Below are 72089 nucleotides of genomic sequence, written 5' to 3'. Positions count from 1 at the left end.
ACAACGCATGAATCGTCATAACAATCAATGCCAAATCTCAAAACCTTAGGTAGTACTAATACTTAATTTGAAATGACAGAGCGGCCTTTCGCAAGGCGACGATAATAGCCCAATTAATTACACATGGAGAAGCATCATGTACTACATCTGTAGTACCATTAAAAATTTCCTCGATCCCCAATTTATAACAAGTACTTCACATCACATAAAATTACCCATTTTAGAATTTTTTTTGAAATAAAAATTTCTTCAATGAAATTGTAAAGATAAAACTCATAGAGTAAATGATAAATGTTTTTAGCAACTAAATTTCTAAACAATTCACAACCATTCCCAAAACCCGGTGTCACAAGTGCATGAGCGTTTACTAGGGAATTAAAAATAAAATACAGCATCTGTCCAGAATACAAATTAGACAGGAAAAATAAAATAACACTGAAGGAGACTCTGTTAGCTGTGGATCGTAATATAGAATGCAGCTCACCTATGTCCCCACAATTATTAACCACACCTCTATGCCCACAAGGCCGCTATACATATATGTACTTGTACAATAAAATGTGCAGCAAGTGCAGTATGAGTAGGAAAACAACGTGTACCCCGTAAGTAGCAAGCCTAATCTCGCAGTGGTAGAGACTAGATAGCCGACTTTGACACTCACTATGGGTCAATAATAATAATTGGAATAAATTATAATTATTCAAATCAGCATAGTTCACAGAGTTAACAATAATTTTATTCAATTAGCAGAAATAATAAAAATCCTTCAAATGCAACAATTTTCCAATTTATTAATTAAATCATGCAATTTCAATAAAACTTCCAATTTATCAAATAGCTTTACCATCTGCAATTCAATTTCAATAAATTTTCAATTTATCAATTAAATCTCATTTACAAGAATAACAATTAATTCCTTAACAAGCAAGAATAATAATATATTAAATTCCAAGGATTTTCTAATTTATCAATTAGCTTCGCAAGCTGAAATAAAGTATTAAAGTAACATGTAATTATTATTATTAAGCACGATTTCTGCCGAGGACGTACGACCCGATCTAGAGTGTCGTGTACACTATCGAGAGACGTGCGACGCGATCCATAGATGCATCTACGTGCGACGCGATCCATAGATGCATCTATCCTGTCGAGGCGTTCGGCCCGCTCCACAAGAAAGGAGGACATTTTCTTATGTACCTCCGGAAAGAGAGTATATTTATTATAAGATAAATTTGGGAGGAAGAACAATTTCTCTTAACAATTAATTAATTTAAACAGAAAATCAAGTATATGAGATTTTCATCCTTTAATATTTTTATCTAACAATTCACAATATAAGTATATATCAAATAATATTAATTAAACAAAGAATACAATTTACACAAGAAATTCATGCTTTGAGTCCTAAACTACCCGGACTTTAGCATTAATAGTAGCTACGCACGGACTCTCGTCACCTCGTGCGTATGTAGCCCCCACAATTAGGAATAATTATTCAATTTAATCCCTATGGGATAATTTCCCCCTCACAAGATTAGACAAGAGATTTACCTCGTCTTGCTCCAATTTAATCCACTAGAAGGCCTTTTCCAGGATTATCCAACTCTGTCTGGCTCGAATCTAGCCAAATTTAATTCGATACAATCACTAAAAATTATATGAATCAATTCTATAAGAAAATACTATATTTTCAATAAAAATTCCGAAATTATTAAAAATTCGCCCTTGATTTCAGACCTTAAACTCTCTGCCCAGTGATTTCTTCTACGCGATCGCAAACTTCCTCACGCGATCGCGTAGCGCAATATTTTTTCTGCCTTAACATTAACCCTACGCGATCGCATCCAGTCCCACGCGATCGCGATGCACCAGGTTCTGACTCTACGCGATCGCATCCCTCTTCACGCGATAGCGTAGCACAAACGCATGGCCCAGCTTCCTCTCAAATTTCCCCTACGCGATCGCAAACAATGCCACGCGATCGCGATACACACACTGACTAATCCTACGCGATCGCGGACGTGACCACGCGATCGCAGTGAACAAATTCCCAGTTGCCCAAACTAACCCTACGTGATCGCAACCCTATTCACGTGATCGCGTAGAACAAATCCACCTCTGCCTAAATTACTCTACGTGATCGCAGACCAGCTTACGCGATCGCGTATAAGGATACCAGAAGAAAATACCAACAGTTATTAGTAGTGTTCCAAAGGCCAAAAGTGATCAGTTAGTCGTCCGAAACTCACCCGAGCCCCTCGGGATCTCGACCAATTATACAAACAAGTCCCAAAACCTCATACGAACTTAGTCGAACTCTCAAATCACCCCAAACAACGCTAAAATCATAAATCATCTCCCAATTCAAGCTTAATGAAACTTAAGATTTCCAACTTCTACATTATGTACCGAAACCTATCAATTCAAGTCCGATTGACCTCAAATTTTGCACACAAGTCATAAATGACATAACAGAGCTATAAAAATTTTCGGAACTGGATTCTGACCCCGATATCAAAAAGTCAACTCCCCGGTCAAACTTTCAAACTTAAATTCTTGTTTTAGCCATTTCAAGCCTAATTTAACTACGGACTTCCAAATAAAATTCTAAAAATGCTCCTAATTCCAAAATCACCATACGGAGCTATTGGAATCGTCAAATCCCAGTTTCGGGGTCGTTGTTTCAAAATATTGACCGAAGTCAAACTTGGACTTTTAAGGTTGATTTAAGGAACCAAGTGTTCCGATTTCAACCCGAACACTTCCAAATTCTGAACCAATTATCCCCGCAAGTCATAAATCAATAAAAGCACATTCGGGGAGTTTTATTTTAGGGAATGGGGTTCTAAAAGTTAGAATGACTGGTTGGGTCATTACAGCAGAGGAGTGTGCGGACCTTATAATTTTGTGTGCGGCCGCACTCAGGAACTCTCAGATTCGATGGTCCAACTTCGGAAGCTTATATCTTTTGATCCACAAGGAAGTGTGAGATGACTAAATTTGTAGCCCTTCGTGTCTAGTTTTCAGAAAGGTAAAGAAGTCATGATCTGGACATCTGTAGAGAATGTTATGGCCAAAATACTAAATTCTGGCAGTGCAGTTCCAAGAGAGTGCGGCCGCACCATTTTTCTGTGACCGTAGGAGCTGGGGATGTGCGACCGCACCATTTTTGTGCGGACCACACATTGGAAGTTTAGTTCAGAGGATGTACTAAATATCTGAGGTTTAGGTTATTATTTCATTTTTGGACTTTGGGAGCTCGGTTTAAGACGATATTTCGTGGGTTTTTCAAGAAATTCATCGGGGTAAGCGATTCTAACTCGGATTTTGTTAATATACATGAATATATCACTAATTTCATCATTTAATTAGTACTTTGAGATGGAAATTTGGGAAAAATTATAGAAAATTCATAAACCACAAATTTAAGATTTGAAGGTCGATTTGTTATTGGAATTCGATAAAATTAGTATGGTTGAACTCGTATCGGAATGGGTATTCGGATTGCGTGAAAATTTTGTCGGGTTTCGAGAAACGGGCCCCACGTTGACTTTTGTTGACTTTTTAGTATAAATTTTTAAGTCAACGTTTTATTATCCGGAATTGTTTTTGATGAATTTTAATGAAGTGATACAACTGATTTGAATAGATTTGAGCGGTCCGAAGGTCAATTCAAGCAAGAAGGCGATTTTGTAATACCAGCATAACTTCAAAAAGGTAAGTATCTTGCCTAACCTCGAGTGGGGGAATTACCCCTTAGACATTGAGTCTTATGTGGAAATTTTATAATTGAAAACCATATATGCGAGGTGACGAGTACGTACTTGGTTTATATGTGCAAATTATATCTGTTGAAATTCGTAGCCGCCCTTAAGTATTAAGTTGGAAAATCGTTGTAACTTATTAAATCCCTTAATTGTCATGCCTCATTCCTTGTTTGCCAATGTTGTTTTTATATGATAATTTGGTGTGATTGCCACTTGACTTTTATGTGAACTCTGTGTTTGTTTGAGTTGCCATTTTTATGAAAAATTTAGTTAATAAGATGAATAAATCTATTTATTTCCTGAAGTTGTGATTTAAAAGAGGTGTTGTTCCTTGATGAATTACTTCTCAGTTCACGTTGTTGAAAATTTGGTATTGAATTATAAAGGCCGTAAATCATATTGAGGCAAAGTGTCAAATTGTAAAATGTTATTCGGTTGAGTTGTTCACTCTCGAACATTTTGTTAAGATGTTTTGCGAATTATGATCGAGTCGTGGCTCCTTATTGTGGAAAAATAATGTGTTGATTTCTGTGGCAAGTTGTAATATTTGAGCACTTGATGTGCAATTTGTGATATGTTGTAAGATTTGAGTACTTGACATGAAATTTGTGATATGTTGTAATATTTGAGCACTTGATATGTAATTTGTGATATGTTGTGATATGTGAGCACTTGAGGTGCAAGTTGTATTATGTTGTGATATTTGGGCACTTGAGGTGCGATTTGTGAAATATTATGATATTGATACGCATGTGGTGAGATAAGGGTGGCTTGAAACACGTGGCTAGTAAAGGAACTACTAGAAGTCATGTGGTGATATAAAGTTAGGGTGTTGAAACGCATGCGGTGAGATAAGGGTGGCCTTAAATGCGTGGCTAGTAGGGGAACTATTAGAAGTCATGCGGTGTGATAAGGGTGGCTAAAACACGGGATGCTATTTCGGATAAAAATGATTTCTTTAAAATTAAATGTGAAGGCTCACGCGGTGATATAAGTAAATGAGATATTGTGAATTTAATTATGATTTGGGACTTCGAGGCGGTACCTCGGGAGTGCCCTGTTGATATTTCATTATTTATGTTCTTGTCTTGGGTGATTTTATTTCATTTAATGTGTAAATGCTTGTCTTCTTCCATGATGTACTAGTTAACTTTATTATTATTTGTTTTGTGCTCCTATTTATATTGTGTTGGCTTTGGCTTTATAGCGCGTGACTCTGAAGAAGTATATTTCTATTTTTTCTTACCGATGTTCGATGTTTGAGTTGATTTAAATAAAATAAATTATTATGTTTTAAATTAAATAGTTTTACATCCAAATTAGTAGTTATCTGATGCTTTAATTTAAGTACAAATGTTATTTTCTTCACCCAAATGAATTCTAAAATAAATTCATTTCTTTGTTGATTTCTTATTTAATTTTTAAAAAAAAATTGTAAACTTACTTTATTGAAAATAAATTGACCCTGCGGATCTTATATACTTTTATTATGGACACGTGAGTTGTCCGTGAGGTGGTGATAGAATTATGGGCATGAGATGCCGCGAAAAATATGAAAGTGGGCTGAGACCCGTATTTTTTATGATTGTGAAATGAGGTGTCACATGGTGACTTTTACTTGAAAATATATTTATTGGAAAGTATTATATCCTGAAGATTTTTATTTGAAAAACATATAGGTGAAAGAATTTGTATTTGAAGGACTTGATTAATTGGTTGATTTTGTTGTTATCATTGCTAGTTATTTTCCAGTATTATTTTCTATACTATATTGCACAGGTTAATAGACTAGTGAGTGTCTTGACTGTACCTCGTCTCTACTCCACTAAGGTTAGTCTTGATACTTATTGGGTACCGACCGTGGTATACTCATACTACACTTCTGCACATTTGTGTGCAGAGCCAGTATTGGAGATATCGGACCCGGACAGAGTTAGAGTGTGATCGCAAGGACTCAAGGTAGAGTTGCTTGGTCGTCACAGTCCCTTGGAGTCTGTTCATTTCATTGTACTGTTAATTTTTAATCAAAGAGTATTGTATATTTGGTCCTCGTGATCATTCTATGTAGTCAGTTAGAGTTTGTGACTCAGTACTACCAGTCTTGGGAGGTTGTATTTTCATATTTGTTCCGTTGTTAGTTTTGATTACTTATTAAATTCAAAAAAGAAATATAGCTTTAAAAATGTAAGTAAAATCGGCTTACCTAGTCTTAGAGACTAGGTGTCATCACGATGCCTGTCATGGGATTTTGGGTCGTGACAGTAAACTGTTAATTTAAGATAGGTAAATATCACTTTTATAAACTCTAGTTTTCATTGAATCAACATGTAACTCGGTTGGAGAGTTAATACAAGTAATCAAATAACTAGAGGCAAAACAACAGTAATCATCTATAATGAACTTATCCGATGTGGAAGAAGACCTATGTCAACATATAAATTCATTATATTACTGTAAAACATGATTGGAAAACATGGAAATTGAACCCTACCATCATTGTTTTCTTAAAAAAACAGAAAATAGAAAAATGACCAAAAACCCATCTAAACGACCCTGAATGCCCAAAACACGACGTACATCATGAGCAAAGCTGATGAGTATTGCTCACTAGGTCATTTTCGATGAACCCACCAAATTTGAGGTCAATCGGAGTTCGACAGAATTTCAGAATTCCAAACTCATGACCAATTTGTAGAATTCTGTTTTTAGCTTTTTTTAGGATTTTGATTATTTTGACTCGTTCAAATCACATAATATACTTATGTATGTTAATTCATGATTTCAGAACTCAAAATAATATTATTATTACAGTGTCATATGAAAACTATTTTCGAACAAAATTGTAAAAAAAAACATAATATTTTTCACTCGTTCAAAACGCCACTGTTCATAATTTCGTATATTAATCCATAATTTCAAAACTAATAGCATTCAAAACAACCACATTTTTATTAATAAAACACTGTGAATATGGACAAAAACGCAAGTAAAACAAATTGACAATATAATAAAAGTTTATGCATATATATATATATATATATATATATATACACTAATCCATAATAACATAATTAATAGTATTTTGAAAACAATCACGTTTTTATTAAAAACAATACTGTTATTCAACAAAAACGCAATAAAATAAATTGTCATTAAATGTAACACCACTGTTTATGCATATGCATATTAATTCATAATTTCAGAATTAAAATACTACTAAAAGAAATCACGTTTTTGACATAGAATAATCATACCAAACATGTATCATTAAACAACACGTTTTAATATTACTCTATTCATGATGTATTACATTATCTAGTTAGAATTCAGGCATCAAATACATATAAACTAGACAATGATACAATTACGAGATTAAAAATCACTAACCTCTTGAAATCGTTGGACAGGTCCTCCACAGAGCAAGAATCCAGGGCTGCAGTCTTCTGCTATGGTCCTAATGAGATCTTGGACGAAATTGCTTTGAGTATTCAAGAACAATACAACTCTAAATGCCACACCCCAATTTCACTTATAGGTCGTGATGGCCCCAGACACCGTTGTCGGACAAGCCAACAATAAATACTAAATAAATTCTCATTTTAATATTTTTGAAGTCATAGTTGTTCCCCTCAATTAAATAGCAGAAAATGACATTTACCAAATACGTACTAATATCTTTAAAATTTTCCAATACATTGCAACCCATAATCATCCCAAAACCCGGTGTCACAAGTGCATGAGCATTTACTAGGGAATTAAAATAAAATACAGCATCTGTCTAGAATACAAATTAGACAGAAAAATATAATAACTCTGAAGGAGGCTCTGTTAGCTGCGGATCGTAATATAGAATGCAGCTCACCTATGTCCCCATAATTATTAACCACACCTCTGCACCCACAAGGCCGCTATACATATATGTACTTGCACAATAAAATGTGCAGCAAGTGCAGTATGAGTACGAAAACAACGTGTACCCAGTAAGTATCAAGCCTAATCTCGAAGAGGTAGAGACGAGATGGTTGACTATGACACTCACTATGGGTCAATAATATTAAATAATCATGAAAGTAGAAATATTTATATCAACATGATTCACAGAGTTAACAATAATTTTATTGAACTAGTATAAGTAATTAAATTCCTTCAATTCCAATAATTCTCAATATATTAATTAAATTCCTTCAATTCAAATAATTTCTGATCTATTAATTAAATCCTTCAATTTTAATAAAAAAATCCAATTTATCAAATAGCTTTACAAGCTGCAATTCAATTTCAATAAATTTCAAATAGCTTTACAAGCTGCAATTCAATTTCAATAAATTTTTAATTTATCAAATAGCTTTACAAGTTGTAATAAACTGTCCAAGTATCGTGTAATTATTATTATTATTAAGCACGATTTCTGCCGAGGTCGTACGGCCTGATCCAGAGTTTCGTGTACACTGCCGAGGGACATGTGGCACGGTCCATAGATGCATCTATCCTGCCGAGGCGTTCGGCCTGATCCACAAGAAAGGAGGATATTTTCTTACGTACCTCCAGAATAAGAGTATTTATTGTAAAATTTATTCGAGAGGATAACAATTTATTTCAACAATTAATTAATCTAAACAAAAATTAAGCATATGAAAATTTCATATTTTTCTACTTTTCATAACGATTCACAATATATACATCAAATATTTTAATTAATAAAGAATACAATTCAAACAAGTAATTCATGCTTTGAGTCTTAAACTACCCGGACTTTAGCATTAATAGTAGCTACACACGGACTCTCGTCACCTCGTGCGTACGTAGACCCCGCAATTAGCAATAATTATTCAATTTAAACCCTATGGGGTAATTTTCCCCTCACAAGATTAGACAGGAGACTTACCTCGTCTTGCTCCAATTTAATCCACTATAAGGCCTTTTCCACGATTATCCCACTCCCTCTGGCTCGAATCTAGCCAAAATAATTTGATACAATCACTAAATATTATAGAAATCAATTCAATAAAACAATACTACATTTTAAAGAAAAATCCCAAAATTAATTAAAAATTCATCCGCGGGGCCCACATCTCGGAATCCGGCGAAACTTATGAAATCCGGCAACCCATTCAATTACGAGTCCAACCATACCAGTTTCACTCAAATTTGACTCCGAATCGATACCGAAATCTCAAAAATTCGTTTCTATGAGATTTCTAAAATCTTCCAAATCTCAATCTCAAAACACTAATTAAATGGTGAAAACAGTGATATATTTATGTTTATAGACCAAAACCAAGATAGAATCACTTACCCCAATGTCTTTTCCTTGAAAATATATCAAAAATCGCCTCTGCTCAAACTCCAATTTGTTAAAAATAGCGAATAGGACGAATGCCCTCTTTTATAATTCTGCCCAGGCAGCCCTCGATCCACAGCCTAGATCCTCAGCCTCGATCCACAACCTCGATCCTCAGCCTCGATCTACAACCTCGATCCACAGCCTCGATCCTCAGCCTCGATCCACAGCCTCGATCTACAGCCTCAATCCTCAGCCTCGATCCTCAGCCTCGATCCACAGCCTCGATCCTTAGCCTCGATCCACAGCCTCGATCCTTAGCCTCTATCCTCAGCCTCAATCCACAACCTCGATCCTCAGCCTCGATCCACAACCTCGATCTTGGGCCTCGATTTTGGGCCAGAATTTCCAGTAGAAAGGAAAATATTGCAGCAGCTGTTTTAAGTCTAACTTTTGATCCGTTTTCCATCCGAAACTCACCCGAGGCCCTCGGGACCTCAACCAAATATACCAACAAGTCCTAAAACATCATACGAACTTATTTGAAACCTCAAATCACATAAAACGACGCTAAAACCACGAATTATACTTCCATTCAAGCTTAATGAAACTTAAAATTTCCAACTTCTACATTCGATGTCGAAACCTATCAAATCAATTCCGATTGACCTCAAATTTTACACACAGGTCATAAATGACATAACAGAGCTATGAAAATTTTCGGAACTGGATTCCGACTCCGGTATCGAAAAGTCAACTCCTCGGTCAAACTTCCAAACTTAAATTTTTGTTTTTAGCCATTTCAAGCCTAATATAACTATGAACTTCCAAATAAAATTCCGAACACGCTCCTAAGTCCAAAATCACCATACGGAGCTGTTGGAATCATCAAAATTCTATTCCGGAGTTGTTTTCATATAATTAGACATCTGGATACTATTTGAACTTAAACTTTTAATTTTTTATCAAAATTTCATATCTCGGGCTAGGGACCTCAGAATTTAATTCCGGGCATACGCCCAAGTCCCAAATCACGATACGGACCTACAGAAACTGTCAAAACAGTAACCCGAGTCCGTTTACTCAAAAATATTGACCAAAGTCAAATTTGACATTTTAAAGCCAACTTAAGGAACCAAGTGTTCCGATTTCAACCCAAACAGTTCCAAATCCCGAACCAACCATCCCACAAGTCATAAATCATTTAAAGCACATACGGAAAGTTTTATTTAGGGTAACGGGGTTCGAAAAGTCAAAATGACTGGTTGGGTCGTTACACTAAAAGTGAGTTATTGGGTAAAAAATGTTTTTCTTATGTATACTCGTTTTTCAGCCAAAAAGGTCTCCAAAACGTGTAGGTTTCTGCTTGTGCAAGTAGAATCCTACTCTAACTCTACCAAATGACTTTTCTCCCAAGTCACTTTTTATCCAAGTCAGTCCAGGTTTTTACTAGGTATATCAGGGACCACATAAATAATAAGAGGTTACTAATTATAGTATTAATTCTTAATTTTGCATGAATTAATTCCTACTATAATTAATTGCAGTTTATTCCACTAAAAACATGCAATTGAACTTCTCAATATGAATTTCGAAAATTCACTAATACTTATTTTAACTCCCCGTGTTAAGATCCCAAATGCCAGTCAATTAAATTAAATCACTGACAATTTAATTTAATCAACTAATTGAATCCTTTATAATTCCGCTTAAACTATTTCATGTGACGGATACAAAATTCACCGGTCGGGTTTTCACATGAAAACTTATATGCTTACATAAAGGGTATCATCAAACTCAAAAACGAATCATGGATTCTATCAACTAATTATTATTTTACAAATGTTATTCGTTATTGTCCAATCTACCAGGCATACACTAACTCTGAATAGAATTGTACCTTTTGATAAATCGAAATAATAAACAAATCACATTGATCATAATAATTATATCAAGATTAGGAGTATAAGCTCATTCAATGAATTAGAGAAAATATTATATATATATTCAGTACAAAAATATTTTTTCTCTACTTGGTCTGTTCAATATACATTAAGCATACTAGCATAAGAAGTCGGAGTAAAACCACTCCCATAATCAAGACAAATTATACTATAATCTTGTGCTATAATCATCAAGATATTTTTCCCAATAATATCTTCGATTGTGAACATAGTTTATTAATTACGAGAACCGACAATTTAATTTTCTGTGCATGAGCTAAGACTCCATACACTAATTGTCTACTACATAACTAAAGGAAACACATGTAACAAATGATCTATTTAAAATAGTACTATAAATTAAATACATAATTATTCCATAAATAATAAATACAATATTATGTCTAAACCGCATGGTTAATAGTATATCCCTAACATATAAAATTTTGAGATGAAAGCTATTGAACTCTGTCGAATCTATATCTTAAAGCCTATATCTTTCCCTCGGTGTGAAGCGATACAAAGCCTATCCAATACCACGTGAAGTTATGGGTGTCTAAAAGTGACTAAAAAATTGTATTTTTTTTATAAATATATTATATTATGGATGTTCATTTAGTACTCCGTTATAAATAAGCTTCCTGAAGAAGCTTATCCATATGAGACTCTACCGTAAATATGTTTATCTATTTAGTACTCCATTGGAAATAAGCCTCCAGAAGAAGCTTATCCTTTCGGTACTCCGTTGTGGATAAATATTACCCAAAGTAGAAGATTATCTATATCTGGCACAACAACTTAGAGTAGCAGCTTACAAGAAGCTTGCAGCAGCAGCTTACACAACAGCTTACACAGCAGCTTACATAGCAGCTTCCTTTCTTCTATAAATAGAAGAGAATTCAGTTCATTATGTACATAAGTTTAAAGATTAAATAATAGATCGGTTTCTCTCTATACTTGTCTTTACTTTACTGTCTTTATTTTATAACACTTTATCGGCACAAGACTCTGCCATCTCGAGAAAATACTTTGAAAGTATCAGAGGTACAAACTTTTTTGTTCTAAATAATGTCAAATCTTTCTAAACTTGAGTTTGTAGCCCTGGATATATCGGGCAAAAGCTACATGTTTTGGGTGCTTGATGCCGAAATTCATCTTGATGCGACGGGTCTGGAAGACACCATCAAAGATAAAAATCAGGCATCAAACCAAGACAGTGCCAAAGCAATGATATTCCTACGCCATCACTTTGATGAGGGCCTGAAAATAGAATATCTTACTATTAAAGATCCGGTCATACTGTGGAATAATTTGAAAGATAGATATGACCACCTGAAGATGGTCGTTCTTCCACAGGCACATTATGATTGGACTCATCTAAGGCTACAAGATTTTAAATCTATCAATGAGTATAATTCTGTTATGTTCAGAATTATTTCCCAATTGAAACTATGTGGTGATAATATTACCGATCATGATATGTTGGAGAAAACTTTCACCACTTTTCATGCCTCGAATATGCTCCTGCAGCAGCAATATCGAGAGATGGGAATCAAAAAGTATTCTGAACTTATCTCACATCTTCTTGTAGCCGAGCAACATAATGGGCTATTAATGAAAAACCGTTAAAGCCGACCTACTGGTTCTTGTCCATTCCCTGAAGTGAATAAGACGAACTTCCACCAAGCTAAGCGTGGAAGAGGACGTGTCCCCAGTCGTGGTCATGGTTGTGGTTGGGGAGGAAACTCTAATCGTGGTAATAACAATACACCAAAGAACCCTCCTCACCACCAGCAGTGGAAAAGGAAGGAACAAAAGCATGAAGCGGTACAAACAGCAAAGCCCGAAAATGCATGATATAGATGTGGAGGAAAAGGGCACTGGTCACGTACATGTCGTATGCCAAAGCACATGGTAGAGATGTATCAAGCCTCCCTGAAGAAGACAGAGAAAAATGCTGAAGCAAATTTTATTTCTGAAGATAATTTAGACTTCATGCATTTGGATGTAGCTGATTATTTTGCACTCCCTAAAGGAGAAACAAGTCATGTGATCGGTAGTGAATCTGTAAAAATATAAATATTTTAATTTTTTTATTTGTAGTAGATAGTATGGTTATGTAATTGTTGTGCATAAATAAAAGTTATGCTTTAAAAATGATGTTTGCTATCAAATTTATTTTGTTTATATCATTTTGAAGAATATGGATAATCCTCAAATTGTGTTTGGATCAAAGACCAATCATGAAGATATTTGTGTAATTGATAGTGGAACAACTCATGCCATATTCAAAGATCACAAATACTTTTCTTATTTGCATAAGGAAAAAGCAAATGTTTCTACAATTTCTGGTAATATAAGTTTGATTGAAGGCTCCGGAAGAGATACTGTATTTCTGCCTAAGGGAACAAAACTCATTATCAACAATGCATTATTCTCCTCCAACTCCCGAAGAAACTTGTTGAGTTTTATAGATATCCGCCGAAATGGATACATGTTGAGACAATAGATGAAATGAACGTGGAATATTGTAATGACCCGGCCGGTAATTTTGAGAGTAATAGCCCTGATCCCCTATTAACTACTTTTCCCATATCTATTTCTACTATTGTGACTTGCCGGGATGATTGGTTTTGAGTTTCGGAGTGTTTTGGGACACTTAGTCCCTAAATGAACGCTTAAACCTTAGAATTTGGACCGTAATCGGAACAGTGTGAAGACGACTCCAGAATGGAATTCTATTGGTTCTGTTAGCTCCGTTAGGTGATTTTGGGTTTAGGGGCGTGTCCAGATTGTGTTTTGGAGGTCCGTAGCTCATTTAGGCTTGAAATGGCGAAAGTAAAATTTTTGGAGTTTTGGGCCGGTACTGGAAATTTTGATATCGGGGTCGGAATCCGATTCCGAAAGTTAGAATAGGTCCGTAATATCGAATATTACTTGCGTGCAAAATTTGGGGTTTCGGCATCAGTTGTAGAATTTTGAAGTTTCAAGTTCTTTAAGTTTGAATTGGAAGGTGATTCATGATTTTAGCATTTTTTGATGTGATTTGAGAGCTCGACTAAGTTCGTATGGTATTTTAGGACTTGTTGGTATGTTTGGTTAAGGTCCCGGGGGCCTCGGGTGAGTTTCGGATGCTTAACGGATCACTTTTGGACTTTGGAAGATAGCATATTTCTGGTGTTCTGTTGCAGGCATTTTCTTCATCGTGTTCGCGAGGGAGTCCTTGCATTCGCGTAAGGTATCTGAGAAGGGCAGCTGAATTACTCTTCACGTCCGCGATGTTGCTCTCGCATTCGTAAAGGTGTGGAACCTCGAAGATACGCATTCTCAACATAGTCCTCGTGTTCGCGAAGAAGAAACTGGAGGCAGGCGAGATTTCGTGCTTCGCGTTCGCAATGGAGATCCCGCGTTTGGGAAGGGTCAAGCTGAGTGGTCTTCGCGTTCGCGACATGTGCATCGCGTTCGCGATGGAGAATTTTTGGGCCGAAGTAAATTGTACTTCGCGAACCCGAGGGTGTGGCCGCGTTCGCGAAGAAGGACGCGTCTGGGCAGTATTAAAGTTCCAAAAACGGAGGTTATGCCATTTTTATCAAAAACTTAAGTTGGGAGCTCGGATTTTGGACGAGGGATTGAGGGATTTTCAGAGATATCGATTGGGTAACGATTTTTAACTCCTTTATGGTTATATTCCACTAATCTATGCTTGAATTCATCGTTAAATTTTGGATTTGGGGTGAAAATTGAGAAAATTTCTTAGACCAAAGTTTGGGGTTTTGATCGAGATTTTGGTATCGGATTTGAGCAATTTTGGTACGAGTAAACTCGTGAGTGAATGGGTGTTCATATTTTATGACTTTTACCTGATTCCGAGACGTGGGCCCCACGGGCAATTTTTGAGTTAATTTCGGAATTTTTGATAAAATGTTGATTTCATTAATTAGATGAGTCTATTATGGTTGTATTATGATATGTAATTGCTTTTGTCTAGATTTGGGTCATTCAGAGACGGATATTCGTGGGAAAGACATTGTGACCGATTGATTGAGCTTGGTTCGAGGTAAGTGGCTTATCTAACCTTATGTTGGGGACTTTCCCCTTAGGATATTTCGATATTATTTGGTGTGTGGGCACCGTGTACGTGAGGTGATGAGTATGTACACAGGCTATTATTGCAAAAGAAAAATCATGTTTATCCTTTTTAAATCATAAATGGTTTCTCTTATTGAATTGCACTAATAATGTTTAATTGTTTAGTTTAGACTAGAAAAGCATGCTTACGTGTTTTAACTGCCTAATTGACATTCTGTGAGCCATGCTTAGTTAAATCCCTATTTTTCCTTATCTGTGATTAGTGTAAATTGTATATTTAAGACCATACTTGTCATTGTATCTTGCATTGCATATTTAAATTGGGACTACAGACGTATTTCGGGAGATCCCCCAGCACTCCATATTTACTTTGGGACTATGGACATATTCCAGGAGATCCCCCAGCATTGCATATTTACTTTGGGACTACGGACGTATTCCGGGAGATCCCCCTTGTACTGCATATTCATTCGGAACTACGGGACGGCATTCCGGGAGATTCCCCATTGTGTTTACTTTGTTCTGAGCCGAGGGCTCCTAAAACTGTTAAATTTTCGAGAATTTCCTTAACTATATTACCGTAAATTTTTACTTATGTCTTTTACTGTTTAATTTATTATATTTACTCTGGTAGGGTCTTGACCTGACCTCGTCACTACTCGACTGAGGTTAGGCTTGGCACTTATTGGGTACCATTGTGGTGTACTCATGCTACTCTCTGCACATGTTATTCATGTGCAAGTCTAGGTGCACCTTATCAGCCGCACTATCAGTGAGTCGGGACAGCTTTGGAGACTTCAAGCTATATCTGTCGCGTCCGCAGACCTCGGAGTCCCTTTCTACTCTTTCTCATGTCCATTATTTTCTATATCTTCCTTGTTAGATTCTGATGTATAGAGACACTAGATTTTTCCTTCTGTAGTTTGTGATTCACGATGTTTCGGGTTTTGGGGATTGTTGTGTATTGTTGAATAATTGGTTAAATTTATATTTTTATTTCATTATTCCGCAAAGTGTTAGGCTTACCTAGTTGTAAAGAGTAAGTGCCGTCACGACGTCACACGGAGGGAAAATTAGGTCGTGACAAATATCTTTGTATTACAAAGAATATTTCTGGCCAGAAATGTATTGTAGAAAAGTTACCAACTTCATCTTCTGGCTTATACTATTCAAAGATTAGTACAGTTGAAGCACACTCTATCGTAAACCGGAAGTTTACTGATTCAAATACTTTTATGCTTTGGCATGGCCGTTTGGGCCATCTTGGATCAATAATGATGAGACGAATTACTGAAAATTCGAGTGGGCATCCATTAAAGAACCTGAAGATTCTTACAAATGATGAATTTTCTTGTGATGCTTGTTATCAAGGCAAAATGATCACTAGACCATCACCAATGAAGGCTGGCATTGAGTCCTCTGCCTTTTTAGAACGTATACATGGGGATATATGTGGACCTATTCACCCACCAAGTGGACTGTTTAGATATTTTATGGTCCTAATATATGCACCTTCAAGATGGTCTCATGTGTGCCTACTATCATCTCGCAACCTGGCGTTTGCAAAGTTATTAGCCCAAATAATTCGATTAAGGGCACAATTCCCAGATTATCCTATAAAGGCTATTCGCCTTGATAATGCTGGAGAATTCTCATCTCAAGCTTTTGATAATTATTGTCTATCAGTTGGGATAAAAGTTGAACATCCTGTAGCTTATGTTCATACTCAAAATGGCATTGCAGAGTCATTTATTAAACGATTGCAATTGATAGCAAGACCACTACTTATGAAAACAAAATTGTCCATTACTGTTTGGGGCCATGCTATCTTGCACGCAACATCACTTATCCGTCTCAGACCGACACATTATAATAAATATTCTCCGTCACAATTAGTTTTTGGTCATGAACCAAATATTGCCCATCTACGAATTTTTGGATGTGCTGTATATGTGCCAGTAGCACCACCACATCGCAATAAGATGGTCCCCCAAAGAAGGTTAGGAATATATATTGGGTTTGAATCACCCTCTATTATTCGCTATCTTGAACCATTGATGGGAGATTTATTTACTGCTCGATTTGCAGATTGTCGATTTGATGAAATAAATTTCCCACAATTAGGGGGAGAGAAAAAGGAAATCAAAAGAGAAATTGTGTGGAAAGTTTCATCATTATCTCACTTTGATCCACGTACCCCTATATGTAATCAGGAGGTCCAGAAGATCATCCATTTACAAAATATAGCAAATCAAATACCAGACGCATTTACTGATTTGAAAAGGATAACTAAGTCACATATCCCTGCAGAGAATGTTCCTATACGAATTGATGTTCCAGCAGGACCATCTACTAGCATGAGAGCTAGTGAACCTAAAGCACGCCTGAAGCGTGGTAGACCTTTGGGTTCTAAGGATCGAAATCCTAGAAAAAGAAAATCGACAAATGATCAAAATGATATTATGAAGGGATCTCCTGAAGAGACCCAAGATCTGATTAGTTCTGAGATTCCTAAAGAAGTCAATGAACCCGGGACTCAAGTGAGTGAGGAACTTTTAATAAGTTCTACTGGTGATGAGATTAATTTAAATCGATCTGAAATAGTGGTGGATAATATTTTTGCATATAATGTTGCACTTAACATTATGAAAGATAGTGAGAATCTTGAACCCCGATCTGTCGAAGAATGTCGACAAAGATCTGATTGGCCAGAATGGCAAGAGTCAATCCAATTGGAATTGAAGTCACTTGCTAAAAGAGAGGTCTTTGGACCAATAGTCCAAACACCTGCTGGTATAAAGCCAGTTGGTCATAAATGGGTTTTTGTGCGAAAAATGAATGATAAAAATGAAGTTGAAAGATACACGGCTCGCCTTGTTGCACAAGGATTCTCACAACGACCTGGAGTCGATTATGAAGAAACATATTCACCAGTTATGGATGCCATAACATTTCGATATCTCATCAGTTTAGCCTTACGTGAAAGGCTTGAAATACATCTAATGGATGTGGTTACAGCTTATCTGTATGGGTCACTTGATAATGAGATTTACATGAAAATTCCTGAAGGATTTAAAATGCCTGAAGCATATTCAAAATCTCGGGAAATGTACTCAATCAGATTACAAAGATCTTTGTACGGTTTAAAACAATCTGGGCACATGTGGTATAATCGCCTCAGTGAATATTTGCTGAAAGAGGGTTACATAAATGATGTTATTTGTCCATGTATTTTTATAAAGAAAATGGCTTTAGAATTTGTTATACTTGTTGTTTATGTTGATGACATAAATCTTGTTGGAACTCCAGAAGAGCTCCAAAAGGCAATTGAATATCTTAAGAAAGAATTTGAGATGAAAGATCTTGGAAAGACAAAACTTTGTCTTGGTCTGCAAATTGAACATTTAGCAGACGAGATCTTTATCCATCAATCTGCCTATACAGAAAGGGTCTTAAAACGCTTTTACATGGACAAAGCGCACCCATTGAGTACACCAATGGTTGTTCGATCACTTGAAGTGAATAAAGATTTGTTCCGACCTCCAGAAGAGGATGAGGAACTCCTTGGTCCCGAAGTACCCTATCTTAGTGCAATTGGTGCACTAATGTATATTGCTAATGCTACAAGGCCTGACATAGCATTTTCTGTTAATTTACTAGCAAGATATAGTTCTTCTCCTACACGGAGACATTGGAACGGGATTAAGCATATATTGCGATATTTAAAGGGAACTCTTGATATGAGTTTGTTTTATGCTAACAAAGATAGTGCAGATCTTGTTGGTTATGCAGATGCAGGTTATTTATCTGATCCCCATAAAGCTAGATCTCAAACCGGGTACGTTTTTACATGTGGAGGTACTATCATATCATGGCGCTCCACAAAGCAATCTATTGTTGCTACTTCTTCAAATCATGCTGAAATAATAGCTATTCATGAAGCAAGTAGGGAATGCGTATGGTTGAGATCAATAATTCATTTTATTCGGGAAAAATATGGTTTGAAATGTGAGAAAAGACCCACAATTTTATACGAAGACAATGCTGCATGCATAGCCCAATTAAAGGGGGGATTTATAAAAGGAGATAGAACGAAGCACATTTCACCAAAATTATTCTACACACACGATCTTCAGAAAAATGGGTGACATTGATGTGCAACAAATCCGTTCAACTGACAATCCGGCAGATTTATTCACTAAATCTTTACCAACTTCAACTTTTGAGAAGATGGTATACAAGATTGGAATGCGGAGACTTAAATATTTGAAACAAGGTGTTCATCAGGGGGAGTAAAATATGCGATGTACTCTTTTTTCCTTACTAAGGTTTTTTCCCACAGGGTTTTCCTTATAAGGTTTTTAATGAGGTAGCTAGCAATGTGTATTAATAAATATGTGTACTCTTTTTCCTTCACTAGGATTGTTTTCCCACAAGGTTTTTTCCTAGTAAGGTTTTAATGAGGCACATTATCTTTTAATGAATATCCAAGGGGGAGTGTTATAAATATATTATATTGTGGATGTTCATTTAGTACTCCGTTATAAATAAGCTTCCTGAAGAAGCTTGTCCATATGAGACTCCGCCTTAATATGTTTATCTATTTAGTACTCCATTGAAAATAAGCCTCCTGAAGAAGCTTATCCTTTCGGTACTCCGTTATGGATAAATATTACCCATGGTAGAAGATTATTTATATCTGACACAACAACTTAGAGTACCAGCTTACACAGCAGCTTCCTTTCTTCTATAAATAGAAGAGAATTCAGTTCATTATGTACATAAGTTTGAAGATTGAATAATAGATTAGTTTCTCTCTATATTTGTCTTTACTTTACTGTCTTTATTTTATAACAGTTTTGACCAATTTGAAGTACTTAATTGTAAAATTGTGAAATTAGAGGTCTGGATTTGAAACGACGTCGTTGGTTCGGCAATTCTTCTCTCCTTTATCTTGTTGCATTCGTCGTCGTCCTCATAGTAACACTGCAATTTTTGAGAATGGCGAAAGGGAAGAAAGAGCTGCTAGCGTCAGCACCGTGGAGGGTAGAGGCAGAACAAGATGACAAATTCAAAGACGCAAGGCTCAAAGTCACAAGCCAACCAGGTCAAACGCCGACTATGCACGTCCCTGGTAAAAAATCCGTGAAATCCAATGTTAATGAAGCTGATGATTCTCTTGAAATTGACCCTGAACTTCGCTATAGCTTCCAACGTAACTTACAGGTCCTTCTCTCTCTCTCTCTCTCTCTCTCTCTCTCTCTCTCTCTCTCTCTCTCTCTCTCTCTCTCTCTCTCTCTGTTTTATGTAATAGGTTACGGCCAGTGTAATTTATGTAGCCGACCCTAAGCTTATAGATGAATTTGTAGAACTAATAGCAGCAAAATCAATGACCGGGACAAGTTATCCCAATGTTGACCACGGCATTTTCTATCGTGAAGACTAACAGCTTGTTTGGATGTTTGTTACCCATTGTATTGTATTGTATCGTATTGTTATTTTAAATACAATGTTTGTTTTGATTGTTACTTAAATTTTTTTTATATCATATTGTTAAATACGTCGTTACGTAACTACAAAAAGTGTCAATTTACGGAACGATGGATTTGGTGTGACGGCGTCCTTATCTTGATTTTCTCTCATCTTGCCCTTCTTTATTATTAAATATTCATATTTTATCCTTTACCCTACTTTTTTATACAATAATTCTAATCCGTATCCTATTTTTTTTAGTAATGTTGTAAGTTTATTCTTTATATTGTTGGTGTGCGACATAATGAAACGATGGCAAACGATACAACCTATCCAAATGTTGTATTCATTAAACAATACAGTATAATACAATACAATACGATACAATATGGCACTTGACTTGGGTCTTCTGGTTAAAAGATAGAGAGCTGAATTGGGTTCCACAACCTAAAGTGGTCATATGTGTGAGATTAGCATACCTCAAATAGTTTCGCTTTGGTAAAGAAGGATTGCTAAATCGTTATGAGGTGGAGATGGTTTAAAGGTACTAACATTCATTTTGGTGAAGTTTTTTGTTTCTTATAGAGCATAGGCCTTAGCAACTTAGACCCATCAAACCAGTTCTTTTCTTGTCTTAGCTGTAGCATCAAAGTGTCTTTCAGTGTATTGCTTGTATCAGGGCAAGCAGTACATTTAGTAGATACTATATATTAGGGTAGATTTTGAGTAGTTCTATACAACGAGGAAACTTTTATTTGTTGTGGTTCAATTGCAATTCCATGTCCTTCCATGTAAGTGGAGAGACAGTAAGTTACTCTGTGTCAAAGTACTGAATTAGTTTCCAGTCTATAGTTTGAACTCGGGGTTTTTTCCTCATTATATTGTTTTTCTTCTGAACCATTTGAATTTAAAGGATCCGTCTGAGATCCATATTCCAAACACATTGAGATGAAGACAAAATATAATTGAAGCAACTTGAAAATACATGAAAAATAAAACGAAAGGAAGGGAAACTATAACAATAAAAGGAAAAGAAGAAGACACAAGGAAGAAGCTAAGGACGGCAATGATAATAGGCAGCTCCTCCATACATACCTATCTCAGCTCATTCCAATTAGCTTCAGCCACCTCTGTTCAGTACATATTGTGTGCTTTGCTCCTCCTTTGTCTCTCATCTTTTACTCTTCCAACCACCCTTGTGCTCTCCCTCCCACTCCTTCGAGCTCTTCTCCAATGCCCTCTATCCTCACATTTGCTACTTCCACAGTTCCACTCTCCCCTATCTCCTGACTGCTTCTTACAAATGCCTTGCTTGAACTATACATTTTAGCATTTTATCAAGCATTATCATGAGTCTCATTTGATAGTGCAAAAGTCCGTGCTCAATGGTTTTGTCCTGTGATCACCTAGTGCTTAAGTTCAGGATTTGACAAGGATACCCACTATGGTTTTGGTTGTCATGCATCAATGAATCATATGTTGAAAAATATCTTGCGCTTTTGGATGATAGCAATACAAGATTAGATCTAAGAGGTTCCAAATGGTCTCTCGGCGCCAAGAATCCTCGGAGTTGAAATTTTGGGCATATTTTCAAGCGATTACCTGAATCATTTGGTGTAGTCAAATGATCTAAGCTGAAAAACGATGAAAATGGAGAGCCAAAATAAATGGATGTGCAATGGAGGTTTGATTGAAGTATGAAGTGAAGGAACTGTGGCATATGGATGGCAAAGCTATGGAGCAGGTGTATGGTTGACAGAGAGAGGAAAAAGGAATTCTCGGGGAAGATAGCTAATTTTTATAAATGTAAAGTCAATATGGTAAAAAAATTGGTGCCATAAAATATGTATAACTATAGATGACAAAGTGCACGGTCCAGAGGTTTGATCTAGTGGTAAGATCACAATGTGTGATGTGTGGATTAGGCACACATCACGGATTAGAATCCTCTCGCAGACAAAAGCCTGGTATTTAAGTAGAGAAGCGTAGAGGGGCGGGCTCATTATCGATCGAGTTTCAAACCATGCGCCACTGATCCTCAGGGATTTCTCTTATCAAAAAGAAGAAGAACAAAAGATGACAATGTGCATAATCCAAACCTTCTTGATGATTGATTCTTCATCTATTTGTTTAAATCTTTTTACAGTAGATTTGCATTTTCAAAAACCAATTGCAGTCTAAATCTAAAGTTAAAGCTGCAGAGATTACAGTCCAAAGGGATCTCATATCTGATGCTAAGAAGTACAGGACAAAGGAAATTTGGAAAATTAAGTGGATGCTCCTTTTGATAATAGATGACTACCTTCAATATCAGTATCTACTATACTAAACAAAAAAGAATATCTGTATCTGTTGTACTCTTAAATTCTATTGAGCCTTTGATTTTTCTTATTTGGTTAAAAAATATTTATACGATTCTTTTACTTATTTGCAGTTTCTTCAACGTGTCTTCAGCATTGACACTGTTGTTAAACCTCTGCCTCCTGCAATGGCATATAATGTTGCTCGTAACTTGACTTTCTTCACGAGTATCTTTACGCAATTCTTTGGTAAGTTTATTTGTCAGTTGTATATTACTAATTTGTTTCAAGGGGAAAAGGGTCCTTCCTTTGTGGTGTCCCCTTGGGAGCTACTTTTGGCTAGTTGGTTATCGTGTTTTCACTGAACTGTTTGTTCTTCTCATGAAGACTCCTTTGTTTGCTTCTTTTGGGGTTTCTCTCTCCTTGTATCTTTTTGTTTCGAGGTGGGGGATTATTTGGCAGTTTTTTTTTTTTTTTTTTGGTTTGCAAGTAAAACTTAGCTGGGCTTGAACTTTGGAGTTTTGGGTGTTAGGCTGGGCCTTAAAACAATTAGCAATATTTGTTTAGTTGTATATATGCAAGCTGATGGCAGTTGCAAATGTTAAGGTGGGAATGTAGTCATGACAAGCAGAATCTTCTGCGATTTGGATAAAAGATGAAAGGAGAAAAAACCCTCTTTTTTTGGCCCCTCTAATAACTTTTAGCCATGTTTCATTTCCTTCATATTTATTTTTCCTTTAACTCAAAGATTTTCATTTTGGCAGATCCTGAAGGAATAGCAAATGCACAAAAATCTCTTGGCTTAGGACAGGAAGAAAAAGTTCGTAAGGTCCGTTAATGGACTTACTTAGTAACTGCAAGGAGTGTTGAGTTTTCTTTTTCCTTTGCTGTACCTCATATATTCTGGAGACTCGGGCAGTTTTGTACTCTATATGCATTTGCTGATAAATGACTAGTCATCTTAAAGTTCATTTAGTTCACCAGCACAAGTGCTAGTGAACTCCTATTTAGCTGAGACTTACGCGACTAGCCCCATTTAGTCTTTCCACATTTTGATATGAACTTCCGATACTAGGTGCCTAATTTAGCTAAAAACATGGGAGATCTCTTCTGAATGGTAATGTTCTTGATCTCTTTATCAACAATCTTTTCTAGGTAATTTCTTCTCATATGTCTAAGCTTTGATGGACAGAATTATTCGGTATCTGTGCTGGTGGGAGATAGCAGGTATTCTATGGTATTAGTCAAGGTGCGCGTAAGTGGATACCAGGGTTATTTGAAAAAAAAAAGGAGATAGTACATGTTTTGACATTAGTAATATTTAATTCAAAGGCTTATAGTCGTAGGGTTCTTTAGGTAAAGTAAAGTGGACTCGGATCCATTGTACTTCTGCAATGGTAAAACTTCCGAAAGGTCCCTCATGTGAGTTCATCTTTATATAAACGGCGGGTGCATGTGTACCCGTTGTCTCAAACGTAACTATATACGTAGAAATCTTAAAAGAAACTTTTCTAAAAAAATTTATACTATATTGAAAGTTATATCCTCTGTTTTTAAATCATGAATCCAATTTTAGCTAGAAGCATGCATTCTTGAGAAAATAATAAGTCCGAGCCTGTTGTATAAAGGGTTAGTAAGTGCAGTTGTCCTCTGCATCCACAAACTTAAATTCCTAGATTTGCTTTGTGCATAGTTCTTCACCTAATAGCAACTGGCAGATAAGTACGAGGCAGCGATTGTGACAACACTCGTCATCTTCAACATAACTATATTGGAGTAATACTTAATTGAACAATTATTAAAGAACTATATTTACTTATAATAAGTTTGCATTTATTGTTAAAAATAATAATGGTGAAATGATGCTTTTTCTATCCACCGATTCAAAATCATAACCTTGCTTGTCTTATGATTATTGATCCTTATATTTATTTCCCTGCCTGCACCACTCAAGTTCTTGCAACAACCTTTTTTTCCAATTCATATAAGTAAATCTATTCATCAGAAAACGATTAATAAATATAATATTTAAAGCATATCTTTTTTCATCTTTTGAAGCATTGTGGATCTTAAGAAATTTGCAGTAAATTGTAGATTCTAACGCAACAACAACAACAACAACAAACCCAGTGTAATCCTATAAAGTGGGGTTTGAGAGGGGTAAAACGTACATAAATCTTACCCCTACCTTGTAAAGGTAGAGTGGTTATTTCCGATCGACCCCCGGCTCAAGATAAAAGTAATAGAAGCAGACACAAGTAGTAAAAATTATAGATTCTAACGCATTCCTAATATATCAGCAACTGCTTCATGGTTCTCCAGTCTTCAAACACTTGCAGAATAAGATTATATTCTCTACTAAATATAGCAAAATATCCAAAAGAAAAAAATTAACTAGAAAAAAGAAAACTAAGTTCACTTCAAATAAATGAGAAGCTGAAGAAATTCAAGTTAATTTCTTCCATGATTTTTCATAGATAAAAAGAGAAATCTCAAAGACTGGCAAGTTGCTGAATATTGATGGGATAAACAACATCAGAACCACCACTGAAAGCCTTCCTCCCAAACAAGATGTTAACTGCCTCAGTTGGATGAAATGCATCCCAAAATATGAATTGTTCCCTATTTTGACATGGTGTTTGGAATGGTAGACATGTTATTTGCCCTCTATTTCTCCCTACTCCACAGCATCCATTATTTATTTCACTAAATCCTGTTACATCATTAACAATATTGAATACAGAATGTTAGCTTTTTCTTCCAAGGATTTAATACAAAATTCCAAGAAATCTTTATTTAGACAAAAAGGACTGTAGTAGGGGAGAGCATTAATAATAACAGTAATAGAAGGAAAGAAAAAGAAAGGTAAAGGAAAGGAAGAAAAAGGGGTGGACGGTTAAAGGTTAATTCGAAGGGGGCTTGGAGTAACTGTAAAAGTTGTCTTCATGTGATCTATAGATCACGGGTTAGAGCCGTGACAACAGTTACTAATGTTGGCATTAGAATAGGCCGTGTACGTCACTCCGCTTGGGATGCGGCCCTTCTCGGACCCTGCGTGAAAGTGAGATGCCTTGTGCATCGGGTTGCCCTTTTCAGTTAAAGTGTAACTAAAAATGGATTTAACTTTTATACCTTATCAATTAAAGAATTTTTACATTATCAATATATTTTAACTTGTTTGTAATGGACATGAACTTTTCAAATGTCTTTTTCTTCGTCCAACTGAAATAAAATATAGAATAAAATAAATAAGAATTTTTCTGGAAAGAGTTTGACTTACCATATTGTCTATAATTGGTAAGGAGATCTTGGAACATATTCCTGATGTCAATATAAACAAATTTGGAACCAGGAAGATTGGTATTAAAGTTGTTAAGCATTGATCTAACATTGTTATGGAATGGAAGAACAAGTTGATTGACTTCATCTGAACAAGCACCATTTTGACTTTGTTCTAGAATACTTGGAATACACCCCATTAGTCCAACTCCACCAATCACAAATTTTCTAGCTCCAAGATTATATAATCTCTGCAATTTTCATGAATTGAATTGGAGGTTAAAAAACATTAGTTGATAAATAAAATGAAAAGTACTAGTTTAGAGTAAAGTCCTAGGTGAAAATGACTTAACTCAAATCTCTGTTGTCTTATTTAAAGAGAAGGAAATCACCTCAAATTGATAGATGAAGATGGAATATTGTTTTAAAAAAGAAAAAGAAAACATAGAATTTTCCACAAATGATGTTACCAAATAATTTTTAACTAAAACAATCTAGCAGAAAAGGTTTGTTTTAAGGTTTTCTCTTCCTGTTTAAAACAAATACAGTGTTGGTAAAAAGGAATTTATTATTTATTCAATGTAGTACAAAAAAATATCAAATAATAAACTCATTTAAATAAATAAAGTATTTGAAAAAAAAATTAATTATTCTAATATTTATTGTGCTGAAAATGAGAGGAACCAGCGAGATCACGCATAAGAAATTGCATCCCACTAAAAGAGGAAAAGATATATAGTTTTTCACTTTTTTTACTTTCACTTACCAGCCACAAACAAAAAAGAAAAGAAAAAGGAAAAGAAAATATAATTTCTTTCTTTTCACCGAAAACCCTCTCCTATAAAAGCATATATTATATTGGAAAAAATGGATACACTAATTTGGAAAATTACAAAAGAGATAATAAGAAACAAAAAAAAAAGAGTCTTACCATAAGTTGTTGATTATACTGCTGAACCAAGAGACTGGCAAATTCTTGAGCATTATATTGATTCTTTGTATTGTAATTAGGCATAAGGTAATTATTAAGGTAGTCATTGCTTCCCATTCCAACAAAGAAAATAGATTTGGCTAATGCCTCTCCTACATCTGATACTCCAAGATTGCTTCTGATTTGGTTAACTGTGCTCTCAAAATTTGTGATTTGCTGATTGAATGGAATACGCCCTACCTGTATAAGATTAATAATAAAAATGTCCAAGTAATCATGTAAGATTCTATGAAAAGAAACTAATGTGACATTTTAAAAAGTTAAAAGTAAAAGCACTTGGATAGGTGGTTTAGGTGTAGTGCATTTACCTTTATTTATTCACTTTGTTCATGGATTTATTATTACAACATTTTAAGTGTCAGCCATTTACATTCTATATATGAATTTGACTCATCAATCGATCCTCAAGGGTTCTCGACTCATATAGTCTCTGTTTTGGTGAAAATATCACGGGCTAGCCAGTTTTCGGATCGGTAATTAAAAAATAGCTAGTATATGTAAAGTCATTGAAAAATAATCATTATTTTGCTGTAACACGGTAAGTTCCAACATAATATAATGGAGATTGGTGCACCTGTGTATGAACTTCCAGCATAATATGCTGGAACTCCAACACACGGAAAGTTACAGCATAATATGCTGGAGATTGGAGCACATCTGTATGAACTTCCATTATGCTGGAAGTTCACATGTAAAAAATTCGAACTCCAGTATATTATGCTGGAATATTTTCCGGATTTTGAACAGTATCTTCGTTCAGATTTATCTTTATATGAAAAGTGGCTAAATTTCCATTACTTTTGAAACTGTGGCTATTTTTCAATTACCACTTGTAAATCTGATTATTTTTGAATTTCACCCATTGTTTTGTCCTTTCACCAATAAATAAGGGGTCCGAACTTGGGGTGTTTATGGTTCGGTTTGGGTCGGTTTTTCCCTAAAAAGAAACCAAACCAAGTAAATCGATTTTTCAAATATTTGAACCAAACCAAACCAATTAAGTCGGTTTTTTATCGATTCGGTTTTTCGATTTTTCGGTTTTTTCGGTTATTTGTCGATTATTTCTTAAATATGAGACATACACTACCAAACGCATATTCCGGCGAGTATATTTTCAACGTAACGCTATCAAACCAATTGCTCTTTGAGAAATCTATCATTTACCAAGATATATTAATGATAATTGACTCAAATAGTGATGAATAGCTTAAGTACTCAATTAAAATCGATTATTTTTAACATGAAATAAATTCTTGTACTTAATAAAAGAAAACTACCAATCAAACTAGAAGGCAAAGAATTAAATTATTATAATAGCAAAGAACTAGACTAAACATACAAAGGACTAATATGTACCATAAAATTTTGGGAACTACCCCTTAGAATTTGAGTCATTTGTGCTAATTATGTCATGTGAAGACCGTGTACGCGTGGTGATGAGTACGTACTCAGGCTTATAGTCGGTTTGGTTCGATTTTTTTTTATTAAAACCAAAACCAAACCAAATTTGATCGGTTTTTAAAATTTAAAACCAAAACCAAACCAAACCTAAAAATATCGGTTTTTTTGGTCGGTTTGGTTTGGTTTTCGGTTTGGTTCGATTTTTCGGATTTTTATGAACACCCCTAGTAATATATATAAGTTGTCAAAATTACTGGAATGTCATAGTTGAGACTTAAAAATTATAACTTAAAGTAACTTTTGACCCATCCTTACTATTACGTTAAAATCTTTTCCTATATATATATATATATATATATATTGTATGTTATATACAAAAAATTATACAAATTGCATAAACTTTTTCGGCTATTAGATGTAAATAATTTTTGACGCGGGCTAAAAGTGAAAAAAAATCAAAAACAAAATACACTATCAGTTTAGGAAAAAAATAACTATAAGTGAAGTTAGTAACTTGAAAAGTAAGTCAAAAATCTTACTATAACTTGTTAAATTTATATTGATAGTTTTTTACACGGTTAGTACATACGTTAAATCCTTTCTTTTCTTCTGATCTTGCTTTGGGGTTATTGAGACATTTTAAATAAATTAAAAGTACCATTTCTTTGTCCTTTTCCTTTTTTTCTTTTTGTGGGGGGGAGGGGATTGAATTGGATATTTCAAAAAATTTAAAAGTTAAAAAGAAAACTCACAAAGTTTCTGCCAGTAATATCAAGAATCCCAGCAGCAGCTGAGGCATAGTTTATTCCAAATCGCATTTGGTCTCCAGAAGCCTCAGTGTATGGTGGAATAAGGGGTAGTCCAAGCAATTGAGCTGCAAGTAATAATGAGTCAATAATTAATTCACCCAATATTCTAATTTTATCTATCTTTTTAGAAATGAAATAACTGGTTTGTTTTTATCCTTGTTTAAATACTTGATCTAGTTATGAGAAGTTTCTTGGCAAGAAGCAATAATTCTCTTTATCATGTCAAGAAATATTTCCGTACCGAATCCTATTTCTCTTTTAGGAAAAACAATCAAATATTTCTTTTTTTATAGTAATTAAAAACAAAATTTGAGAAAAAAAGTCCACAATACTAGAGTCTAACATATTGTTATACCTATGATCTAAGCTCGAAAGTATCACATTTCGCTAGATTATTGTGTATGCTAATATTCTACTCTTTTATTTAATCACTCTAAGTAATGATTGTTCTTAATATTCTATCAAATAGAAAGTACTATAAGTAATGATTGTTCTTAATATTCTATCAAAAAGGGGAGAAAAATAGAAAGTACTGAAACTTTAGAAGGAAATAGGAAGGGCAAAGATCACTTTTAGCCCGCGGCCAAAACTATTTACATTCGATAGTTGTAAAAGTGTATAAAATTTATATAACATATCGAAAATATATAATTTTTTCAGATATTATTTTAAGAGTGGTTATACAATAATATTTTTCCAAATAGAAACAAGAAACAAAGGATGAAAAAATCGAAAATATTCCATGCACAAAGGGTTGGAAAATGAAATATTTGGAGAAAAAAACAAATATAAACAAGTGGATAAATGTGTGTATATTACCAATTACATCAACCATGGTGTAACCGTTGGAGAAACGACCAGTAGGGCCACCATTAAAATCAATTCCATAAGGAAAATAGTTAGCCTTTGCAAAAGAAGGCAAATTATTGTTGTTTCCATTGTCAATCAAAGAGTCTCCAAATATAAACATGGCTGGCACCAAAGCATTCCTCGTTCCTTCTTCTTCTTGACATATTGCATTATTAACCAATGCAAACAACAGAAAACCCAAAGAAAATAGCCTAAACTCACTAGCCATTTCCTCAATATAGATGGATCTTCTCTACTATCTTTGGTTAGTGTGTGTAAATAATGTAACTAGCTTGAAGTGAGAAGGAATGAAAAGGTGGCAAAGGGTTTAATAGAGGAGGGAAATGCGGTGGTTAGAGAGGAGTAAATGAATTCACCTGTAAGTTGTTTTATGCAGTAAATGAGTAATAATTGATGAGTGAGTATATAGGAATTATATTCCTTGGGGATAATATATGAGTACTACACTATACTTACTATATTTCAGGTTGGTTTATTGATTTAATGGTTTTTTCACTTTCATAGTTTCACCTCATTAGGAATTGAAATATTAGTCAGTCATTTTTTTCTTTCTATTATTTGCTTAATTTCACTAGTTCTTCATTGTTATTTGAGAAGTTACATTTCAATGTATTTCTGGAAAACTTCTTGAGAAGATATATAACTAGATTCATATATCAGTGGCTATTAGTTAAAATTGACAAGTTATATTGAACAAATTCAATTAAGAATTAAGGGCAAAACGGCTAATATGTAAGACAGGAAAGGAGTATATTTCAACCTAAGGAAAACATTTAAAACAAAGAGAAAAGAGCCAGCGCCACAAAAATTGAAAGGGAGTTATTAGTTGAGCAAATAAACAACATGAGTAACTGCTAGTAATTACTCTATATTATGCAGACTGCTGCAGCCATGGATGAGCTGTGATTTAACAAATGATTGGTCTCTTTGGGCGGAGCTCTGTGGCGTATTTACATTTGATGCTTAACTCACTAAATAATGTTGAGCTGAGCTGCATTCCTTCATTAATACTTAGCTCCATTTGCAGCTGAGAATCAAGTCTCTTCCCTAGAGAAAAAGGTGCATGTTTATGATTCTGAGAAGTAAATGCAAAAACCTTTTTTTCTTTCAGAATTTTTATGATGTGCATGCAGAAAAGCTTATTTTTCTGTGTTGGGGACAGTTGAGACGGTTGCTTCGTATTTACTACACTGGCCTTCTGTTATTACCTTCCTGAATGTGCTAACTACGTGCGTTGCAAGTATACTTAATTTCATGTCCATTAGCGTTAGTTTGTATTATAGGAAACGACATTGTGGGATCACACTTGTTACCGTTAGGTTTTATAACACAAACTTAAATATTTGTATCTTCCAATTTCTCAATGGTTAGTATAGACAATACAATGTCTTTTTGAAGAGCTCCACATAGTTTTGGAGTGTAGCGTACATGGTTTCTCTACTCTTATAGAGTGATATCGCACTTATTCTTACCCCAAATAATTAGTTTGAGGCATTTTATTTGTCTCCTATATAATGGAGATCCATTGAAGAAAGATCCTGAAAACAATTAGCACCCAAAAGTGGGATCCTAGCTCAAACCAAGTGCATTGATCCAGATTGTAAACAAATTTGATCCAGAAAAACAGGCTCCACACCACATATGGTGAAGATATTTGCGCGAGGCATCTAATTGAATGGACTAAAGTTATAAAAAAAAGTCAGATAAATATACAAATACATAAAGTTGGCTATCATTGGATCACAATTAACAATCTTTTCCACTTCTACACCGAAATCAACATTGGCAAAGAATGCCTCAAGGCTTCCATAACTTCATGGTGCAGTCTTCTCCATAGGTGGCGACAAGGTTTATATGGGGATGGTGAGTGATACCAATTACTTCTTTTTCATGTACCTGCCATAAAGCAGAAAACTATAACTTTCAGTGACTTGCTTTTTATCCTGATCCTAAAGCCAACAACACTAAAAACCCACCTAAAATTTAATGCACCCCTAACAAAGAATGACTAACATATCACTTGTTAAAAAAAAAACATATTCGACGTCCATACCTGACAATATGCAATACGGTATATGTACATACATGTGCATGTGAATGCAGGAGGCAGATAAGTTTACTGTTGTTTGAGAAGGGATGAGAGGTTTAATGGTACAACAGATTATTTTGGGAGGATTAAGAGGAAACAAAAGAAAATAGTCTATATACCATTATCACTGAATAAATGTTGATTAAAACAAATATGATTTGGTAAAACAAAAAAATGAGATAGTATAACTGAGGATGAAATTAGAGAGAAATAACCGCAGAATCAATTAACTAACCTTCTATCATTTTCTTATTTTGCTAGCAGGTTGGTTGAAGAGGTATTATGAGAAGAAATATAAGATGTTTTAAACCAAAATATCCATGGTATCCATTAATTTTTCGTATAAATATTAGGTAAGAAACTGAAAACTGCACAACACATCAGCAAGTTATCATTGTTCCCCTTCTCTTGGCTTGAATGAAGGCATTAGGAGGATGAGCCATGGAGAAAAATCAATATCCTTCTTCGCACTGTTATTTATCTCTTGACAAACCGAAAAAAAACATATAACTTAGCCTCGGCAGCATCCACGTATGTGAACACGTGCGTCTTAGGTACATACGCACACATCCCAGTAATGATTAAGTGAGCAAGCGAGTGAGATAAAGAAAGCAAGAAAAGAAAGATTTATAACAATACCGAGCTCAAAGTGTTAACTCTACAAGTATGACTTGTACTGTGACAATAAGGAAAGAAGATGTGGTAGACAAACTTCACATCGGAATTAAAGCGTACCTTCATCAGATGTTCCAGTTTGTTTGACTGATAACTAAAGCAGTACAAGTTTCTGTTGGAATACACAAACCACATCATCAGCATAAATGGGATAAATCCTTCCCCACTGAATATCAATATCAACAACGTAATAAAGTTCACATAACTGACACATTTTGAGTGCAGGGAAAAAAAAGATATTTTCCACTGTACAATAAGCCGGTTCAAAAGTAGATACAAGAGAGCAGTAGTAGTTTCAGAATAACTCTACCATTTATGAATAATATAGTAATTAAGTTCAATCGTAGACAAATCTATAGCAGCAAGTCCTTGAAGTTTCAAATGTAGAAGAAGAGAGAAATCTTCAAGGATGAAATAAAATCAAAGTTCACCAAGTAACAACAAAGTCACACTCTCTTTCTCTCTTTTTCTGTAGCAATAAGAAATAATGGCATCAATCTCAAAACTCCATAAAGCAAGGGACTTAAATTTCAACTATACCTGTCTTCACCTACACAGTAAATCCATTCTCCTTTTGGTGATAGACAAGCAGCCAAAAAGTCTCCACCTTCTCTTTTACCAGATGAGAAACTTTTAACGACCTACATGACAATTGCATAGCATAAGTTCACTTACTATTTGAATTCTTCTACTAAACTCCACTTCAGTCCATTGTCCTTATGTTTTCTTTTAGAAAACGAATTTGACATTTCAATTAGTATAAAAAATGTCAGTTGCTAGTATAAAATGATTCCATTTCCCAATTTGTTCGCTCCTCTTTCCCGGACTATACAACAACAACAAAAAACCCAGTATAATACCACAAGTGGAGTCTGGGGAGGGTAATGTATACGCGGACCTTACCTCTTTCCCGGAAAATCTCCCAAAATAAAAAATAAAGAATGGAAAGAAAAATGATCCACAAACAACAATGCTTACCTGTCCTTGAAGTGTCATCAAATAAATAGATGACGTCTTATTGCACACTATAATGTGATCTGTGTTCTTAGGGAAAAGATGGACAGAATTCACAGATGCATCACCACCCTGTAGGAGAAAAAGATAGCAGCAAACGAGTTCAAAAAACAAAATCTTTTAAAAAAAACTAACACATAATAAATAATATAGTGGTAATATGCCCCAGGCAAATCGAATACCCTTAAAGGAGGTGGCGGTCTAAATGTCTGCAGACACTCTGTAGTTTTGGCATCCCAGACCTGTTTTGAGGCAACTCAGACAAATTATGAACAAAGAATAGAGTAGATAATCCCAATTAAATAGAATTGGAAAAAAAAATATGGCATGCTTCTCTCAGTCATCCCTTGAAAGACAGTAATCTTACCTTCACTGAGCCGTCACTAGATGCCGTGATGACTCGAGATCCATCATTGTTAAAGATGGCATCATTCACATAAGATGAATGTCCGCGAAATTCCTTTAACAATTTACCTGACTTCAGGCCATGAATTCTACAAAAGATGAAACAGAGATATCAGGCATGCTTCTCCCAACCAAGACCAACAGCAGACAATTTATGGCTATGCAGCCGTTATATTTTTCAGTTTATTTCCCTTTTCGACTGCATCCGAGGATATCATTTAGCTAAAACCACTATGTCTAACATCTAGTGATGACATGCCATCACAGCAAATGGTCAAAGGATAAAAACCTTGCTGTGCTGTCAAAGGATGTGCTTAAGATCTGACTTCCATCTCGAGAGAAGACAAGACTGGTGACACCCTGAGAATGTGCGCGTTCAAGACGGCGCAAGCACTGACCAGTCCTTATACGCCAAACCTATCACACATAGTAACATAAGAACAAGCAAGCCAAAACCAGATCTAACACGTTGACATAGGAAAACAAAAAGAGGAAAAAAACAGAAGACAACAAAGAGTAACAAACTGTAAAGAGAAGTAACTGCACAGCAACAACTTGGACAACTTGGAGGGTTAAATAAAGTCGTATGAAGAGGCATATGAAGGATGCGCCATAAATTAGACAACTTGGACTCTTGCGTTGATTCAGTAATTAAAGTTTCTGATTCAACAGGCAAAGCTTAAGCAAAAATAGCCATTATGGTTTTTTTATCCTTCTCTCTTTTCATTGATTATGGAGTCCTTCTCCTGCTCCTACAAATGTTAAGGATCTTTTTTCTTTTTTGTGATAAGTAAACTATTAAGGATCTTTATGGAAATATTAAGGATCTTTATGAAGCTGCTTTCGAATGATTATACATATGAAGCAAAGAATATATTGCTTCATTTCAATGCTCCAGCATGTTCGGGGCGCCAGCATTAAATTGCATTAGTAAATAAAACTTATCTGAAGTGCAATTACAGCGTAACAATGTCAAAACAGACTGCTCAAGACTTCCTCAAGTGTCTCAGTTCTCCCAGCAGTCAAATTGGCAGGATGAAGATAATACGAATTAGAAAGTTTTTATTGAATAGAGCTGATTAGGAACTAAACCTTTACCTTTATTTTTCCATCTTGTGACCCAGATGCAAGCATCTCCGAGTCTCTGCTAAAATCAACACAAAGGACAGCATCATCATGCATCATAAAAGTTTCCTACATAAATATTCAGCAAGTCAGAAAATACAAAAGATTCACCACATGCATGAACATCCCAAGTTCAAACAATAGCTAAAGACAAATTCAAATGCATCAAGATAACCAAGTCCTCTTTCAGAGATCATCCGCCTAACATAGGCAGGTTAATACAAAACAGATGCTGATTAGAAAAATGGAAGATGCAGGAACCCAGCAAGATAGACAATACAAATTCAAAAGTACAAAGTGGCAATTCCAGGACCTCTCTTTTCACCAAACAGCCTCCTGATGAGTATTTAAAAACAAACAAAGATGTCGTATTACTATTACCATACTAATTATACACCCAAATAATAAGAAATTTATCATGATTAAAAAAAATTCAAAAAAAATAATGACAAAAGCACCAGTAGGAAAGCTGAACCATATGATTAGGTATGCTAAAAGCGAGATTCAAACCCCTTATACCCCCACCCCCCAAAACCAAAAAAGGGGGAGAAAAACATGGGAAAAGAGATAAGCCTATATTTATAGGTAACAAACAGCGTACATCCCTTTTTATAAAAACAACTAATATTCAGATTTGAACAACTTTGCGTATTGACATTTATGAAGGAACATCTTGGAGAAGTAGATAAGCAATAAGACTTGCTTAAGGCAATTCACAAGACAACTAGCTGCATACAGCTGAGATATACTATATCTTCTATTCATTAATAGACTTCACTGCAAATATAGCAAAGAAATTACACAACTGCACTTGTCAAATGGAATAAAGGTTCCAGCAACGACATATGCATCAATAGTTCAATAGTAACATACAGAGATGAAACAACTATGGAATTATGCTACGATTTCAAGAAACTAAGGCCCAAAAAATTAGGATGAAACTCGGAAAGAAATAGTAAATGTATAACTCACATCAGCCTGATATTGAAGATCCTTCTTCAGTTTTCCACTTATGTGGTCCCATACCTGGTGAATCAAATAAAAATAAATTTGAATCAACACTATACCATCAATTAAAATAAAAGAAAATGAAGAAAAGTAAAAGAGAGCATTCGGAGAGACTTAGGTTTAGTATACCTCAATAAATCCATCAACTGAACATGAGACAAGGAATTGTCCATCAGGTGAGAACCTAGAACATTCTGGATGACTCTTCTTCCCAAACTGCAGCACAAAATCCACTAGAGAAATAAAATTATCATCTTTAAATTTCTTATTCACGCCCCCTTATTACTCCCGGAAAGGAAAAAAGGAGAGAAAGCTTGAAAGGAAAACGAAACAGCTCAGAAAAGATTTTCTAAAAAATATATGGACTGTGCTATAGTACAATGAAGGTACAAGGACTAAGAAATAACACCTACGAATTTAAAGCTCGGCACATATCAGGTGAGATCAATCATTTCATAGTTCATGCACATTATAAATGTTGCATCATCCAAGAGGATGAGAATGAGTAGTAAAGATATCATCATGGTGTCTATGTAATGAGCTCAAGAAGCCCACCATGGTGTCTATATGCAACAGCCACGTTGCACCAAAAAAGTAGTAAAGATATGCATCTGTCCTTAATGCTAATAACAGACTCCAATTTGCTCTCAAAAATTCTAGTGTAATAGTCCACCAAATCACTAAAGGGGTGGTGTTCCAAGTTTTCTTATTTATTTGTGTACTTCTTCTGTCAAATTTAAACAGAAAACAGTGAAAATGAAAAGAAAGCAAACATAGATTCCCACGTTATCAGAACAATGAGGATTTCTAACTGTTTCCCATTATCATACTTTTGTGACTTCCTGAGATGTCATGTACTTCTTTGCATTTTGAGGAGAACTTGTTTGGACTTTGTGACTCCCATTATCATATTTTTCTCCCATAGTTTCACAAAAACAACATTGGTTATCCACAGGACAATACACCCATAAGAAATAAACTTGAAAAGAAACAAACAGAGAGAGATTAGAAAAAAAGCTCGACACACATATCTAAGTGAGAAGCCCGGTACCAGAGAACACCATTAAAAAGAAAAACAAAGAGATACACGGGCATGAAAGTGATTAACCAGCTGAGAGCAGTTTCACGTGAGAATGAAAAGCAAAAAAATATAATAAAAATAAATAAACCGAATAAATCTAGGTCCCCATGTTTTTGATTACACAGGGACTTCTAGAGCAATTTCCAAACGTTGACAGTTTGATGTTTCAACAACATAAGCTCTTTGATGAAGTTATAACCACCCTAACATGCAACACACAGTCTCCATCTAACAGCAAACATATATGAGTTTAACATAATACAACAAACCTTAATAGTGTGGCCGAGTGTTGTCGGATACATATCCTCTTCATCTTGTTTCATAGCAGCTGTACCTCGGAATAGATCAAATTGTGTTCCAGGTGGAAGTAAACCTGAAAAGAGCCAGAAGAAAATAACATACATGGTATACAAAGTCATTATCGGGTTATGTTAGCAAAAAACTAATTCACCTATTATGAAAGTCACACCACTGGAAGCATTAGAAGTTATATTAGAAACTTGACACAAGATATGGGGAATTTCATCCTTCTTTAACAAATTTATGCTTTATCTAAAATAGGCATGTCCACGATTGACTGATGCAATATTTAAATTCTCTCAAGACAAGCATTTGGACTTGGAGATCAAAAAATTGTTATTAACTGCGGGTAGAAGATGCCTTTCTTCTGAATGAACATTATAGCCTTAGAAGAATCCAATATGATCATCTTGTAATAGCTGTAGGTAGAAGATGTACTGATGTACTCTCTTCGTTCACAAATATTAAAATATTAAAAGTAAATACTAACCAAGGATTTGAAGCAGTTAATGAACTAGCAGTAAACCTGAGTTTTTGAGAACTAACAACCACCTCTCCCTGCCCCCCTAAGAGAAATTGGAAGGTAGAGAAGGAGCATAAACTCATTGAGCCCAAAAGTCATCTCTCCACAGGATGACCATTTTTTGGTGCGTGAAATACTGGCCAAACTTAACAACTCAACGAACAATTACCATTTTCTTTTATGAGTAAGGAAAATAAAAGGCAATTATCAATTTTGATGTCCTCAAAAATTACCAACATTTGTTTACTCTTCAATAAAGTGAAATTTCTCAGAAGTTTAGTGTTCATTACTAACACGTCAATGAAAATCTAACGATAAGATTGTATATTTCACCTTGATGCTGCTGCCATTTCAAGGCTTGACCAATCAAAGCCATTAAACGTGATGGTGGAACAACAGAAACCTCAGCGGAAAGTGCTGCAATGCAGCCAAAGAAGATAAGTTATAATCTTAAGTGTATCAATACCAAATTATGCATTAAGTACATATAATTGACATTACAACATTTCAACCCTGAAATATCATCAACTGCTCAGCCCTATTTAGTACTGTTGAATTACTGTAATTGTACTTCTTAACCAATTACAAAGACGCAGAGGACCAGTATAATGGCATTGCTATGCAGATACACAGATCTCAGAATATAACATATTAAAAGAACACATAAATTAGACTATAGAAGGATCATAGGAGGAATTGCAATAAGAAGACGTTAATCTGGTGGGATAAAGTAATAGGAGAGATAGTAAGATGCAGCCTTTTATGTAGTGGGCCTTAGGAAAAGTACATTTTCCCTTTAGTTGGCAGGAACCTTAGAGAAACTACTTTCAGGGATTATACTTCAAATCACATCTCAGAAAGTCTTTCAATCCCTCTTTGAAGAGTTTAACAGGCTAATGAGCTTTGCATTCTTCATGGCATTGTGCATCTATCAATACAGATTGCTAAATTTGGTTTATGCCGAGTACTGAAATGAAACTGCTGTTCTCATAAAACTTGCTCTGGTGCTACATGTAGACCAGCATAGAACACATTGCAAATTCGTTCATTATAGATTTTTTTTCAAACTAAGTGTTTTATCAATCTAAGCAAAGTGCATTTATTGGCAACCTTGGGCAATTTGAGCACGTCTTTTCTCCTTGGTTGAATCATTATAAGCCTGCACATATAACATTTGCATGCAAGGTCAAAAGCAACATCCAGTCAAACCTCAAGTCAAGGGTATCAAGACAACTTCAAGCAGTTAAGAATGAAGCAGACAACCAAGAGAAGAAAGCCAATTCTTTCGCACCAACAGAGATCTAACAGGAGGTTGAACACAAGTAGAATCAAAGTAAAACATGTATACTTGTCCAGTTGACATAACATGCATGTGAATAAAACAAACAACAGTACTGGGGATGTTCAAATCTCAACTGGCGCAAAAAAAAGGGACACACATAGCTTAATCATTTATTTTATAGAATGATTCTAACCTCATGTGGATCAAAGTAAGTCCGAACTAGTAGATGTTCGAGCCGCAAATATCTTTCTGGTTGCTCCTGTTTCATGACACCCATCACATTGGTTTGCCTTAAAATAGCCCGTGCAGTATCCATCTCCCGAAGTTCAATCATCTCCAAAACAATCTATCAGGCAACGGAAAGAGTCAGGAGCAAAAAAGATTGCACTGAACAAAGACAGTAAAAAGGTGATCAAATACTTCAGAGAAAACCAAATAAGCAAAGCAATATTTGCACTTAATATTTTTCTGCCAAGCTGAAGTTCATCTGAATAAAGAGCAGTGATATGGAACTACAGCAATCAAGAGAAAGAAGAAAACAGACAAGAAAAATATGGCATGTTTTTTTCTTAAACAAGAAAAGAGTACAATATTCAACCGAAATCTATTCACTCTCACATCAAACATTTGTTAATACAACTCTCAAGCAATTTTTATTCCACACACAAAAAAAAAACGAAAACAAACAAAAAAACAAGTAAGAGGATAATAAGCACAAAACACACAATCTAAAATGCTTCTTTGAAAGAATGATCCATGCAGACCTGCTCATATAAATCCTCCAGTATCTTTCTCGGAAGCTTTAGTTGTGCAACTTGAGGTAGTACTGCATCCCATCTTCCGCTATTAATATCGGCTATAAAGGTTTCAAGGCTGTCCACAGTATTAAGAGAAACCTGGCACTCATTTTGCAATGTCTGGAAAGTTTGATGCAGAGAATTCTCCTTGCAGAATTGAAGAACTATCTTAATGACACTGCAAGAAAGAAAGAAAACATTATCTCTCACATACAACAATAAGGATAAGATACTCTTATGCTGTTTCAAACTGATATGTCTGCAAAGGTAATATCTTAAATGAAAACAATGCAGATGGTCTTCTTGGGAAAGTAAAATGGCCCTAACAGCAAATGGCTCAACAAACTTATTTAAAAAAAAAAAAAAAAAGGCACAACTAGTTAGATACATGCAACACTTCAAGAACAGCATTTATCCAGTAATGTGCACAAAAAATAGGGGTTGGGTAAATGCAACGGCCGCTGCAAGAATCTTCTTGTTACACAAGGTGCTCCATAACAAAATTTTGCTTATCCTGATTAACATTAAGGTAAAAGTACATCACAAATGCTGCAAGAAGTCTTCTTTACTATACACAGTGCCTTGCTTAAACTCACCAAAGCAAAGCAAAAATTGCAGCTGTAATAGTAGTACCTTCTATATTACTTTGCCTAAGATATGTATCTCACACACATACAAATCAATCAACTACACCTCAACCACTTGGGCTGACTATATGAATCCTCTGTATCCATTCCGCACATCTTTTCTTTTTTTCTTTTTTTCTTTTTCTTGGTCGTAGAGCCTCATAATGGTTATTTCTCTGAGAAGTTAAAGTACAGGGCACTACTACTAAAGCTGCAATTTTTACCTTGTTTTTGGTCAGAATAAGCAAATTTCTATAATCATGGGGCACCATGTGTAACAAATAAGACTTCTGTATCACATTACTCTCTTACATCAATAAAAAATACCCATTCATCTCTATTAGGGCTCATTTCAAATTCTAAAATTCATGCATAATATTTATGATGCAAACATATATAAACAAACAGAGAGTTAGAAGCTTACTCTCGAGCTTCGATTTCGAGGGTAGAAGACATGGTTATGGGTGAGAGCCCTAGTTAAGCCCTGCTTTAGGTGTAAAATCACGAACAAATACAAATACTACACACACACACACAGAAAAATGTAAGGATTTTGCCTAGGAACTGAAAATCGCAGGAACTGTTGGTCAGTTCTCCACCATTCTCATTTGTGGGCCTAGTAGATGGGCCGAAATGTTCCTTCACCTATTACAGAAGGCTTTTTACCTTTGGGCCACATATTGGATTGGAGACTTGTAAACGTAAAAATTAGCCCGGATGGCCAGTTTTTGGAATAAAAATAAATTGTAGAAATATGACACTTTTTAGGTGGTCTTTAAGTTTTGACCCCCATTTGCTATGCAAGCATAACTTCAAGGTTAAAAGTTACAATTATTGTCCATGGGATGAGCGAGGGACAACACTTATTAAATTTGAAGTTCTGCCAATGAGACAAGCGGGGACAAAAATTCAATATCATCTACTTTTGAGGGTTATTTTTGTATTTCACCGCTTGTTAATATTCGGCCACCATTTGAATCTCAAAAAAATAAGGTACTTTTAAAGATGAAATTAACATTTGAATAAAAATATCCTCGCTAAAATACGAAACTCCAGAAAGGTGCTGAAATTCGAAACTTTGACAAGTGGAACTCCATCACAATATCTTGGAGTTCGAAAAATTCCAAAAGTTAAAATGTGCAGTTCAAACTCCCGAATTTTTAAACTCATATCTTGGAGTTCCTACTCATTCACGACATTGCTTATCTTTTTATTTCGAAATAAAGACAAGAAAATAATCCCTGTCTCTCTTGCTAGTTGCTTAGTTTGTATAACAGAGGAGGATAGGAATAAAGATGCAAAGAACTTTTTCCTCTTTACTGCAACTTATTATTAGTTTCTTTTTTATTGAAAAAGATTGTAGTACAATTTTAATTTCTCTCATTTCCGATCTGACAATCCAAGAAAAGAAGACAAATAATTTTCCTTACTTTTGCATCGGATCACTATCATTAATCCGACGGAGATATATGAAGTACTTTAATCTTTACACTCCTATATTCCCATAGAGAGCTAGTAGACAATATTTTTAAGTTTTCAAACCTTCATTATTTTATCTTATTTTTAAATTTTAATACCTTGTTTAATGCAAAACCTTGTAAAGTTAACCAATGTTCTGAGATGTATTTGTATCATAAGTAGTTATTGTGCGAGAAGACTATTATGATAAGGTACCCTAACTCATGATGTCACGATCTAAAACTAGGAGACTGTGATCAACTAACGATCCTAATCTTCATTGAGCAAATTTTTAATCCAAAAAATATGGGCGTAAAAGTTGGAATGATAATGCAGAAAAAACTCTATCAATTACGAACAAGGAATAGTAAAACCCACATTCTTATAAAATAAGATTCACTGATCACATATATGAAGCAATGAAACTTGTTCAAAGACAAGTGAAAAAGATGGGCAAAAATACTTGTAGATTTAACGAAAGTATATGACCGTACGAGAAAAGTGCTGTTAATATTAATGCCTTACTAGATTTTCTTTGCTGCCTTATTGCTTCTGCGTAGGTTCTTTGATTTAGTACTTTGTTTCTATTTATTTGTCCTTGTCTTCAGTTGGAAAATGATATTCTTGCAGAAGAGAAAGAAGCCTTGGAACATCAAATGAGAATGGTATCCGTTGAGTTAGCGGTTCTAAAAGCTTCTTCTAGTCAAGTTGAGGAGGATAAGGACATACTAGAATCCTCTTTTACTGAACAACTTTCAAAGGCTAATGAAGAGATAAGGAGTTTGAAAAATCTCCTTAATCAAAAAGAGGTTTACGCGGGTGAATTGGCTCAAACGCTTACCCAAGCTCAAGAAGATCTCCGCACTTCTACCGATAAAATTCTATTCTTGGAAAGTTTTCTTGCTCCTTTGAAGACAACTTATGAAGCCTCGGAAGTAGAAAAAGAAGAGTTGAGAGCTGAAATTGATTAGTGGGAGAAGGACTATGAAGCCCCCGAGGATAAGTCATCGCTAGATGTTAGCTGGAATTTTTTGAACACTCGCCTCGAGACTTTAACTGAAGCCATCTAGGAAGGTTTTGACCTTAACGCTGAGATTTGCTAAGGCCAGATAAACAACTGAACAAACTCTGCAACGTCAAAGCTTTTCACACCTGAAGACAAAGGTTCTAAGAGTGATGGAGATGAACTTGTTCCTGGTGAAGCTGATGTTCAACCCTGTTCTCCCCAAGTTGATCCTTCTTCTCCCGTTGATGATGCTTATTATCTTTTCCCCTTTTCCAGACTTTTTGTTGAAAGTGTTTGTTTGTTAGTTTTTATTTTGAATACCCTTATATTTTTTGGACAACTCTTTTGGAAGGTTTTGCCGCCCCTGTCTTTTTGGGGTTATGACATAAATACTGCCCCTGTTCTTTGGGGTTATGACATAAATATATTTATTGCTTTTGGCGCATATTATGATTTCTTCCCTTTTAATAGTTGAGCTTACTCTTGCACTTAAAAATGTTTTAATAGATCATGACTTCGATATACACGAATTTTCATAAAAGAGTGCCCTTTTATATTAACGACACTGATGAGGATGATGTCTCATCTTCATATTGGTGCAAATATATGAAATATGAAGTAGATATGAAAAGAAGAATAATTTGAGGAAGTTTTATGTTTTGAACTTTCAAATAAATAAATTTGTACATCATTTTTATAACTGTTCATACAACACATTCATAACTGCTTTCACCCGGGTATATTCTTTCGTGACTAAATTTATGGCCTTAACCTAGAAACTCGTGGGAATATCTTGCATCCTTTTTGCGAGTTTGGACTCATTTCAAAAGTTTTCAAGGGTTTCTTCAAGGTTTTGATTCAGCTGAACTATCTCCTTGGTTCTTTTTCCTTCCTTCTATATGCATAGTCCCTCTAGCGCTAGAGCTTTGAAGTATGAAATCTCGAACACTGGATCACTCCTTTCTTTTGGTCCTTTTCCTGAAAAGCAAAATACAAACGGGACTCGAAGATAATTTCTTAAATGATGACTGCATAAACAATTTTCCCATCAGAAAAGTTATAACCTAGACCAGGAATAATTCAGTATTCCGCGTGTCTTTGGCTTTAATATCATCATTTGGTACGGGCCAACTTTTTGCCTATCATCTAAAATAGTTAGTAAAATTTAAAAGAACAAAATAAAATCGAACTTGCATGATACTGACGGTGGATATTATCTTCGTTTAGAAGTAATACTTCTTCAAATGGACTGCATTTCATTTCGATAGTGATACCTTGCCATCCATGGTTTCGAACTCGTATGCTCCTTTTCCAGCGATGCCTCGAATCCTATATGGGCCTTCCCAATTTGGACTCAATTTTTTCTGTATTTGTTGCTTTTGTTTACCGGAATACCTTTTTGAGGACGAAGTCCCCAATCTTAAAGTACCTCAAATTAGCTTTCCTGTTATAATATTGTTCAATCATATGTTTTTGAGCCGCCTTTCGAATTAATGCTACTTCTCTTCTATCTTCTAACAAATCCAAATTTACCCGCAGCTCTTCCTTGTTTTCCTCTTCAGTGGCATGTGTGTACCTCGTACTTGGTTCACCTATCTACACCAGAATTAATGTTTTTGCACCATATACAAGTGAAAACGGAGTCTCACCCGCACTAGTTTTTGCGGTTTCTCGGTAAGCCCATAGCACCCCTGGTAATACCTCTGGCCATTTACTTTTTGATTCTTCGAATCTCTTCTTTAAGTTAATGATAATAACTTTATTTGTCGATTCATCTTGTCCGTTGGCCGCAGGGTGATAAGGTGCGGATGTAATTCGTTTAATTTGCCAACTTTGGAAGAATTCTGTGATTTTCGCGCCTTTGAATTGTGGGCCATTGTCACATACAATTTTTTTTGGAACTCCAAATTGACATATAATATTTTTCCAAATGAAATCCCTAACTTCTTTTTCCCGCACCTGTTTGAAAGCACCTACTTCTACCCATTTTGAGAAATAATCTGTTAAAACTAACATAAACTGTACCTTTCCTTTAGCTTGAGGCAACGACCTTACGATGTCCATGCCCCATTTCATGAAGGGCCATGGTGAAATAACTAAATGCAACAGCTCTACCAGTCGGTACATGTTATTGGCATATCGTTGACATTTATCACACCTAACTACAACGTTTTCTGCTTCTTCTTCCATTTTTGACCAATAATATCCTGACCTTATTAATGTTTTTACCAACGATCTTCCCCAGACGTGATTACTATAATGCCCCTCATGTACTTCTCTCATTACATACTTTGTTTGTGATGGACCGAGGCACCGTGCTAAAGGTCCACCAAACCTTTTACGATATAAATTTCCACGAATTAAGCAATACCAAGCAGCTTTCTGCCGTAGCAATTGTGATTTCTTCTTATCTTCAGGCAAGATACCATACTGCAAAAAATTCACAAATTCGTTTCTCCAATCCCAAGTTAAATTATTAAAATTTACCTCACTCTTGGTTTGATCGAGTGTCGAATGAAACAAATGTATCAAAGTGGCATTTTCTGCATTTGTTACATCCGTGACAGACGAGAGATTTACCAACGCGTCTGCTTCTGCATTTTCCTCCCTGGGTATTTGCACGGCTTTTCATGTCTGAAATTGTCTAAGCAATTCTCGTACCTTTTTCAAGTATTGCTGCATTCGCGTCTATTTTTCCATGTAAGTCCCCTTCATTTGCTTAACCACGAGCCGCGAGTCACTTTTGATCACAATTTGTTCGATACCAAGTTCTCGTACCAATTCCAAGCCTGCAATCACAGCTTCATACTCTGCCTCATTGTTAATGATTAGATAACATTTTATTGCTTGTCTTATGACTTCACCTGAGGGTGGAATTAAAATAATTTCTAAACCCGCTCCTTTAACATTTGAGGAAGTGTCAGTAAACAGGGTCCAAGTCCCCGGATTAGCTCCGGTAAATACCTGTAGTTCCTTTTCTGCTTCAAGAACTAAATTCGTGCTAAAATCCGCTACAAAATCTGCTAACACCTGCGATTTTATTGCAGTTCTAGGTTGATATATGATATCATACTCACTGAGTTCTATTGCCCATTTAGCTAATCTATCTGATAATTCATGTTTACGCAATATGTTTCTTAAGGGCAAAACAACTATAACAGAAATAGGATGACATTGAAAGTAAGGTCGTAACTTCCTAGATGCCATAATTAATGCTAACACAAGCTTTTGTAGGTGTGGATACCGTGTCTCAGAATCTAGTAAAGACTTACTAACATAATAAATTGGGGATAGTTTACCTTTATCTTCTCGTACCAACACCGCACTTATCGCTACTTCTAACACAACGAGGTAAATGAGCAATCTTTCACCGTCTTTTGGTTTGGCTAACAAAGGCGGATTTGATAGATACGACTTTAGGTCCTTGAGATCTTGTTGGCACTCGTCAGTCCATTCAAAGTGATTTTGCTTTTTCAGCATTGAAAAGAATTTAAAACTTTTTTTCTGATGACTTTGATATAAATCTCCCTAGAGCTGCTATCCTGCCTGTTAATCTCTGCACTTCTTTCTTGCTCGTGAGTATATCTGGTATATCCTTAATAACTTTGATCTGTAGGGGATTCACTTCAATACCTCTATTAGAAACAAAAAAACCTAAAAACTTACCTGAAACCACACCAAAAGCATATTTTTCTGGGTTTAACTTCATATTGTACTTGCGGAGAATCTTAAATTTGTCTCACAAGTGTTGAAAATGATCCCCTGCTTGTGTTGACTTGACCAACATATCGTCTATGTAGACTTTCATGGTTTTTCCCAAATGTTCTTGGAACATTTTAGTCACCAATTTTTGATATGTGGCTCTAGCATTTTTCAAGCCAAATGGCATGACTTTGTAATAATAAGTTCCCCTATCTGTGATAAACGAAGTTTTTTCTTCATCTAGAGGATCCATTTTTGTTTGGTTATAACCTGAATATACGTCTAAAAAACTTAAAAGTTCATGACCTGTAGTAGAATCAATTAATTGATCTATATGTGGTAAAGTAAATAAATCTTTAGGACAAGCCTTATTTAAATCAATATAGTCTACGCAAACTCGCCATTTTCTATTCTTTTTTGGATAGCTAACCAGTCAGGGTACTTTACCTCTCGTATTGAACTAAATTTTAAAAACTTTTGTACCTCATCCTGGATCACTTGATTTTTAAGGACCCCTGCTTCCTTTTCTTCTGCTTGATAGGTGGGTGTAAAGGATCCTCATTCAGCTTAAGAGTCATCACCTCCGGTGGTATATCTGTCATATCTGAGTGCAACCAAGCAAAGCAATCTGCGTTAGCACGTAAAAATTCAATTAACTTACCTTTTATTTCTGGGCTCAAATTTGCTCCGATGTAAACTTTTGTGTCTGGCCAGTGGACAAATAATATTATAGCTTTGAGCTCCTCGGTAGTTGTTTCAATATTTTCTTGTGGCTCTTAAATCACATCCGGTCTTGAGTCAATATCAGTTTGTCCTTGCATGTCTTCAGTTGAGGTTTTCGCAATAGTGACCTCAACCGAATTCTGTAATTGCTATTTCGCGTCAGCATCATTGGCTACCGTGCTTGCGATCACCACTGAGTTTATACTTCTTGAAGCTTGTTGATCTCCACGGATTTGACGAATTCCCCACTGCGAAGGAAATTTGATAACTTGATGCAATGTGGAGGGCACATCGTCCATATCATGAATCTACGGTCTTCCCAGAATTATATTATAGGCCATGTCCGCGTCTATCACCTGAAACTTTGTATCTTTGACGACCCCTTATGCAAATATGGCAAGTACAACTTCCCCTTTCTTTTTTTAGCAAATTATACTACTAGGCGGTATGTCCAGTAGCTAATTTATTAATAACAAAAGAAAACCCACAAAGGAAGAGTACAAGTAAGAGGGGCAAAATCTACAGTAGTGTTGGCTCTATACCTTGGCTATATGATCATCCCTCTGCACCTCCATCGCCTTATGATGGCAGCCTCATGCTGAGGATGTGACTGCTGGCAAAGACTTACAAGGGCGAATGATCTCATAGCCGTAAGGATATTTTCCAAAGGCATAAGACAAATAACAAACACATACTGAGCTAGACTTTACCTTACAATTCCTATTGAGGCATGTACAACCTCATCTTTTAGCAAGCATGTAAAAAATACGAACTAAAAGAACTAAGTACTATATGATCATCATAGAGTTTATAACACATTCTATGATGATACTACATATGATAATGCTTTGAAAATAATAAAATAAAACAAGGTAGAAATTAGATTCTTTCCCTCATTCATGATACTTGTGAGTTCTTCAATTTGTAGCTCCTTAAAATCCTCTTCAGCTATCTTCAATCAATCTTCAAAATTTCTCATTTCTTCTTTGATCGATTGGACCTTGTAGATGTGGTCGGGGCTGCCCTTTTTTTCTTTGCATCTCTCATTGGGAGTATCCTAAGTGTTACTCCTCCATTCACTTTACCATCCCAACTATTCTCCCGTATGTGTGTCTTATTATTTTTTCCACTATGCGTAGGAGATAAATCTCCACATCTAGCTGCCTGAGCTCGGCAATAATCAAGCAAATCTTCTTCCTCGCCTTCTTCCCAAACTTCAACACGTAAGTTGTTCTCTAGTTGTTAAGTAGCACATTTATGTGCAACCATATCTAAAGGTTCATTCCTCTTCATAACCATGGCATTAGGTTTTATTGTGGAATATTTCAATTGAGCATTTTTCTTTTTATCTGATTTTTTGTGCCTATTTTCAGCCTCTTTGAGGTCACGTTGTTTCATTTGTTCATGTGTTGTTGCAACGATGCCAATAGGTTCCAAAGCATCCAGTAGTTTACGATCATTTGCCGAAATAACTTGTGTACTGTGATCAAATTGTTGTTGCCTAGTTATTATTTCTTGCGCAAGTTGTATCGCTTGTTGATCTCCCAGAATTCTGTTACCACCTGAAGATTTTGTGGGAACAAAAACAGGCGTCATTGAGTTAAGCTTAGGGTTGTTCAAAACCGAACCAAAATCGTTAACCGAATCGATGTCTTATTGGCTTATTGGTATCAAATTATCGGGATAATGGATGGGGAACAGATTGAGATTCTATAATTAACGGCTTAACGGTTTGGGGGCGGATTACTCAATTTTCTTATCGGGTAAACTGTTAACCCGTTAAGAATTTTTATATTTATACTTTTACCCCTATGTATATAAAGTACCGTTAAAACCCTAAATGGCTAAATCCCTAATGTCTATTTCCTAATTCTCAATTGTCTGCAGCCACTAGAGGTAGAGAAGTCGTCGTCTCTCTCTTGAATTGAGAACTGAGAACTGAGAAGTCGAAAAATTCAAATCTGAATCTGCTCTTCACCTCGTGCTCATTAGTCATCACTCGTTACTCGTCACACAGTAAGGCAATCTCGCTCTCGTCTCAATCTGAATCTGCTCGTAGCATTTCATCATCTGATTATAATATGATGATTACTACTTCTTGTGAACTACTTATCATCAATTTGGAACTTGGAAGTGTTTTCTTGGAAATTTAGAAAGTTTATCTCAACTTTCTACTCAATCTTCGCTGTTTTAAGAAATTACACCATTGTTTATCTGTCTTTCGTTCCCATTGTTGTTTGTATATTACTATTCTTTTTCCAACTTCTTGATACAATTACAGGTGGTTGCCCAGTTTTATATGAATATTGATTTTTCTCACATGTTGTACCTTTATCTATTTGTATATTACATAATCGAATGTCCTTCTGAAAGTTTGATTGATTACTGAACGAATGTGCTTTTCTGATTTTACATATTTGGTTAATATATGTATGACAGTATGAGTAGTCTTGAAGACTCTTCAATTTAAAAATACCATTTGTTTAGATCTTAGATGGTATTAAAAATTTGGTATTGATTTGAAACTATTTGGTATTGATTGAATTATTGTTCAAAAAATTTCTATTTGGTTTATCCGATAAGCCGCCCGATAACCGTCCGATAATTATTAATCTGATACCAATCTACCCGTTGTCTTATTGGATGGCTAGCGGATTATTATATTTATAATCTGATAATTGCTAAGCCGAACCGTTAAGTGTAATTATCCGCCCGATTCGCCCAATAAGCACCCCTAGTTGAGCTTTCTCTTGAGATTCAAAGTTGAGGAAATTTGATTGTTTGGCAAGATTGGGGATCCAACTGAACGCAAGTCATCCTCAATTTCTTGTTCAGCAAATTCATCAAATTCATCATCTTCATCATTCTCCCAATTCTCCTCTTCTTCAAACTCAATTTGATTTGCCCATGTTTTCAGCCTTGGCAAAATTCGATCAAGAACTTGACCCTCTTGTCGGCATGTTCTTTCATTGATCACCTCCCTCAAATCTTGACTTCTCTCCTTGATCACTTCCTTCTCATTACCTGTAGATAGTAGTGGCTGCCCAGAACCACCACTGTGCTCACCAAACGATTCCACAATTTGGGAAGGAACTTCTTGTGCCGATGTATTCAAAGTGACCAAAGGTTGCTTGATCATGGGATTGACATTTAACATCATGGAAACTAAGGCTTCCTTGATGATTTTGGCCACTGCTGGACTTGAAATATGCAGTCTAGGTGAGCTAGAAAGAGATCTACTATCACCCTTCAAAATTTCAGCCAAGTTGTTCTCCGAAGCGTTACGTCGAAAACCAAATTTGTTAGCCAAATTCTCACTGCCTCGTTCTTCCTCACCACTGATAGTACGTGGTATTAACTGTTGCATCATGTTAGGATTATTTAAGATTTGTAGATTGATATCAACACTCTTCCCGTTCGCTAATATTTCAAAACTGTTTTGACTGGTGACAGTCATTGGAGCATTTTATCGACCTGCTGAAACAGTAATAATTTGCTGATTTTTCTTTGCGCCTGGTGATGTATTCTGCCTCACCACTGTCCAACCTTTTCCTTTGCATTTTGTGCAACTACTTTCTCCAAGTGAGCTGTAACAGACTTGCCTGAAGCGTCTAAAATATGTCCAGATTTGGATGGAGCAAGCACATGTCCATCTCTTTTTTCCACACCTACCTGTTGCACATTAGTAGCTATAGGAGCTGCTGGTTTTTTTAACTAGATCACCTAGTGCAACAGGATTTTTAGAAACTCCTACAGTAGTTATTAGAGTTGCTGCCTTCCTCTCGATCTAATTATCCTTAATACCATCAGTAACACCAACATAACTTGCTGGTTTTCACCTGATACTTACTGATCATTAGCCTGTTCCTGCCTTGTATTAACGTGCCCAACAACTAAAGGGAACTTATCAGCAATCCAAGCTTGAACAAGATCAATACCAGGTCCCTTAGCAGCCAGATTTTCCACCTCCAAAACCTGAAAGATATTCTTCACATCTGTACCTTTAGAACCTGTTATGAACACCGATATAGCTGAAAATGCACATGCACCTGACCAAGTCAACAACTAGATCAACACTCCTCAATTAACAAAAAATGTGAGGCGGAACATAAGAGTGAAGAAGCATCCAAAAAAATTAACAGACTTTGTTTGGCAACAGAGGGCTGGAACACGTGAAGTGTGAAGCAAGGAAATAGGATTTAGCATTCCTTATAAATACCTAGTAGAATAAGAATTACAGTAGGCTTGTATTATGTGAAAGTTCTGTATCCTCTTATCTCCCTTCTCTCCGTGTCTTCTCATCCCCATTCTTGTGATGTTTGAGTTCTCTGTAATTTCCTTTAACTGAGTTGTTCCTATTACTGCCAGTTTATCAATACAATATACTTTGGTGTTATTTGAGTTTGTACCATTGGTGCTTTCACTAATTCCAGATCCATGACTGGATTTCGAGTTCCACTGCTACTGACATTATGCTGTCTTCATCGTCTTCTAAGGAGATCGCGGATCTCGTAGTCTCCGTTGCTATCTTACTACGGCCTTTGCTAGGCAGCAGAAGCTACTCTTGGATTTGATGTCTCAGGTGGCCAATTCATTGTACTCTCAAGCAGTTGCCACAGGTGAGGCCAATTATCCTCTCGCTTCTCTGGTGCTAATCCAGAGGGTTGGGTCTTTGACGCAGAAAGGTACTTTGATTTCTATCATATCTCTGAGGATCACAAACTCTCCTTTGCATCATTCTATTTGGACGGTGAGGCCCGCGAATGGTATCGGTGGTAGTTCCGCAACAAGAAACTGAGTGATTGGCCTCATTTTGCCCTGAAAGTGACGATCCGATTTCAGAAGCGTTCCTTACTTCCACCAGAGGGTCGTTTATCAAAGCTCCGACCGACGTCCACCGTCGTTGAGTTCCAAGCTCGATTTGAATCAATTGCCAATGAAACTAATGACGTTCCGGAATCGTGGTTAGTTCCTGTGTTTACTTCGGGCCTTAGAGCTGATATGTAGACGGCTGTTTTGGCCCATAAGCCCAAAACATTAGATGAGGTCTTTGACTTGGCCCATACCCATGAGTAGAGAATTGTATTGGAGTGGGGAGGGTCGCTGCAACTAGTTTTTCCTAGATCCCCACCCCTCCTACCAACCCTACTTTCTCTACACAAAGTAATTCCCACACTCGTCTTCCAATTAAACGTCTTTCACCAGTCGAGGTTCAGCAACGTCGGGAATAAGGGTTGTGCTTCCATTGTGATGAGAAGTACTCCGCGGGCCATAAGTGTAAGACTCCCCCGCAACTATTATTGCTCGAACACGAAGTCCTCGAGCAGGATCCTCTACCTGATGTAACTATGACAGATGAAATATTGGCCGATGAGCTTCAAAATTTGGAGGTGATGCATCATTCTGCCATTTCTTACCACTGATTCTACGCTTCGATTCACTGGCTATATTCAGAACTCACAAGTGCACCAATGCAAGTCATGCTTGACAATGAAAGCACACACAACTTTATTCAAAATAGTGTGGCTAATTTCCTTCGATTGGCTGTAGAACCCATTCCTCCCTTCTCAGTTATGGTAGGAAGTGGGCAATGTCTTCAATGTGCAGGCCTTGTCCGCCAAGTTCCGCTTAGCATTCAAGGGTGTCTTCTGACCATGGATTTCTTTGTCCTGCCTATGTATGGCTCTGACATTGTCTTAGGAATTTCGTGGATTGCTACTTTGGGTCGTGTGGTGACTGACTATGGCCAGTGGGTATTGAATTTGTGTTGAATGACAAGCAGGTCCAGTGGCTAGGTGAGTCATTTCCAGATGTGCAACCGGTCCAACTTCAGTGCTTAAGGCGCATTTTCACTACAGATGCTATTGATACCTATTATCATTTGGAGTTAATTGGCGTTTCACTTCCGAAGTCCCCTGATCCTCCCCCGACATTGTCTACTTTATTGGAGTCATTCGAAGATAGTTTTACTAAGCCACATAGTCTACCACCTGCGAAACCCTTCTCTTCCCCTATGTTGCTTGTTTGTAAGAAGGATGGCTCTCGGCGTTTTGTGTTGATTATAGGGCCTTGAATGCTATCACCATACGAGATAGATTCCCAATTCCCACAGTTGATGAATTATTTGACGAATTACATGGTGCAAGGTATTTTTCTAAACTCGATTTTCTGTCCGAGTATCATCAGATTCGAGGGAAACCAGAGGACATTGCAAAGACTGCATTTCGCACACACGAGGGCCATTATGAATTTTTGGTAATGCCTTTGGGCTTTCCAATGCACCCTCCACCTTCCAAGCTACGATGAATTCTGTGTTTTGCCCCTTTTTGCGGCGATTTGTATTGGTATGTTTGACGACATTCTGGTTTATAGCCCATCATGGGAGCTTCATTTGGACCACCTCCAGTCTGTTCCATCCACGTTGAGGCAATACAAGTTGGTTGCTAAGTTCACTAAATGCATGTTCGGTCAGGAGACAATGGACTATGTAGGTCATGTGTTATCACAACAAGGGTTATCAGTGGATCCTACAAAGATTACCACTATTCAACAGTGGCCCGTGCCTCGCAATTTTAAGGAGGTTTGCAGTTTTTTGGGGCTCGCCGGATATTACTGGCGTTTCATCCGTAACTATGCTATGATTGCTAGCCCATTGACAGATTTGTTGCGTCATGACTCTTACTCTTGGACCCCCTAGCTCAAACTGCCTTTGAGACTCTTAAGAATTATCTCAGCTCTACGCCAGTGTTGGCTTTACCTGACTTCACTCAACCATTTCAAGTTGAAACTGATGCATCAGGGACCATCATTGGGGTTGTTCTCTCTCAGAGAGGTCATCCAATTGCATATTTTAGTCTAAGGCTCTGTCCTCGAATGCAGAAGGCTTCTACTTATGTGCGAGAAATGTTGTCTATCACTCAAGCTGTTAGTAAGTGGCGCCAATATCTATTGGGGAGACTCTTCACCATCATCACTGATCAGCAAGCACTTAAGAACCTCACTAATCAAGTAATACAAACTGCGGAGCAACAAAAATGGTTGGGTAGGGTTATGATTTTAATATTATGTACAGACCGGGGAAGCACAACCTCGTCGCAGATGCCTTGTCTCGAACGCCAACTGCTTCCCTTATGGCTATTTCTAGTCAATCCTTTCAGTTGTTTGACACATTACGCCAAGCAAACAAGGTGCATCCCGAATTATTGTCTATTCACCATGGCCTTCAATCTGATCCTACTGCATATCCCGATTATTTATTTCGTGACAGACTCTTATTCTTTAAAAGTCGTTTGGTACTGCCTACAGATTCGCCACTTTGTTTACACTTATTCCATGAGTTCCACTCTTCACCAATCGGGGGACATTCTGGCATTGCTCGTACCTTTCATCGCTTATCCTCAAATTTTTATTGGAAAACCATACGGCATGACATCAAAGTGTTTATAGCTACTTGTCCTACTTGCCAGCAAATGAAGGATCTACATCATTATCCAGCTGGCTTATTACAGACCCTACCGATTCCAGAACAAGTCTTTGAGGAGATCACCATGGATTTTGCGACTTGCTTGCCTCTATCTCGTGGCAAGACAACCATCATTACAATAGTTGACAAATTATTGAAATATGGCCACTTTATACCCTTTCCAACTACTTTCACGGCCCTGACTGTTGCGGAGGCTTTTGTTTCTCCCATCATCAAGCTTCATGGTCCTCCGAAGTCCATTGTCACTAATCGTGACCCCTGTTTCTTACATGTGTTATGGAAGGAACTAAACCGACTCCAGAGAACATCTTTAGCCATGAGCACTGCTTATCATCCCCAGACGGATGGCCAATCTGAGGTCCTCAATAAATGTGTTGAGCAGTATTTACGTTGCTACATCACTGCTTCTCCAAAGGATTGGGTCAGCATTCTTCCTTGGGCGGAGTACTGGTACAATACTTCTTTTTAAACCTCGGCAGGTATGTCTCTTTTTTGGCCTTGTATGGCCACACTCCTCCCACTATAGCTCGTTTTGTTCTGGATGGCAGTTCTCACAACCTAGTGGAACAGTTCTTCCTGCGTCGTGATGAGGTCCTAGAGGCCCTCAAGGCAGATTTACTACGTGCTCAGAGTCGTATGAAGAAGTTTGCTGATCGAAAGTGCACGGATGTCATGCCGCAGGTTAGGATTGGGCATATGTTAAATTGCAGCCTTATAAACAACATTCTTTGTGTTCCCATTAGAAGCACAAGATGGATAGGAAGTATTTTGGACCCTTCAAGGTGTTGCGACACATTGGTCTAGTGGCTTACAAATTAGACTTACCCGAGGTGGCTTCAATTCATCCTGTCTTCCATATTTCAATGCTCAAGAAGTGTGCAGGAAAACCTGAACAACAAATCACTCCCTTGCATCTCAAAAACTCTTCTTCTACTGCTACGGGCGTGAACCTTGTGGACAAGGTTCATTGTTTGGATGTGAGTAATGTTATGAACACCGATAGAGCTAAAAATGCACATGCACCTGACCAAGTCAGCAGCCAGATCAGCACTCCTCAAGTAACAGAAAATGTGAGGCACAACATAAGAGTAAAAAAAAACATCCAACAAAATTAATAGACTTTGTTTGGCAGCAGAGTGCTGGAATACGTGAAGTGTGAAGAAAGAAAATAGGATTTAGCATTCCCTATAAATACCTAGTAGAATAAGAATTGCATGACGTTTGTATTATATGAAAGTTCTGTATCCTCTCATCTCCCTTCTCTCCGTGTCTTCTCATCTCCCTTCTCTCCGTGTCTTCTCATCCCCATTCTTGTGGTGTTTGAGTTCTCTGTAATTTCCTTTAACTGAGTTGTTCCTATTACTGCCAATTTATCAATACAATATACTTTGGTGTTATTTGAGTTTGTACAAGAACATGCTGGTTTTTTTAGCTCTTACACCAGTATTTTCTATTATGTGCATGCACTATACCTCGATCATTAATCGTTTGAACCCCAGGAGCATTTTGTGCAATATAATGATTTTGTAGAGCAGAACCAACAACCTGGTAAATCGTCACTAAAGTAGTAGCAGCTGGAATGTCACGAGGGAGTTTAGAAACAGGTTTCTGTTGATCACTACTCAGTTGCCCAATTTCTATATCATCAACCTTACCACTCCTACCTCTTTGATCAACCGGTGTAACCTCTTGTTGTTCATTACCATTAGTATCTTGAATCAAACCTGTACCATGACCAATAACACCAGCTGGGACAGTCTGAACAACAACATCAGTCCCCATCACACTAGGATTAGGATTGTCCTTCTCATTTGTTGTGCCTACCACCAAAACGTGTGAAGACCTTCCTGGTTCAGCATCAACTAAGTTCCCTATAGTTTTAGCAAGCTCAAAATTTTGTTATTTCTTTGCATTCAAAAAGTCCCTGGCATCACCTTGTAATGTTTCAATATTTTGAACATCTTCCTCGACTAGATCATCCACATCATGAGTTGATGCTATTGTTTTTCCTTTCAAACGATGACACTCTGTATCCTCATGACCTTGGTGTTTACAATGCAGCAATATGACGACAAATTATCATAAACAATTTCCTAGAACTCCTCTACTATCTTACCAGTTGTAGAATCAACATATTGAAGTCGCACCTTCTCAGGAAGTTTGTCCATTAAATCCAGAATCACCTTCACTCTTGTTATGCTTGGACGAGATCTTATTTGAGTTGCCTTATCAATGGAAAAGGGTTTTCCCATAGCAGACGCAATGGATAATAAAGCTTTCTTTGCAAAAAACTCCGGTGACCAGTGTGGTAGTGAAATCGAAATCACTACCTTGGTAAATCCAATGGACCATGAAAACACACTAACCTGATGCTCCTTCCCCTTGTGCGTATTATATGTGACTGATCTTGTCAAACCATTGACGAAATCATCATATTGATCAACTCTTAGCAACAGTTGTCTAGGAGAAATCCAATCAAATAATGCCCTTTAATACCAAAACGTTTTGGTAGTAGAGTTCTTACCGTTGCTAAATCTGGGCCACCGGTTGAAAGCTTCACAACACTGGCTTGATGAAGACCTTCTTCCTTTGCAAATTCATGTCGTTCATCAATAGTTAACTAAAGAGTTGGAATTCCGTGGATAATTTCGACTGGTTTTAGGTTAGTTTTGGGGAAAGATGAATCTGCTAGATTTGTATGTAAGCGTGTAGCATAGGAAATTGATTGGCTAGGGTTTATGGACAAATCTTTAGGGTTTGAGGCAGCCTCTCCCACAGCAAAAGGCTGGGGAGAGATTAATGCATCCATGGCTGCTAAGTCTCCATAGAATCGCCAAGAAAGGAGAGAGAATAGAGCTTTTTGCAGGGGTTTGACTTTTTGCATTTTTTTTCAACTTCCCCTTTTGTAATAACACTTGAATTATCAAACCCGGACAAGGACCGTGCTTTTGGTATGACCTTATCATTAGGTTGGATTTCATTCACCACCCTTAGTAAAATGATATTCACTAAGCTACCTAGATCAATCAAAACTCGTTTTACATTAGTATCATATACAAGTAAAGATATTACCAGCACATCGTTGTGAGGAATCATCAAGCTGTCCGCATCCTCATCGTTGAATGTTATACTGTCGCTATCCAAGACTTGGTGAACTCGCTTTCCATGAGTGACCGTGAATTTTGATGTCTTTTTCGCGGCTGTATATTTTATTTCATTAACCTCATCTCCTCTAGTTATAACGTTGGCTATTCTTTTTGGTGATGGAGGTTTCAGGGGCTATTGTCTGATCTTCATGTATGATTGTCTCCCTTTTTCACTAAACAGATCAGTAAGATAACCCTGCTTCAATAAATGCTCGACCTTTCCTTGCAGAAGCCTACAATCTACTGTTCTATGGCCATGATCATTCTGAAACTCGCATCACAAATCTGGATTTTTTTTTCTTGGATATGATCTCATTCCTTTAGACCATCGCATCTGCACCTTATCTCCAATACCTCTTAACACATCCACTAACTCGTAGGTGTTGATGTTAAAGGTGTAATCTCCTATTCTTGCTCGCGTCTTTTGCCTTGGTATTGAATCGAATCATGCATTCTCCTGTTTAGATCGAGAATCTTTCCCTACAGGTCTCATGTACGGCTCGTACCTATTTTTACCAGACCTCCTTTCTGATTCTGAATGTCTCGATCCTGGTCTTTCATCGGCCCTTGGCTGTGCGACCGTATCTTTTTCTATCTACAGTTTCGTATTGTACCTGTTGTACACATTGTTCCAAGTTGTTACAGAAAATTCTCGCAAACTTTCTTTCCACCTCCTCATGGCTTCTGAACTTTTCTCGTTCAAGTTGCTTGCGAATGACATAGCTGCCTAGTTATCAGGTACTCGAGGTAACATCATCCTCTCTTGCTGGAATCTATCTATGAATTCCCTAAGCAATTTTGTACTCCCTTGTTTAACCTTAAAGATGTCTTCCATCATTTTTTTAACTTTTTGAGCTCCCAAATATGCTTTTATAAATGAATCTGCAAGCTTAGCAAAAGAATAAATAGAATTTCTAGGTAAAATAGAATACCCTTTGTGAGTGTTTCACTAAACGTTTTTAACCAAAACCGATTTGATTTCCTGTTTGGTTTAATCATTGCCTTCCACGCCGGTAGTGAACGCAATTACGTGATCTCGAGGGTCAGTTGTTCCGTTATATTTGGGAATTTCAAGCATTTTAAACTTTTCGGGAATTGGTAAAGGTGTCGCACTTGTCTTCCAGGGTTATTGTGAATATTTTTCAATATCCACCCCTTTGATCACAGGGGGTACACCAGGTATCTGCTCTATACGATTATTTTATTCCTTCAACTGTTTCTACAAAGTTAGTACTAAACTTTGTAAATTAGAATTATTTGGTGTACCTGACCCTCCATCACGAGATTCATTAGGAATTTCTCCACTTCCAGAATTATCAAGCCCTGAACGCGGGTTTTCCAAAGTCGTTGTATTAATTGGTGGAGGAGTTTGCGCTGCATTAGTGATGGTAGGCTATAATCTCGTGTTTTAGTCACTTATTGCTCTCTAATTTACTGTACTTTATTCATGTTTGAGCTTTAATTGATAGTGTTTTGTACTTATTATGTGTTTTATGCCTTGTAGGAGTAATTCTTAGCTATGTAGATGTTATGGAATGAATTCGAGTGATTTGGAGCATTGAAGCCTGAGTAAAAGCCCAAGGGATTAAGCTAACGATTCCAAAAATTGATCTCGTTCAATTTCACACCTCAAAATCAAGGTTATGAAACGGTCGAATGCAATAATAGTACCCAACAATTATCGGGATCGATATCCACAGGGAGCTATATATGGGAGTTAGGAGTATACACTGTAGTATGTGAGTTTAACTATCTTACTTTACATTTCTACAAATCTGGGTTGTTTCTATGTCTAATTAAAAGCTAAGATTGCAAAGTTAAGAAGTAAAACTAAGAGAATTATTTTTGTTATTTTTCAAGTTTTGTAAAAAGCCTAAGGCTATGATCATCACCTAGGTATTTGACTTATGGTATATAGACCTCAGTGCTTGTTTTATTGATCGGGGTGTATTATAGCTATCAACTCTTAATCACCCACTCAATACCTCTCGATCAGAGAGTGATATTGCCCAATTTAACTTTTTCAAGTCGAAATAGGTATTGCAAAAAACGGTTGATAAAAGCTCAAGTCGGGTTATTACTATCTCTAGGTTGAAACCTTTAATTGGGATTATAAATCTCTCGATTGACCCAATTTCTTGTTAGCCAAGTTGTCTTAGACTAAGTCTCTTTCTCAAGTAGAGACTAAGTCAAATAGGCATGAACTAATATTTACAACCATTAATTTTATAAATTAAATCATTAACAAGGTTAAATAATAAACACTCAACCATAAACAAGCATTAAGTTAAACACCCATAAGGTTTATACACTAGGGTTGGGTCACAACCCTAGTAAAAAACTAGGTACTCATGCTTGAAATTGAAGAAATAAAAGAAGAAATGATAATTAAATTCATATTGTGAAATCAATATGATAAAATCTATGTTAAAATATTCTAAAATATGAAAAACTACTAAAAGAAGTAAAGAGAAATGGTTACTGTAGCTGCTGATGTCAAAAGTTGACCTAATTTCGTGAAACTCTTCTATTTATACAAAACTGACAATTTCGGACAAAAATGCTCATCGGAAGATTCTACGGCCGCACAATTCCATGTACGGTCCGCAGATTTCTTCAACTTGTCAGGAACTGGAGGTTTGCGGCTGCATAATTCTGATCTGCGGCCGTGAGGCATTCTTTCTACGGTCCACAGATTTGTAAATGCAGCCGCAACTTGGTCTTCTGTGATCTGCACTTTTACGTCTGCGGCCGCAAGGCACTTCTTCTATAGCCGCACAATTCCTGTGTGGTCCGCACTTCTGAGGGGCTTGGAAACTTGGGAATTTGCATATTCTCTCAACTTTATTCCTAGCCCATCTTTTGCGGACGCACAATTCATGTGCGGTCCGCACTTTGCACAAAAGTTTGCTGGACTTTCCTTCATCATCTGCGGCCGCAGATGCAATTCTGCGGTCCGCACTTTGTGAGCTTCTGTGCCTTTTGTTTCCTTGAGTTTAGATTACTTCTTTTTGAGTTGGATTTCATCTCGGGAGTCCATCTTCCAATATTCCTGCAATTTAGCATATTTCATCAGTTTTGGGAATACAATTCAATGCTTTTAGACTAAAACAAAAGCTAAAATGTGCTAATAAGTAGTCAAAATTCTCACTTATCAGGGGTCGAGGACCAAGTCTGGACGTCAAAAATCGAGATTCAATCTATACTCTGAGAAAAGTCCACAACCGCGGCGCGTGGCGCTATGCGACTGCCCAATTCTCTGCTGCCTGTCAGAATCAACTCTTTGGATTTCCCCACTAATGCCCCGCATGGTGCGTCACCCCATGCGGTGTGCCTATGCAATATTTATCGAGTAAATAACCTATTTCGGCTAGAAGAAGGTGGTTTCATTTAGGCCCGACCCTTCTTAGTATAAATACATGAAAAAATATTATTTTCTGGACTTTTGACATACTTTAGACTTAAGGAAGCTAAGGAGGAGTTGGAGAAGCAAAACCACAAGGATTTCATCATTCCTTCCTCACTTAAGACCGTTTGGATCAAATTTATATTTTCCTATACTTTAATTATATTTGTGATGAATTTCTCCATGTCTATGGAGTATTTCTCTTTAGGGTTTGGTAGATTTGGTATAGTGATGATTGTTTGTGGATTATAACTCTAGTTTTATGTATTGAATTATTTTTGGATGATTTAATTATTGCATCTTTATTCACTTGTTCATGTAATCGAGAGAGGCATAACTTGTGATATCTTTGCATTATATTGTTGGTTGAGTTCATTAGTTCTTCTTAGTAATCGAAAGAGGCTAGTTGAATCATTGAATAAACCTAGTTAGGAGGATAATCGAAAGAGATTTTCCTAAAGACCAATCCACTACGCATTCTTGCATATCTTCACGTGCTTAAATTGGTTCATCTCGTAAGGTTAAGACTTAATCGAGAGAGGAGTTTTTGCTGAATGTTTGAACTAATAATTGAATGAATTCAAGAGACTCACTTAAACATTAGAAGTGAATTATCTAAAGTTAGATCCCAAATAATTATCTTGCACCTATCCTATCAAAACAGTATCTTCTCCCACTGATAACCTTCTTTGCTTGTTCCCTGTTTTAATTGTCACTAGTCAATAGCTTCAGATTTTTAGTTAATTTTAGTATAAATTATATAAATCTCAACTGTTGATTATCTTGAATAGCAATCAAACTAGAAACTACGAGAATACTATTTAAATCAAATCTCTGTGTGATACGATATTTTACTATACTATATTTGATTAGTGATGTGTGGCTATAATTCCATAGTTTCGTACATTATGTGCCTTGCATTTTACATGCTTTAATGATAAATTACACTTTATTTGTGCATAATAAAATCTATTTTATGTGTAGGTGAATTGGAGATGAAAGTAGAGCAAAAGGGATACTTAAACATTGAAAGTGTGCTCAAGAACAGTGAAAAGGAGAGACCAGGCTTTAGCATGGCGAGGCCAGCCTAAGGCCAGGCTGGACCAAGCTTTAGCCTGGCGAGGCCAGCCAAATTTCAGGCGTTAGGCTGGCGACGCCAGGCCTAACGCCAGGTCCAATCCAAGTTTTTGAAGACTTAATTCGTTCCGGGTTTTGACTAGGACCCAACCCACACGTTTAGGGTTTCTTCTACACATATAAATAGACCTAAAACACCACTTGGAAGAGGTCTATCAGTAGCCACGTTTTTGGGCAACTAGAGGCAAGAAGAACTGGTGGAATCACCTCTTGGGAGTTAGAATCATCTATTTCTACATCTTTTTATCTTTACTCTGTATTTTAATTATGCAAAATATTTGGGATATTGTTACTATGAGTATGAGTAGCTAACTTTCTAATCTAGGGTTTTGATGGAACCTATTGAAGGATGATTTTCTTGTTATGTTAATATAGATTTGCTGTAGTATTTTCTCTATTTGTTCAACTATATTATTCTTGTAGTTGATTGAAGGGCTCTCAATTAGCTGTGCCTATTTAGTATGTATTACTCAGGAGAGAGTGTATATTTAGGTAGTTGTTGAACAACATCACTCCAAAACGTATATGAGGGATCAATACGGAGGTTTAAAGGTGGGTTTAGGGATAACGAAACCTTAGTGTGATCTGAGTGAGCTGTGCTTAATGCTAGCTAGCGTAATTCGGGAGAATATGTCTAGTAAATTGTGGTAATTACTCGGGAGAGAGTTACGACAGTTAGAGTGCTCATGGTCGATAGAGAAGACTTAGGAAAATTTGTAGAAAACGTAGCGGAAAAGATTCTGACAATAGGGAAAATCACAACTCTAGACCTCTTTAGTCTTGTATAGAATTTCATCCATGTTAGTTGATAATTTTACTGCTTTATAATATTTGCTAGTTAATTAGTAGAAATAAAAATTAAATCTTTATAACTAGAAAATTATTCGAACTTGTGTTTCTTTGCAATATTGAACAACTGTAGCTAAGCCTTAGTTCTCTGTGGGATTCGACTCCAGACTTATAAACCGGATTATATTTGTAAAGACCGCTTAGTCCATTTTATAAGGCATAGCTGGGCGTGATCAATTAGCGAGCATAATTTTAAGTATGTGTTTCAAGCTCGTCAATTGGGTAATCCTCTAACAAAAGCTTGCAGTGCACTGTTCACGTGTTCCGCAATCAACTACTTTAGAGCGTCTTGTTCCACGGTTTGGTCGTTTCCCTGCTGATCATCAGCGCGTGAAGTACCTTTCAGATGAACTTCCACGGGACTGTTGAGGGGATCTCATAGGTGTGTGGTGTGGTGGAGTTGCACCTTGTTGGTTCAGCTGGTTGTTGTCATTAACGGTTGACATACTTGGTTGTTAAACATTGGAAAGTGAACAGATTATCAGATTTCTGGTAACATAACCAATTTGTTTAACCCAAAAATAGATTTCTCGGTCAAATTCAATATCTAAAAGAAATTGGGTTACTGATAACGAAGATTTAATTCATTTTTCCAACAATTTGGAAGAATACATCAAGGAATGAAAATAATTGACAAAGAAAATATGAAATGAACTGATAATCACTCCCAAAATTACGGCTTAGTTGAGAGTAAAGTAAAGAATAACTGCATAAATTTCAGTAATTGTCTCTTGCCATTACAAATGAGATTTCAGTCCTTATATAGGAGCATACAATTATAACGGTTCCCTTACTTAATTCGGGCTCACTAATGGTATTAATTGCCTTGATTGCCCGTTACCATATATAACCGTAACGGAAACATTTATGATTAAAGATTCCTTGTAACTGTACTGATTTTCCTTCCTTATTTATGATAGGTTCGTGTATTTTCCCTTCTTCACAATCTTTATTCATTTCGTTCCCTTTTCTCCTTTTAAAACTATCAGGTCCGATTTTTTCCCTCAGTGTAACCCCATGGGTGCTTCTTCGTGCCTTTTCCGCATTCTTTAACTCGCCTAATTAAGAACGTCACTTTCATTATATCGATATTCCACGTACCATGCCCTGTCAACTTGTTGATAGTCCACGTGTCATGTCTTTTTTCCACCAATACAAAATTTGTAAAACAAGAATATCTTTTCATTAATCCCACAAGTAGCTCGATTAGTAATCTTTTGATATATGTAAAATACAAATCTAATAAAATAATACTTTTGATTAATCCCCCAACTGTCTTAGTTAGTTATCTTTCCCGCAATTTAGTTTCAATAATCAAACACAGAAACTGCTCAAAGCCTAATCATTAACTATTTCCTCCCGTCCCAAATAGAAGAACGACGGGAATCAGGACTTTGGGTACTATAGCATTAACATATTTAACTTTTTTTTTATGAATTCATACTTGAATTTCTTAGTTTTGTTATATTATGATTTAGAAGTTTACAAAGTACTTTAAGTTATATACACCGTTGGTTTAAAATTTTTTACATTATCAGGTCACCTAAAAAATATATTCACGTAAGTGCCCTTATAATGTGGGATTTGTAATCTTAAAAATAAGACAATTTAAAATGACCTGATGGTATAAAAAATTCTTATACTAACGATATACTCCCTCCATTCACTTTTACTTGTCCAGTATTCTAAAAATAGATTTTTACTTTTACTTGTCACTTTTAGCATGTCAAGAGAAGACAATTTTTTTTTCCTGTTATACCCACAATATTAATTACTCATTTCAAATCATTTTCTTAAATCTATTAAAAAGATGCATCAATTAATATGGGTATCATGGTAAATTATGCACTTTATTTATCATGGGAAATCTATTAATATTGCTTCTCCTCCACAACAACAACCTCTTCAGCCTTTGAGTTAAAAGTTGCCTCCAAATAGTTTGCTCGTTCGACAGAGGAAGACTCGCACTCGGTAGCATCAAGAGAAGCATCTTGATATTTAGTCCACCTAGCCTTTGCATCTTGAAGTTGTGCATGTAGCCGAGTGGCTTCTTGGCTATGAGGCATCACATCCTGCTCACTCTGTTGCAACCGGGCCTCAAGCTTGGCCGCTTCAGCAACCTTCGCCTCTAGTACCATGAGGTGTGCGATGAGTTGATTCTTCTCGACCAACAGTTGATCCCGCTCAGACATTAGTCCCTCTTTGTCAAGGATAAATCTCTGAAGGCCCTCGAAATGAGGAAGGTTGCTTGTTAAACAAATATCAAAGTCAGAAACCTTACTGTAACAGTCAAATAGAAACAAACAGTAAAAAGAACAAGTACAATACCGTTGTTGCATTGTGCATGGCGTTATTTAACATACACTCCCCCTGAAAGAGAGTGTATTTTTTTCTTCTCTTTTTCTAGAGCTAGCGGCTTCAGGTAATTGGAGAGCTCCACCGACCTGGACAACAGGTGGCACTCCTTTGAGATCGAGAGAGAAACGCTCCTCCTCCCTTGGGGCTCTACAGAAGGGGGTGAATAGTTGTGCCCCAAATTCCCGTGGTCAGGGGAATAGGAAGGAGGGACATCCTCCTCTCGAGCGTCTGGGACGATGGGGGAGATGTAGCAGTTGCTGGTGATGAGGGAACAATTGGTGTAGATGGAGATGAAGCTGATAGTGTTGTAGGTTGAGAAGCAACTGCGGTAGAAGCAATGCTATTTGTTGGTTGCTCACCAACCGAAGGCAGAGGAGGCCCGGTATCCGACCTCATTGGACTGGAAGCAACAACTGGGACCGAAAATAGAGAATCAACATTCTCCACTAAGTGAAATTCTCCCAGAGTACTCGCGGAATCACCCTCGATTGGGTTCTAAGCTCTCCAGATTGAGCATTCTGTTGAGCTGATGAAGATTGTTGTCTCCTTTGGAGGGAAGCCTCTTCATCACTGGCTTCCCTATCATCGTCAATGACCATAGTGGCTGCGACTAGCTCAGACGTGGTTTTCTTTGCTTTCTTATTTTTATCCCCGGTCGAGGAAGAACACCACTTTTTTGGTTGCTTGTTCTCTAGCGGGGGACTTCGAGAAGAAGCTCCTGCACCGGAAGCAGACCCGAGGGCACCGGTCCGGGTGAGAGCCTCCGCAACAACCTTGCAGCCTTTGCAGGATCGACCAAAGCATCCTCCTCCGGGCTGGAAACAGAACCCTGCGGAAGACCTGAATCAAACAAGAAGGTGGGGTTAGCATGTTTTCTTATGTACAAAGGTGGAATGAAGGAAATGCCAGTTTACCGTGGGTCTTGGCCCTCCACCCGTATTTGGGGGCCAACTTCTTCCACCGGCTGCTTACTGGTGTAGTGATGTCCAGAATCTTCTGAACCCATCGGTCATGGACTTGAACCTTGTAACAACTCGACCGGTTGTTTTGAGTATTACAACCCCGTTCCCCCATTTACTACTCAATTTGTGCTTTATAATTGTTATGTGACTTGCCGGAGTAATTGGTTCGGGTTCGGTGAGGTTTTGGAATAAAAATTGAAACACTTAGTTCTAAGGTTTAAAGTTTAAGTTGAAATAGTAACCGGATGTCGACTTATGTGTAAACCACCCCGGAATAGAGTTTTGATGATTCCAATAGTTCCGTATGGTAATTTTGGACTTGGAAGCGTGTCCGGAAAATTATTTGGAAGTTAGTAGTTAAATTAGGCTTGAAATGGCTAAAATAGAAACTTAAGTTTGAAAGTTTGACCGGGGAGATGACTTTTTAATATCATGAAAGGAATCCGATTCTGAAAATTTGAATAGGTATGTTATGTCATTTATAACTTATGTGCAAAATTTGAGGTCAATCGGACTTGATTTGATAGGTTTCGGCATCAAATGTATAAGTTCGAATTTCTTACTTTCATTAGGCTTGAATTTGGGTAGAATTCACGTTTTAGTCTTGTTTGATGTAATTTGAAGGCTCGACAAAGTTCGTATGATATTTTAGTACTTGTTGGTGTATTTGGTTGAGGTCCCGGGGGCCTTGGGTGAGTTTCGGATGGTTAATGGATGGAAAATTTGGACTTAGGAAAATCTGGAAATTTTGCTTCTGGTGTAACCGCACTTGCGAAGCTTTGATCGCATGTGCGACACCCCAGGTGTTCAAGGGCTATCGCAGAAGAAGCCAAGGCTGGGGAGGACGAAGGTCACAGGTGCGAAGAGTTTTTCGCACCTGCGTGGTCGCAGGCGCGGTGAGAGGCTCGCAGAAGCACACCCCGCAGGTACCGAATTTTTGAGCGCAGTTGCACGAGTCGGGGAATTGGCGTGGCTTCCACAGAAGAGGAAATTGCACCGCAGAAGCGATTTCGCAAGTACGGATAGGAGGTCACAGGTGCGAAAAGCCAGGACAGAATGTTAAAAACAAGGTCCGCGATTTTGACTTCATTTGTAACATTTCCAACACGGTTTTGGGTGATTTTTCGAGAGAATTCATGGGAAAACTTGAGACAAGTCACTTGTGATTATTATTAGTCAATAATATTGGATTATCATTGAGTATTTCGACTAGATTACATATTTTTGAAGTGTAATTAGAGGATTTGGGTATAAGGATTTCAAAATAAGAATTTGAGATTTGGAGGTCGAGTTGATATCGGAACTTTTTAAATTTGGTATGGTTGGACTCGTGGTTGAATGGGGCATTCATATTTTGTAACTATTGTCAGGTTCCGAGAAGTGAGCCCTACAGACCATTTTTGAGTTAAATTTCAGATTTTTGTTGGAAAATTTGTATTTTCATATGGAATTTATTCCCATAATTTTTATTGACTGAATCGAATTAATTATGATTAGATTCGAGCTGATCGGATTCGGAAAATAGAGGGAAAGGCATACTACTTAACTGATTGAGCGTGGTTCGAGATAAGTGGCTTGTCTAACCCTGTGTGGGGGAAATCCCCTTAGGATTTGATATTGTTATAACATTTTGTGATATATGAGCGCTGTGCACATAAGGTGACGAGTGCGTACACGGGCTAAATTGAGTTGCTGAGTAGTCTTCTTTTAAAATCTTTAACTGAGTTGCCTTAGCATTGTAGTGATCATGTTTAGCCTAGTATCACATGTCTACATGCCTTAACTCTTACGTGCAATATGTGCAATATGCTTAGCTGAATTACCTGCTTTCCTTGATTTGATTTAAATCTTTAACTGTAAGATTTCTTACTGAAAATTTATTTTTCATCCGACTACCTACTGTATATTTATTTTTGGGACTATGAGGCGGTTCCTCGGGAGGTCCCCCTTTACTACATATTTACCTTTGGGACTACGAGGCGGTTTCTCGGGAGATCCCCCTATATTGCATATTTACTTTAGGACTAAATGGTGGTTCCTTGGGAGATCCCATGTACTGCATATTTATTTTTGGGACTACAAGGCGGTACCTCGGGAGTGCCCTTGTCGTTTACCTCTAATTGTTGTGTTATCTTTCTATAAATTTCATTTATTTCTCAGTCACTTCATTACCCTATTATAAATTTCTTCGTTATTATATTGTTAAACATTCCACCTTGTCTTTTATTATTCCAGTAGGGCCTGACCTGACCTCGTCACTACTCTACCGAGGTTAGGCTTGACACTTACTGGGTACCACTGTGGTGTACTCATACTACGCTTCTGCACATCTTTTTATGCAGATCCAGGTACATCCTACCAGTCCAGACATCAGTGAGTTACCTATGTACGGAGACTTCAAGGTACATTTACCGGCGTCCGCAGACATCAGAGTCCCCATATCCTTATTATGTTGTCTTCCTGATTTCTCTTTAGACTCTAATATATTGAGACACTCAAAATAAATTCTTAGAAGCTTGTGACTTATTTCTACCGGAGTTTGGGAGTTGAAATTATTGGATTGCAGTTTTATATTTATTTCATATGTTGAGAATTTGGCTTCAGCTTTATTTTATGTATTTCCGCAAAACTTCTTAGGCTTACCTAGTCTTAGAGACTAGGTTTCATCACGACATCTTATGGAGGGTGAATTTGGGTTCGTGAAAAATTGGTATCAGAGCTCTAGGTTCGTAGGTGTTATGAGTCATAAGCAGGTTTAGTAAAGTCTTGCGGATCATCACGGAGACGTCTGTACTTTTCTTCGGGAGGCTATGGAACTGGTAGGAAAATGTTCGCTCCTTTGATTCCTTATCGTGCGCATTTGTTGACTTCGAAATTCTAAAACCTTGCCTTTCTATTCTCTCACAGATGGTGAGGACACGTACAACTGGATCTGATGATTAGACACCCACGTCCCTTGTTGGAACCGCAAGAGGCTAGGGCCGGGCCAGAGGCCGAAGAAGACCACGTGGTGTAGCCAGAGCACCTGCACGAGCTATTGTAGAGGAGCCACCAGTAGCTCCAGTTGGAGAGCAGGCACCTGAGACACCTGTTACTACCCCTGCACTTCAGGAGACTCTTGCCCAGATTTTAAGCATGTTTGGCACTCTAGGTCACGCAGGGCTAATTCCACTTGCTCCTACCACATCTCAGACCGGAGGAGGAGCACAGACTCCCACCACCAGTACCCAGAGCCACAAGCCGAGGTTTACCATGCCCAAGAGGTTATACCAGTTCAACTAGTTGTCCCAGTTCGGCCCGAGGTTAGGGCGGCAGTTTCGGAGGGGGAACAACTCAGGCTCGAGAGGTACAAGAAGTACCCCCCTCCCACTTTCAGCGGTTTGGCTTCAGAGGATGCTCAGGGTTTTCTTGAAGAATGTCACCGCATCCTCTATACTATGGGCATTGTGGATTATAGTGGGGTTTCTTTCACGACATTCCAGCTTAGAGGAGTGGTCTACCAGTGGTGGCGGGCATACGTGTTGGATAGTCCGGCTGAGGCAGCTTCACTCACTTGGACTCAAGTTTCAGATATGTTCATGAGGGAAAATATTCCTCAGAGTCTTAGAGATGCATGGCACGCAGACTTTGAGCAGTTGCGCTAGGGTTCTATGATCATGTCAGAGTATGCAATCCGATTCAATGATTTGGTGCCAACCTTGGTTGCTACTGTTCGAGAGCGGGTTCGTCGATTTATTGAGGGGCTCCACCCTAGTATCAGATTCAGTATGGCCCGAGAGCTGGAGATGGACATCGCATACTAGCAGGTGGTGTCAATAACTAGGAGATTGGAAGGTATACGGATCCGGGAGAGAGAAGAGAGAGAAGCCAATAGACCTCAAAATTTGGAACGTATAACAGTTCTCGTGCCCCAGCTACAACTCGTCACAGTAGGGGTTATAGGAGTCGCCATGTTCATTCAGCACTTCCAGCCGCTAGCGGTACTCCGTCCATTCCTAGGCCCCAGGATCCCTATTATGCACTGCCAGTGTCTAGTGTACCTCCTGTACGGGGTGCTTCCAGTGGTCAGTCCAGTCGATCAGGCCCGAGCCAGTCACAGCAACCACGTCCTCCAAGAGCTTGTTTTGAGTGTGGTGACACTCGTCATATGGTGAGGGATTGCCCCAGATTTAGTAGGGGTGCACCTCTACAGATTTCGCAGGCCCCACCTATTCCACAAGGTCTTCAGGCTTCTCAGGCCATGATTACTGCACCAGTTGCCACTCCACCTGCACAGCCAGCTAGAGATGGAGGTCGGACAAGTAGAGGTCGCCCTATGGGGGAGGTCAGGCAAGATGTTATGCCCTTCCTGCTAGGACGGAGGTAGTTGCATCCAATTTTGTTATCATAGGTCTTGTTCCGGTCTGTCATAAAGATGCATCAGTCTTATTTGATCCAGGCTCTACTTATTCTTATGTGTCATCTTATTTTGCTCCGTATTTGGGTGTATACTGTGATTCTTTAAGTTTTTCTGTTTATGTATCTACACCCGTGGGTGAATCTATTATTTTTGACCGCATGTATCGGTCATGTTTGATTGTTATTAGTGGTTTTGAGACTAGAGCTAATTTATAATTGCTCAGTATGGTGGATTTCGATATTATTTTGGGCATACACTGGTTGTCGCCCTATCACGCTATCCTTGATTGTCACGCCAAGACGGTGACGTTGGCTATGCCAGGTCTACCGTAGC

The 72089-nt window shown here is 37.0% G+C and overlaps 4 protein-coding genes and 1 long non-coding RNA gene across 5 annotated transcripts; 2 read left to right on the top strand and 3 right to left on the bottom strand.

Moving 5' to 3' along the window:
* Positions 1–20042: 20042 nt before the first annotated feature.
* On the top strand, positions 20043–23821 carry LOC107803917 (uncharacterized). Its single transcript, XM_016627707.2, has 3 exons — positions 20043–20306; positions 22987–23101; positions 23617–23821. Exons 1-3 carry the CDS (start codon positions 20082–20084, stop codon positions 23688–23690), a joined length of 414 nt encoding a protein of 137 aa, XP_016483193.1. The 5' UTR covers positions 20043–20081; the 3' UTR covers positions 23691–23821.
* A 1325-nt stretch (positions 23822–25146) lies between these two features.
* LOC107803916 (GDSL esterase/lipase At1g71691-like) lies at positions 25147–30494 on the bottom strand. The gene is made up of 5 exons (XM_075245027.1): positions 30152–30494; positions 29276–29397; positions 27063–27302; positions 26133–26382; positions 25147–25565 (listed from the first exon to the last, which is right to left on the bottom strand). The coding sequence occupies exons 1-5, from the start codon at positions 30408–30410 to the stop codon at positions 25345–25347; spliced, it is 1092 nt and encodes a 363-aa protein (XP_075101128.1). The 5' UTR covers positions 30411–30494; the 3' UTR covers positions 25147–25344.
* A 1256-nt stretch (positions 30495–31750) lies between these two features.
* Positions 31751–41746, bottom strand: LOC107793999 (suppressor of mec-8 and unc-52 protein homolog 1). The gene is made up of 16 exons (XM_016616446.2): positions 41552–41746; positions 40469–40679; positions 39898–40050; positions 39533–39581; positions 38756–38839; positions 37869–37972; positions 36648–36734; positions 36483–36536; positions 35484–35579; positions 34675–34802; positions 34348–34474; positions 34163–34222; positions 33945–34052; positions 33507–33607; positions 33027–33078; positions 31751–32098 (listed from the first exon to the last, which is right to left on the bottom strand). Exons 1-16 carry the CDS (start codon positions 41581–41583, stop codon positions 32000–32002), a joined length of 1545 nt encoding a protein of 514 aa, XP_016471932.1. The 5' UTR covers positions 41584–41746; the 3' UTR covers positions 31751–31999.
* Positions 41747–53488: 11742 nt separating this feature from the next.
* LOC142176511 (uncharacterized) lies at positions 53489–56896 on the top strand. The gene is made up of 2 exons (XR_012705170.1): positions 53489–55203; positions 55322–56896. It is a non-coding gene; the product is annotated as an uncharacterized LOC142176511 (long non-coding RNA).
* On the bottom strand, positions 56585–59932 carry LOC107794000 (uncharacterized). The gene is made up of 2 exons (XM_016616447.2): positions 56972–59932; positions 56585–56861 (listed from the first exon to the last, which is right to left on the bottom strand). Exons 1-2 carry the CDS (start codon positions 57279–57281, stop codon positions 56749–56751), a joined length of 423 nt encoding a protein of 140 aa, XP_016471933.1. The 5' UTR covers positions 57282–59932; the 3' UTR covers positions 56585–56748.
* Between the last annotated feature and the right edge of the window lie 12157 nt (positions 59933–72089).

The sequence above is a fragment of the Nicotiana tabacum genome, chromosome 22, assembly GCF_000715075.1.
Source record: "Nicotiana tabacum cultivar K326 chromosome 22, ASM71507v2, whole genome shotgun sequence".
NCBI lineage: Eukaryota > Viridiplantae > Streptophyta > Magnoliopsida > Solanales > Solanaceae > Nicotiana > Nicotiana tabacum.
The sequence above is the reverse complement of the archived record's forward strand: the minus strand, read 5'-3'. Positions and strand labels throughout refer to the sequence as shown.

Bases quoted from the DNA above. Each gene is read 5' to 3' on its own strand.
- LOC107803917 (XM_016627707.2), top strand. From the start codon at position 20,082: ATGGCGAAAGGGAAGAAAGAGCTGCTAGCGTCAGCACCGTGGAGGGTA. The intron at 20,307-22,986 runs GTCCTTCTCTCT...ACTTATTTGCAG, and splicing joins GCTTCCAACGTAACTTACAG to TTTCTTCAACGTGTCTTCAG. The intron at 23,102-23,616 runs GTAAGTTTATTT...TCATTTTGGCAG, and splicing joins TATCTTTACGCAATTCTTTG to ATCCTGAAGGAATAGCAAAT.
- LOC107803916 (XM_075245027.1), bottom strand. From the start codon at position 30,410: ATGGCTAGTGAGTTTAGGCTATTTTCTTTGGGTTTTCTGTTGTTTGCA. The intron at 27,303-29,275 runs GTGAGTTTTCTT...AATCTTATACAG, and splicing joins ATATTACTGGCAGAAACTTT to GTAGGGCGTATTCCATTCAA. The intron at 26,383-27,062 runs GTAAGACTCTTT...TGAAAATTGCAG, and splicing joins AGTATAATCAACAACTTATG to AGATTATATAATCTTGGAGC.
- LOC107793999 (XM_016616446.2), bottom strand. From the start codon at position 41,583: ATGTCTTCTACCCTCGAAATCGAAGCTCGAGA. The intron at 40,680-41,551 runs GTAAGCTTCTAA...TCTTTCTTGCAG, and splicing joins CTCGAAATCGAAGCTCGAGA to TGTCATTAAGATAGTTCTTC. The intron at 40,051-40,468 runs GTCTGCATGGAT...GTTGCCTGATAG, and splicing joins TGGAGGATTTATATGAGCAG to ATTGTTTTGGAGATGATTGA.
- LOC107794000 (XM_016616447.2), bottom strand. From the start codon at position 57,281: ATGGGGACTGATGTTGTTGTTCAGACTGTCCCAGCTGGTGTTATTGGT. The intron at 56,862-56,971 runs GTATAGTGCATG...ATAAATTGGCAG, and splicing joins TCAAACGATTAATGATCGAG to TAATAGGAACAACTCAGTTA.